Below are 72,089 nucleotides of genomic sequence, written 5' to 3' on the forward strand. Positions count from 1 at the left end.
CCCCCACCCCCCTTACTTTAGTGTTCCATTTTAGTGTAACAAACATTTTCCACTACCAAATTCAGTTCAGTGGGTGGTTCAATGGGTCGTTCAGTGGTCATTCAGTGGGCCATTCGGGGGACGGGACTCCCATTCATTTACTATGGCGGTCACTTTTTACTGGGAACACCACAGATGTAACACAGTTGATTAAAACACTCAAAATTCAATGAAAGAGGTACTCATCACTTTTATATTTTCAAATGCATAGTGTTGAGGATGTCATGAGGCCTTGAGGTAATCAGATTTAAAACACAATATTTATAAGTGTTTTAAGTTGTAAATCAGTCAGAAGGTAACACATAATGACCATGTATTATTGAAATCAATCCCCCAAAATCTACAGTGTTGTATATTTGAATACTTCAACATGAATGCACAACAGTCTTTTAAAAAGAACATTTTAAGATGAATAAATTGTAATTTAGCTTCCAATACTTGAGAAATATTATGTGAACATAATATTTTGTGCATGGCTTGTCTCCTGCTTACCCAGCTCTTGTCTTAATTGAACCATTAAATATAACTAGAAACAGAAACGCAATCACATTATTTGTAAAAACAAAACAAACTGTTCTTCATTCTATATACTAAGGACTTTCAAGCTATACATTTTAAAAATGTACAATTCTGGAGAAGGCAGGATGCCAGGAGCAATCCCATTCAGGAACGTTAAGAGCAACCCAGCTTCATGAAGGAAGGCCACAGGTTTGAACCACAGGTTTCCAGAGTCAACTGTGCAAAGTATCCAATCCTAGGGCGTAGATTTGGTTTTGGCATTGGTGGGGACGGTTGATTCAACCACTGAACCCTGCCCTGTTTCTTTTTTTTCCCCCCTTTTTGTCTTTGCTTCTTGATTTAAAAAAGGAGAAATATACTTGCCTACATATGCTATTCTACATGCTTTTAAACAATTTAAAATTACAATTCATAGTTTTATATGTGAATTATACAATGTTAAATTACTATTAAACAAATGACTGACTAAGTATTTTAGACTTTAGTTTACTTCAGCCATATTCCATATAAATCAGGTATCATACAAAAATAAAAATAGAGTCATGACAATAAAAGAATATGACCTCAAGGACTTAACAACATTCCTTCAGTTATAATACACCAGCATCTCTGACACATTAGCACTAAGGGAACACTGAATGACCTGGTGGTTTTTTGTCCATAAAACTACTCATCTAAGATTACCACAAAGTAAAAGATCTCTCAGTAAAATTATGAAACATTTTAGGCCCCGATCAAATCAGTGAGCTGGGATTTTTTATTCTAAACATGAACTATTGTTACAGCAACAGACATGGACTATTGGTTCCCCACACAAAACTCAATGTCCACTATGTGAAGCAGCCAAACACATGCCTTCTCCTCTCGTTAACTGAGATAAACTGCTGGCATATTTGTTTTACATCTATACTGTCCAGTCTCTCCTGGTGGACATGGCACACAGCAGCATTGTTTAATCTCATTTGAGTCATTGTTGACCTTAGCCATGTTTTTAGTCTTCTGAGAGCACTGAAGCTTCTTTCAGCCTCAGTACAAGCATTTTATCCTCAGATTAAAATTATTATTATGTGCTTGATGTGCCTCACCTTTGGCCCTGGCTCTTCCCCTCTGACTGCACTAGGACATATTGCCACCTGATAAAATAACACATTGATTTGTGCCATATAAAAAGTTAGACATGTCAATTCAGATTCTTTGTCAAATATACACTAATGAATCAATTTACATCAGCAGCCTAACAATTGTCATGATAATAAATACTAGTTAATCTATAGCACCAAATCATCAGTCAGTCACCTGTGACCTCGCCTCTTCACCTCTGTCCAAGCTACAACATGGTAGAGCTGCCTCTGTCACCTGATAAATAACAGTGAGACATTCCAAATACATGCAGTCACACATGTGCTTCAAATACAGTCATGAACCACCAAGTCATCATCCAATTTCACCTGTGATCTTGTATCACCATTACTCTCTGAGCTTCGTGTTGGTTCTTCTGTCACCTGACAAATAGGACATACATGACAATAAGAATAAAATGTGTAGCTGCTTCAGTGTTTCTGTCAGTTTGTGCAGATCTTGACTCATCAGTAATGTTTGTAGGGTGAGTGCATTTTTAAAACAATTTGTGCAAACTGCACTACAAGGTGGAATATTTGCAAAATCATGACTATCTCATGATATATTGTCTCAAAAGTTAACCCTATGAATATGTCAGTGCCATTAGGATGAAATTATTGTGTCACCAACATTTTAACGTTAGACATATAATTTTAACAGCCTCTGTAAACTAATATCCTGGCTTGCTCGAGGCTCCGTTTTCTCTGACAGTTTCAATCAAAATTAGAAATGCTGCTCTGAGACTGAGAGAACTAATAGTGCTGCATGTTGTGCAGTTAGTTTTCAAAACACGTTATTCGTGGTTACATACAATTTTAGACTGATGTGATTTTAGACAGCGGGGATGAGCAGAACGGGGTTTTCAGGGTTGGAACGTCCCATCCAGGCTGACAACAGGATCTCTAGTAATGGGGGAAAGGCTTTATGTCCAGCTTGGTTCCACTGTGCCAGATCTTTGACAGAAAGTTGGAGATCCAGTAGAGTTTGGCGATCATACACCAAGAGAGAGTTGACATTTATCATAACACTTAATAAAATCAGCACAAACAAACACAACACTGCCAGTGATAGACAGCAAGCCACAAACACCAGCGCCATCTTTCCTCAGCAGCATCAGGTCTTATAAGTGCACATCCATGCCTTTCCAAAACCCAGGTATCCTTTTAATGCAGTGTACATAAGTTCTTTAAACTGTTCCTCTCCCACAACACCTCTTGAGAGATAAAGGCATAAGCTGCATCCCTGACTCCTGCTCATAAAATTCAATTTTGCAGGACCGTGTGAAACCTAGAGGTGGAAGGAAGTCAGCCCCAGTTACAAAGACCAGCAGATCTTCAAATGTGTGGTCCACCTCTTGCTCTGTTAAAATACATACAAGTAGTAAATAAACCTCAAAATGGATATGTTTATGAACCAAAGATTTATAATGGGTTACACTAAGTGAATGTCTAGGTAAGAAAACTAGGTTAAGTTGTAGAGTAGATAGGTTGCCTCAATGACCTCATGTTTACTGAGGCTCAATTCTGTTACAAATATAGGTCAGAAGAATATAACTGATAGCTTTGCTTGTTCACATAAACCCCGCACCTGTCTCCTCCTTGTGGGTGTGTTTTAAGGTGTTAGCTATATATTAGAGCAAGAGGGGAAAGTTTTCATTTCATTTTCAGGGATACCATCAGCAGTTGCAGCAATGATTTCTATCTCCAACCATGACAGCCGGACGAGACTTCAAAATAATTCCTGATGTCCTAGGTGTGTACCCAGATACCCGACCATCAGGAGGCCATTAAGAGGCTACAGAGACCGATATTAATTTTGCGCGGTGGTATGTGTATTCAATTAAATATAGTGATGGAAGATGATCCTGTGTGTAGATTCTGGTGAGTGGGATCTTTGGGGAGTTGGCGGTACACACTCCATGTCTATCAAAAATTGGAAACAGTTTCGCACAGCCATCTACCTGAACCTGGACCAACCAGGGTTCCCGGAGATGCTTTATGTTTCACAATAAAGCATACATTGGACTGACCTGAACATGACGGTGTAGAAGCTGACTGTTTTAATGGTCCTGGTTATGACTTCATTTTTCTTAGTGTCTGTAAGGCAGGGACAGTGTAATTGGTGACAGGGGCCTTGAAAACTGGAGGCTAAACCCTTACCCCCCTCACCATTGAAGAACGTTTGTTGTGGTTTAAGGACTTGTTTTTTTTATTCAGTGGGCAGACTAGAGAGCACTGCAGCGCTTGTTTAACGAGCTTGTTAAGACTATCAAGAGAGACAGGGTCAACTCTTCTAATGAGAATATTAAGAAGCGCCTTGTGTATGACCAGCTCGCAGTTGGTCCGAAGACTGGTTTACCTTCTGCCACGTTCAGGCCAAAGATAATCAGACACTGATGACTGAAAAAGGAAAAAAAGAAAAATATATAGTAGGTTGTCTACGTGCACCACTCTGACAGCCAAACCCAGCTGTTCTCTGATTGGATTGTTAAATTTGTGATTAACATGACATTGACCAGTCAGCTGAAAGGAAGAACAATTGGGTCGAAATTCGTACTTGCAAGTTGAAACTAAAAACGAAAAATCTCCGTTTTCAAAAATACCCGTGTACGTAGCCTCACACACAGGCAGGGAACTTGAGCCCCGAGTTATACATGTAGTTTTGTTTGCTTTGTATCTGTAAACAGACCTTAACAAAAACAATTTGTAACTTGTGTAAATATGTTTTACAAACACAATATTATTATTATTATTATTATTATTATTATTATTATTTTCTCTCATCTATAGATGCAAACATACAATTTTCAGATATTTAGGTTCACAAGGTTACAAAACTCAGCTCACAACTACGCAGTCTGATTTAGAAGTACCAAATATTTATGACTACAACTTAAGCCCTTACAGATCTATCAAAATGACTCCTGCCGAGGTGAACAAAGATAATGAGTAAAAGTCTAACACATTATACAAAGGTGAAACCTGCAGAAATTTAATGTAGGTTATACAGTGAGAATATATAAAATGCATGTTGTGTTCCGAAAGAGTTATCAGCAGACCTACAGAGATGAGTTCTTTACTATAAAAAGAAAGTTTAGGAAGAGACCCTCCCATATACAAACTAGTGGATCTCACAGGCGAAGTAGTGAAAGGCACATTTTATGAGCCAGAGACAACATGTGATAAATACAAAACCTTTAAAATTGAAAAAAAATATTAATAATACAGAAAAAAGTGGATTGGAAAAAGTTAGCACTAGTGAAGCGGCTCCGATGGCCTCATTTAGGTCAGAAGAAAGTAAGTGATAGCTTTTTTGATAGCCTTCAAAGAACGGACAGAGCAGTTTCGGAGCCAAGGCAATAGAAAAATATAACAGTGTATTCAAAAATAATTTATTTAACAGAAGAAGACTTAAAAGCAATTAAAACACCTCTGGCCAGGGAAAACAAAGTTAAAGACATAAAAACAATACTATAAAGTCCAATGGCCTCAGCCGCAACATTAAAATCCACTAGACCCCAAACGGGGCGAAAACCAGCAGCATCCTCGGTCGTCCTGTCCACCTCTTCTTTTATATCACCAGGGTTTCTTCAAACATGGAACTGCTCGGGACTTACCCCAGATGGGCAGAGCTCTTAACTCTGCCCGCCGCTTTGCTGTGTTTCGCATGCGTAGCTATGGTCTCGCCGTGGGAGGGGATAGGGCACTGCTTCTTAATCCCCTGCTGTGGTCTCTTCTCAGCGTTGAGCTACTTCCCCTCTAGCATTAACACAGTCCTCTCTTCCTCCCCGAGCACTTTGCCGTGGTCTCCTCTCTCCACTGCACTGCTTCCCCTCCGACACCAACACAGTCCTCCGTCTCGTTCACCTTCGACGCGTGCCTCGCCAGGCTGCCTATATCCATGCTTCCATGACGCTCTCCGCGACAGCCACAGACCACCAGCTACCACGCCATATCTCTGCCTCTCACGCTCTCACCATCTTCCATCCCGTCAGGCTCTCCTATTGGCCTATGGTGGCTGAAAGAAAAACCCTGATTGGTCATTCTCGCAGTCCTGACCTCTCAGGTGTGTCAGGTTAGTAATCAAGAAGGGGCAGAGTCTCTCCAGGACAAGTTAACAAATATATACAATAAAAACATACAATAAAACCATAAGAATAAAACACTGCACATTATTATTAAAAGATTAAAAATAATAAAACACAGCAACACAAGAAAAATGATAACAAAACACCCAGGTTAAAACATGCCAGTTCCATCCTGTGACACAGTACTGTAACGGTTTAGGAGGAATATTTCACAGTCTGTTTAGAATTGTGGCATTTTGTGTCAGCAAGCTTGTTTACAAAAAAGGTGAGCGTATCACCTACTGTCAGGTTGGCACACAGCAAAGCTCTACAACATGCTAACGCTAGATACCCAATAGTGTGTTTAAAAACATTTCTTTGCAAGACCATGTATTTATAGGAACCTTACCAAAGTTTGTTGTAGTTGGTTTTGTCAATAATGAGGAAATTACAGGGAGTTATACACCCAATCTGTTCATGCAGACTGTTGGGTCTGCGCTAACAGGCCTGCTGGTTCAGAGAATTATCACCAGTGAAGAAAGCAAGACAAACAGCTTAACCGGTTTTTACTGGCTAGCAAGGGGAGTCTGGTCGGCAGAACCTCTGCCCTCGACCTCAGACGACTCCAAAGAACCAGCCTCCCCTGCAGCCTTTTATTCTGTGAAACAGTTTCACAAACAAACCCCCTGTGGTGCGTCAATAAACTAAGGCACTGAGTGTGTGTGTATATGCATGTGCGAGCACGTGTGTGTGTGTGTGTGTGTGTGTGTGTGTGTGTGTGTGTGTGTGTGTGTGTGTCTTCCTGCCGATCACAAAGGATCATGTCCCCTCATCCTGTATATGGCTTAACCCCTGTAACGGTCTAACCCAGGGGTCTGCAACCTTTTACACCCAAAGAGCCATTTGGACCCGGTTTCCACGCAAAAGAAAACACTGGGAGCCGCAAATATTTTTTGACATCTAAAATGAAGATAACACTGTATATATTGTTTTTTATCTTCATGCTTTGTGTGAACAACTAAGGTGTGCTGCTTATGAAATCCATGAAGTGCTACAGAGAAAATTAAATTATATTTATGTAATCAACACATTTTGAACTCTTAAAGAAATATAACAAAAGGAAAGACACCAACCTGAACTAAAATGATCCATGTAGCAAACAAAAACTGTTGTCACCCACCCTTATATGCCTTTGGGCTGTTGGAGCATTGACCTGACTCTTAAAAAATAATTGGAAAAAAGCACTATGCTGCTGAAAAATGAAAAATAGATATTTGCAAAATTCTGCCTAAATATGTATTTTACCTGGTTAATGCGCGTGCGGCGGGCGTGGTTTGCAGCGCCGCTGGGAGGCGCGGCGCACCTGAGCGACACCCGCAATCACGCCTCGCTGCCTTAACGTCTGTGCTATCTGTGCTGTTGTGTTGTTGGTGGTGTATGTCGGGCTGTGAGCTGAAAAGCTACAGCTGGCTGTATGCGTACAGCAACCGTGTGTGAAAAGTGCTCAATAAAGAGATGCTCAAAAGCATGCTCATGGAAACATCGTCGGGTCTGCCGTGATTTGTTTACAATGGGACTTCTGCTCCTGAACCTCTGCTGCGCACAGAGTCCGCAAATCGGGGCTATACGAAGTCAGTTTACGCAGGACTGTAAGCTGTCATCTGTCAGGCGTGAACGGTGTTCGTCTTTAACATAGTTCACGGTGGAGAACAGCTGCTGACATAATGTGGATCCGAAGATCCATAATTGGCCTACCTGGGGTTGAAAGTCTCGATAAATGCACGGCGTTTCGGGCGGGTATACCGGCTTCATGAGTGTGACTCTTATTTTGAGCGATGAAAAATAATAGAATATAATTTTATTTTTATATTTCAATATCACAATAATCTTCCAATTTAGAACTATGAGTTAAAAAGAACTTGTAGCGGTAGACATTACTACAGCAGTCTTGCGTGTAAACCTTCTCCAAAGTGGCTAGCTTGCACTCTTTAGTGGCTTAATATTCACGGAGAGAAAATAACGATAGCCATCTTCCATTTTGGCCTGGGAACCACACTGGCCGTTTATTGCGCATGCTCACAAGAAAAAAAACGATAACAATCTCGTGCACGCAGGCACGCACCTCTCTGACGTCATCTCGTCACTTGGACATGACTTTGCTTATAGTGAAATACTTAACACTCCCACTCAAAGACATGTTCGTTGTTCTCTGTAATAGAAAATAGAACAAACAAAAAAAAAATATACAGATATATTTTTCAATACTGGCCATACTCAAAAAAAAAACTTTGCATCGCTCCTTTGTTCATTTTTTTTTAGGATTCTCTGTGCTGATCCATTTTATTTTCCAAATAGATACTCCTTGAAACTCTCGAACTTGACCTTTGTCACTGACTTAGTAAGAACATCAGCTATCATATTTTCAGTAGGGCAGTACTCAATAGATATCTTTCCCTCAGTGTGCGCAGATCGAACAAAGTGAAACTTTATATCTATGTGTTTGCTCCTCTGTGTGCATACCGGGTTCTTTGATAAAGCTATCGCCCCCTGGTTGTCTTCATATATCTTAACAGGTACATGCTCTCTACTATCTACTCCTCTAAGTAGTTGTACAAGATACATACTTTCTTGGGTAGCAGCAGCCAGCGCCATATACTCTGCCTCACACGTAGATAGAGCTACTGTTGACTGTTTTCTGCTTTTCCAGGATATAACTGGACCATTTTCAGTTAGACTAAAACAGTACCCAGTTGTGCTCCTCCTGTCATCTTTATCTGACGCCCAGTCAGCATCACTGTACCCTTCAAGCTTTAGACCCTTCTCACTTTTGTGATAGTGAAGCTCTTGGTCTCTAGTACCCTTCAAATATCTCAATAGATGTTTTGCTGCAGACCAGTGCTGTTGTTTTGGTTCCGCAAGATGTTGTGATAATTTACTAACGATCCAGCTTAGATCGGGTCTGGTGCATGTCATAATGTAAATCAAGCTTCCCACCATCTCTCTATACCCTGTAGGATCAATGATCTCTCCTTCACTGTCAAAACTTAACTTTTTTGCTCGCCTGGCGTGAATCTCGGTTTACAATCGGACATCCCCAATTCTGTCAGCACCTTTTCAATATGTCTTTTTGAGTCATTTTAATCTCTCCCTCATCCTGTGAAAAATCGATGCCTAGAAAATGTTTAAGTGGACCCATGTCTTTCATCTTGAACCTTTTCTTTAACATCTCTTTCACATCCCTGAGTAAGGTGTTGTCACTTGCTGCTATGATCAAGTCATCTACCCACACTAATAGAATGACCTTCCCACTCTCAGAACCTCTGTTGTAGACACAATGATCAGCATCATTCTGGACAAAACCATTCTCTTCAAGGTAATCGTGCAGTAACAAGTTCCAGTTACGTCCCGACTGTTTTAAACCATACAGTGACTTGTTCAGTTTACACACTAAGTGTTCTCCTGTCTTGGATTTTACCTCAAAACCTTCTGGTTGCTCCACATAAACTTCACAGTCCATCGGAGCGTGGAGATAAGCAGTCTTTACGTCCATTTGGTGCAGTGTGAGGTCTTCCTGCACCGCCACCTGCATCAAAGCTCGAACAGACGTCATACTCGCTGTTGGTGAAAAAGTCTCTTTATAGTCAATCCCTTCTTTTGTCCATATCCTTTTGCAACATACCTTGCTTTGTAAGTCTCAGATCCATCTGGGCTTTCCTTTACTGCATACACCCAACGGCCTCCCACTGCTTGTTTACCTTCTGGCAGTGGCATCAAAATAAAAGTCTCATTTTCCTTTAAAGAGTTCATTTCCTCTCTCATGGCATTTTTCCACATTTTTGATTTTTTAGAGTCCATGGCTTCTTTGAATGTTATTGGCACCCCATAAGCCACTTTATAGAAATAGTCTACACCTTCATCATCATCCTTGTCACACTCAGTTTTGCATTGATAATCCTTTAAATACTCTGGAGCTTTTCTCTGTCTTGTAGGATACCTCACTTCTTCTCCTTCCTGAGTACTTTCTGTTGAATCTGCCCCTGTAAACTCATCTAGGTTTGGTTCTACACTCGCCTTTGGTTCTACTTCATTTTGGTCAACCATGTTTGGTGGTGTATTTTTGTGGATCTCAAAAACATTTCTGACGTCAAAATCTGTTTGTGTCTGACTGTCTGCACTACTTTTAGTAAGACATTTTATCAGCCTGTGTTTTTGGATCTTTCCTACTTCAGGATAGTAGACATTGTAGGCTGGGCTATATTTGTCATAGCCTAGGAAAATTCCCTTTTCACATCTAGAGTCCAGTTTCTTTTTATCCTGTTTGTACACGTAGCACTCAGAACCGAATACCTTCATGTTTGATAGGTCAGGTGTTTTCCAGTGAATACACAGTAAGGAGTCTGTTCCAGTCGCCTACTGTAACATCTGTTGCGGATTTGGGCAGCTGTTTGCACAGCATACGTCCATAAATGCTTTGGGAGTTTGCTCTCCAACAGCATGCATCGTGACATCTCAAATAAGGTTCTCCAACCTCTTTCTGCAGTTCCGTTCTGGTGTGGTGAGTAGGGTGCACTAGTCTCGTGCCTTATCCCATTACTCCTGAGTAAAGTTTGGAACAGTTGCCCGGTAAACTCTGTACCATTGTCGGATCTTATACATTTTATCTTTCCATATGGAGCTACATCTGCAATGAACTTTTCTGTAGCTTTTGTTGTGCCACTCTTTGCTTTTATAAAGTACGGAAAAATCATTCCACTGTAATCATCAGTAAATGTTATCGCATACTTGTACCCATCTTTGCCTACTGGCTCTATAGGGCCACATAAATCTGTGTGTACTAGCTCCAGTATAGTTTTAGCTTTAGCATCTGCCTGTCTGTTTCTGTTTTGTGTGAATTTTCCCTGTATGCAAACTTCACAGTTTTGGTTGGACCCTTCCTGTTTTCCTTTTATGGTCATGCCTTTAACCACCTTTTCAAGTTTTGCAACATCATCTAGGTTACAATGACCAAGTATTCTGTGCCAGGTCTGAATATCATGACAACCATATATCTCATCAACATTTTCATTTTCTACAGTGTTCAGGTAATACAGCCTACCGTACACCTTCACCTCAAATTTGGTTCCATTTTTTGTGGAATAACCAGTTATCCCCATTCTTGAAATGGAGTTCGCTCCGTTGGCTGTTGCTGCTTTAACTGAGAAAATGTTCTGAGGAAACGATGGGACGAAGAGTGCTTGCTTCAGCCTTGTTTTCACCTGCCGTCCCTCGCTGTCCAGGATGTAGATCTCTGCGTCGCCCCTCATCTTCGCCATTCCTTTCACCTTGGTTCCATCTGCAAGTTCGATCACGTGGTTCTCTGGTTTGAAGTTCTTGTCCACTGTCTTGAACTTTGTGGCGTCGTTAATCATGTGTGTGGTGGCACCGCAGTCTACTAAAAGACTTTTCTTTTCTTGTTGCATAGGACAGTCACTCATTTTAAAGAAACAAAAGGATGTAGCCTCTTCCTCTGCTTTATTCATGTAGTCACGTCCTCGTCCACGACCGCGTCCTCTTCCTCGTTGTGGTGTGCCCCAGTTTTGCTCCTCTCTCTTTAACTGGGGATCTGCAAGACAAGTCCTGGCCATGTGTCCCTTTTTACCACAGGTGTAGCACTCGATAGTAGCCATGTCCACTTTCTTTCCTCTCTGTCTTCCCCGCGACCTTGTCCCGCCGATGGTCTTCATCACGTTGTCCTCCTCTACACTCACGTCACTCCTCCCGTATCTTTCGGTACTCTCGTAACTCCGCAGTTTTGTTTTAAACTCGCTGAACGTTACCGTGTCATTTGTCTGAGTGATGTGCACGACAAAGGGTTTATATGAATCAGGTAGCCCTTTTACTACCATGGCTATCTGGAGTCCATCACTTATATTTTCATCAGCTCTTCTTAATGACGTGAATATAGTCTCTGCTCTGATAATATAGTCAGTTACTGTTTCTTTACTAGTCATCTGGAGGGAGGACAGTTCACAGTATAAACTTACGACACGTGGTTTGTCTTTTCCTGCATAGTGCTCGCGGAGAATCTCCAGCGCTTTTCTTCCGTTATTTCTTGCATCTCTCATGACCAGTGACAAACTCTTGTCATCCAAGCACTGTACCAGCTCTGCGTATGCTTCCCCGTTCTTCGCTTCGTCTTCGGCGCGGGCATCCTCGTCGTCCTCTGCTTCCTGCTGCAGGACAGCACCGAGGCCGCGCAACTCCATGTGCGCGAGGAACCGCGTTTCCCAGAGCTCGTAGTTTTTCTCATCGCCGTCGAATAAAAGCTTAAACCACCTTTGGCTGGTATGACTGGGCCCATAACCTGTAGCGGTAGACATTACTACAGCAGTCTTGCGTGTAAACCTTCTCCAAAGTGGCTAGCTTGCACTCTTTAGTGGCTTAATATTCACGGAGAGAAAATAACGATAGCCATCTTCCATTTTGGCCTGGGAACCACACTGGCCGTTTATTGCGCATGCTCACAAGAAAAAAAACGATAACAATCTCGTGCACGCAGGCACGCACCTCTCTGACGTCATCTCGTCACTTGGACATGACTTTGCTTATAGTGAAATACTTAACAGAACTTGTTGCCGACCCCTGGTCTAACCATACACACGCATAGGCATGGTCATAAATGGAAGAAGTAAACATCCTCACTAAATAAGGACAGAACTTTCACATAGGATGTGCCTGCAGTTAAACACTATAACTAATTGCCTCCCCCACATCCTAGATGTGTAGGGGAGGAACAGAAGAATATCTAAACATGCAGTTTAAGGCAAGGTTTACAGATTTAAGTACAACAATGGCAACTATTATCAAAATCAACCTAACACAGACACATGTGAGTTCATGTGTCTGCATGTCAATGGCCACTCTTACCCTGCTACACCGTTCTAGCCACATTTTCAAAGGGGGCAAAACGTCAGAGTATTACCAGACCACAGGGCGCCACCTAAAGGACAGACCGCTGGCCAGTGGCGGTCCTAGGCTGTTTGGCGCCCTGGGCAAACACTTCCTCTGGCGCCCCCCCCTAACAAACAGCAAACGACTAATACAATCAGAATAGGACAAATCAACAATTGACACTGACTAATTATTATTGTGCTGAACACGGTCCAAAAGATTCAGTAAGCTACATCAGTGTCTACTGTTTGCTATCAAAGCCAAGTGGCTAACAAACGTAAACAGAAGTTTTCACTATCCCTACTAATTAATGTTATCTTGTTGTATCCCTGTTGTGGCCCGTGCTATCCTCTATGCTGTTGCATGCTGGGGCAGCAGGTTGAGGGTCACAGATGCCAACAGACTAAATAAACTGATCCACAAGGCCCGTAATGTTGTGGGGGTGGAGCTGGACTCCATTAGGGTGGTGTCTGAGAAACGAATGTTGTCCAAGATAAGGACAATCATGGATAATACCTCCCACCCATTCCATGACATGCTGGCTACCAGTGTTGGTCAAGTTACTTGAAAAAAGTAATCATTAACTAATTACTGATTACTTCCCCCCAAAAGTAATCCCGTTACTTTACTGGTTACTTATTTTCAAAAGTAATTAATTACTAAGTTACTTAGTTACTTTTTAAAAACACGATTTACAACCTGAATAGGTAATAAAGCAATAGATCTTTCAGCCCAATTCTACTTTTTCTGCATAATCTATCATACAAAATTTAATCAAATGGAAAAGTCTCTTTTTAAAACTTGTTTTATTAGTTTTAATCTTTTAACTTTATACATCAAGCAAAAATTAAATTATATGCAACATTCTCTGGCTGGAAGAAATTTGTTTAACATTTAAACCTATTTTCTGCACATTCCAGCACATAAAATAAAATATTTTTTTGTGTTTACACTCAGTCTTTCAAATAAATGCAAGTGAAACACAACAGAAAATAAATAAAATCAAAGACTCAGCGGTCCTGTTGCTCTATTTTCACCTGTATAGCAGGCGGATGTTTGCCCTGGTGCAGGTGTGCCGCAGCCGTCAGTGGAAGAATCCGCGAGTTTGTTTGTGAATTTCTCCCACACTCCATATATTATCCATTGTTGATCTGCACACAGCTGTTGCCACGAACGTCGCACTCACACTTACATCATTGTCATGAGACACTCTCTTAAAAAATCACGGTTTTAGTAACGCAGCGTTCTTAGAGGAAAGTAATAGTAATCTAATTACCTTTTTTGCAATAGTAATCCCTTACCCTACTCGTTACTTGAAAAAAGTAATCGGATTACAGCAACGCATTACCCATTTTTGCTGGCTACTCACAGGAGCACGTTCAGTGAGAGACTGAGATTACCAAAAAGCACCACTGAACGACACAGGAAATCATTCCTGCCTGTGGCCATCTCCCTGTACAACTCCTCCATCTAATACACTTGCACCCTTTTTATACACGCTCTTTTCTATTCTGTAATATTCTTGTCAATTTTCTTGATATTTATTTATAATTACCTCTGTTAATCCTTGATATTTATAATTGAGTGATCTGTATATATTAGTGCTATTTCTTAAATGTGTAAAATCTGTAATATAATGTATTGTTTGGAGTTTAGTCTGTTACTGTTACTATTTTTACAATTTCTTCTTGGAGCAACTGTAACCCACATAATTTCCTTAGGGATTAATAAAGTATTCTGATTGTGATTCTGATTGTTTCAGGATACATGACCTGCCATTATCCAATGACACATCTGGTTACCTGTATCTTTTGCTCGTTTCTCCTCTTCTTTTCTCTCTCTTTTTTTTAAACTAAGCACCTGATGGTTTTGAACTTTTCTTGTCCATCTTCCATTGGTTTTAATTTTGCACTCCAGTATGAACACCCATCCCCCAACCCGAGGATCACCACAACATAACTTAATAAATCTACACCTTAGTTCACAGATTCACTTTGTCTAGGGTTTATTTCTGGTATTTCGCACAACCCAGGATTAAAATCATGAATGGGCTTGGATTTACAACATTATGAATGAAATGTGCTCTATTTGGAAGCAGCCGGCCCCCCTCCCCTGTCGACAGGTTGTGTGTGAGACTTAAGTCTGTCTGTATCATAATGTCTGGTGTTTTCGTGTTTGTTGGTTTGTTTTTATTTTGTTTTATTTTGCGAGTTGGTTATTAGATGCCGCTCCAGCCAGCCAGACAATCCCCCGTCGCCCCGCCCCTCTCCTCCCTGTGCCGCAAGCAGCAGGCGCACCTCGCAAACGGAGGGGGCCCTTACTCCCAGCAAATGGGCGATAGAAAACCGGTCGGTGCCTATGACATCCCCAAAATGCGCTGGCATGATGTCGGGCAGCATGAATACGAGCAACTTTTTTTTCTTTTGCCGATGCCCGTGATGTCGCCCTGGGCAACCGCCCATGTCGCCCTTATCAAAAACCGCTACTGGGTGCAAACACAACAGAGTAACCATGGAGATGGAGCACTGTCATAATTCCCAGTAGTGTGCTCTTTATATCACACAGGTTCATAAAACGCATCAACTTATCTTTCTGTGGGTAAAGTAAGCAGATCTTTGTGTTTAATGTACTTTTTATAACAGAGGCCCAAACTGAACCTGGTACTCATGTTGTGATTTAAATCCTGAATGCATTTTAATTTGTTAGTATAACCTTAAGCCTCAGTTACTTGTTAAGAGAGAGAGAGAGAGAGAGAGAGAAAATAAGGCTACATATAATTTACCAACTAAAGCAGTGCATACAATATAAAATCTAGCTAAACCAATAACTCAAATAAAATGTATTATATTTCTATAGTGAATGTAGCATGTAGAAACGTGATTATGCAATATGAAGAAAATATAAGCGATTGTCTATTTTTTTTTTTTTTTTTTTTACATGCACACACATCTACAAATATTTATTTGGGCTTTGGAACATGATCATATTCTACAAAATGAACCATAGATGTATTTACAGATATTATTATTCATTGTATCTGTAGCTGTATAATTACATGTACGATAAGCATGTACATCCTGTGGAATTTATCTTGTCCATTGAACTCACAATCAGCACATGATAGATATAACGGGGCATAAAAGCCATTCATGCACTTACATGCAAAAAGAGACTTTTAGAATTAAATAAAATGTTCATTTTTGTATTAAAAGAACCATTAAAATAAAGCTCACAAACGTGTGTCACTGGGCAAACTTAATCAGCGTGTTATTAAAATTTTGCAGTCCTTTGTTGAGAAACCAATATTAAGTACCGAACAAAAACAGAAAATTGTTTGGTTTTATGTGGTAAAAAAACTGGAATTTATCTGGTAAATATGATTAAAACTAGGGTAGTGCAGTTGCTTTTATCCCAAATATATGTTCCAGTCTGTTTTATGAAATGCTGTTTATAACTAAAGAAGTAATGTTTTCTTTACACATTGGGTTAATCTAATAAATTAACCCTCCACGGTGTAGTTTCTCAAAGATTTTCTGTCTTATTTTCTCATCATAAAACATATTCATTCAACTTAGCTTCCGTATTTTTTTAGCATCTAAAGGCAAATAATCCTAATTATATTCACACCGGTGTATACAAACTTTTTTCCCAGGCCTGACAGAACCTGTTCTGATTCGTTTGGATGTGGATTCAAAGGTCAGTGATCAGATGAAGGTAAAAAGGCAGAACTTGCTTTTGTTTCATTTACCTTTTGTTTAATCTGAGAAATTAGATGGAAGGCTTTGCTTTATTTATTACAACCTCGGTACAGGATTATTGCATCTACTCTACATGCTAACTTATGTTAATTCAGCTTCTGTGTCAATGTCTTGGTCTTTCTACTTGGTGCTCTGTCTTCAGACACTTGCTATTCAAACCTTTTGTATTCTTCTCCCAGAAATGTTGAATGATTTAAATGTAAAGCCCAAAGCAAAAGTCCTTACAGTCACCTGGATGTTTCCATGGCTTTGAGCATGTTTTCATTTCTTCTAACTTCCATCAGCTGTCATTCTTCCACCTGCGTGTGGTGGACAAGCCGGCTCTGCTGCTCCACCTCCTGAGGAACGTAGTGAAGCCTCAGGAACAGACAGTGGTCTTTGCTGCCACCAAACACCATGTGGAGTACCTAAAGGAGGTAAGATAACAGTGTAGCATAGATTTGTGAGAATGTTAAATATTGTTTAAAAAACTAGAGCTTTAGTTGACTTATCTTTTTCTGATGTCCAGCTGCTGTCGTCAGAAGGTTTAGAGTGTGCCTACATCTACAGTGCCCTTGATCAGACTGCCAGGAAGATCAACATTGGGAAATTTGTGCACCGGAAAGCCATGGTGCTTCTGGTGACTGATGTTGCTGCTCGTGGTATAGACATCGCCCTGCTGGATAATGTCATCAATTACAACTTCCCCTCCAAGGCCAAACTCTTGCACAGAGTTGGTGAGCAGCATTACGAGTATTTTTTCCCCTGTCTTTTCCATCAGGGCGTGTGGGACGAGCGGGCCGAAGTGGCACAGCCTATAGTCTGATTTGTCCTGATGAAATGCCTTATGTCTATGACCTCCACCTCTTCCTAGGGCGACCAGTTCAGTTTGCTTCACCTGAACACACACAAGGTAGACTCTACTGCATGCCTGTCAGATGAACAGTTTAACTGATGTGCTACACATTTGAGGTTGCTAATAAACTTTATTTAGTGCTCTTTTTATCTGTCACTGTATTGAAATGTCTGCATTTCTTTTCGTACTCCAGATTCAGAAGGTGTGTTTGGTCGAGTCCCTCAGAGGATCTTGGATGATGAAAGTGCTCATGTGATCACGTCTCATGAAAACTCGCTGGACCTGCAAAATCTGCTCCGTGTCTCAGAGAACGCCTACAAGCAGTACCTCAAGTCGTGGCCAAACCCCTCGCCGGAGTCCATCAGACGGGTTAAAAACGTAGTAAAACACCAGCCAGTGAGGTGATGCGTGCCAAACGCTCTAAAGACACTCGGCTAGTGGACAAATTCAGCAAGCAGAGAGAGGACCGAGCTGCAGAAAGCAGGCTGCAGCAGCCAATCAACCCCACCACTACTGCTGACTGTGACATCACAGAAAAGGAGGAGAGTGATCTAAATGTAAGCCTGGGTGAAGTATTGTTTCTTTCTTTCCTCCCTGGATCGTTGTAGTTGCAGGTTCAGATCAGTTTCATAAAGGATTAAGCACACACATTGAACTCCAGGAAATCATAAATCAAAATATGGATATTACCTGTCCACAGATTCATGGTGACATAACTGCTCTTTTAACTGTTTGGTGACTTTGATTTGTTTTGTGATTGTAGAAATGGTTTACATGAGCTTTTAGCTGAGATTCAGAGGTTTCTGCAGCACTTATATTTCTGACCTCTTGTTATAACCGATTAAATGCGATCTCCTCCCTTTTGCCCCCATTTTTGATGGTGTGGGTGCAAATGATCAGGCATGACGTTCTCATAATAAATGAGATAAGATACTGCAAATAATTATTTCTGCATTTGTGCAATTGAAATGAATTGAAAATGTGTATGCAATGATACAGTTTTAAAGATTTGGCCTAAATAATTTTTCGAGTGAATGAGCCTAAACATGATGACCTAATCAGTGACACCGTGTCACATGTGACACACACACACACACACACACACACACACACACACACACACACACACACACACACACACACACACACACGTATGACTTTGGCGGCTTGAGCTGAAACAATTTCAGTGTTTCAAACCATGTTCCAGGGTTTTCCTTCACCATTTATGAGGTTTCAAGAAGAAAATAAGCGACAGATATGAATGTTTTGAAAAGTTCTGTAAAGATTAGACGAAAAATACTCAAAAGATAAATTCAATTGGTTTATTATAAACAAGCAAGTCAAAAAAAGTTAAACAAGTAAATAATGAAACAAGGTAAAACGAAGTAAGAACAAAAATGTTAAACAAGTAACTAATGAAACAAGGTAAAATGAAGTAAGAACAAAAATGTTAAACAAGTAACTAATGAAACAAGGTAAAATGAAGTAAGAACAAAAATGTTAAACAAGTAAATAATGAAACAAGGTAAAATGAAGTAAGAACAAAAATGTTAAACAAGTAACTAATGAAACAAGGTAAAATGAAGTAAGAACAAAAATGTTAAACAAGTAACTAATGAAACAAGGTAAAGAGAGAAACCCCAACAATCCCCTCTGAGCAAGCACTAGGCGACAGTGGGGGAAAAAAACTGCCTTTAAACGGGCAGAAACCTCCGGCAGAACCAGGCTCAGGAGGGACAGTCAACTGCCGGGACTGGTTGGGGGAAGGACAGAGGTGGAGCAAGACGAGGCTACATCAGGTGAAGCAGCAGAGTCCCTCCTCCAGGGCAAGCGGAAGCATTTTTTCTTCTTTTTCATGGACTTTTCCACAAGCGCCTTTTTTCTCCAGGATGAGGGTTCTCAACTGATCGATTGTTTCGCGTTTTGCTTGTCAAGTTTCTTGCATGTTTGCTCCACCTCTTCTAATGTTGCTTGTTTTTCTTCAAGCTTTTCTTTGAGTTCTTTGGATGTTGCCTCCTGCATTAGCTTGTCCTTGTGCATGTCTGCATTTCTCTCTTGTACTTCTTTGTACATGTCTTCTAACTCCTCATTTCTTCTGTGGATGTCTTGGAGAGTACGCTGCAGGTCGTCATGTATTTTGTCTTGGTGTTGCTTTTGCGCCTGCATTTCAGTGTGTTTGCGCTTCAAGTTGTTGTATTCAACAATATCCCCTTAGTGAGCTCTGAGTTGTTTCTTGCCATGTGATCAATCCTTTTCTGCATCTGTGAGCATCTTTTGTCCAGTTTTTCCTTTTCCCCTTCTAGTTCACCTGTTTTGTCTTTCAGTTCATTACAAAACTGTTGCAGTTTTAGATTTTTACCCTCAAAGTCTTTGACAGTACGTTTCTCTTCTTTCAATGTTTCTTGCTGTTGCACTTTCTCTTGAAGAAGGACTTTATTTTGGCGCACTGTTTCATCCAACTTTTCTTTCAGCATTCTGTATTTTTCCTCCGTGACTTTGAGTTTGTGCTGCAAGTCTATTTGCTTTGTCTCCTGTTCTTCCTTCTGTTGGAGGATTTTTTTTTTTTTTCACAGCTTCATCGAACTTTGTTTGGAGCAGCTGATTCATTTGGTCCATATATTGGAGATCCCATTCTGTCTTCTCAACAGTAGCTTTGCTGTCTTGAAGCTGGTTGGACATCTCCTTTAGTTCCGCCGTCTTTTGCTTGTTTTCTTTAATCAGGAAGACGATCTGCTCTCGGGCTTGTCCAAACCTGATTCCCCAGCCCTCATTAATAATTTCTATGTCGGGCTGGCGTTGTTGTCTTTCCTCCAGGTTTTTATTTTGCGCTTCCATCTGTCTACACTTCTCCTCCAGTTGAAGTTTCTCTTCTTCAATTTTTTGAATTTTATTCTGGAGGTGGTAGTTTTCCTTCCTACTGTCATGTAATGCCCTTTGGATGGATAAGAGGTCACTTGGGGAAATTGGCTGGCCACGCCAGGAAGGAGAAGCGGCGTGTTCATTTTGTTTTGGTTGGTGTCTTGTTGGGTACATGTTGAAGGTTGTACACGACGACTCTGAAAAGCTTTCCAAAACTTTCTGTGGTGAACGTTTGAAGGCTGCAAACACAAATGCTGCGAAGAAACGAACTAAGAATAGCTGTGTCTCACCCCTATTTATGGAAAAAACTTCAAAGGATTAAAGGTTCTTAAGGCGACCTTGTGACATCATCACTCCGTGAGCCAATGAGATTGTCGTGTGAAATTTTGGAATGGGGATATTTTTTTAAACTGTTTTCAAATTTAACTTAATATTTGACTGTTTCTTAAATGACCTGTTTAGCTGATTAAGAAATTAATTGCCACGAACATACCTAATGTTATATAACAGACAACAGAAAAACAGACATTTTTCTGTTTTATTTAAAAAAAAATTTTAATTATCCTACTTTTTATAAGAGGAACATTATTTAAAGAATATGTATTTAATTAAAAACTCTCTATTCATCTAAAGGGTATAACAAAAAGGTGAGCTTCCTGCTCGAAAATGAAATGAACAAAATAAATGGAGTATTTCTCTGCAATTACAAACTTTGTGTAAACAATCTTGGTTTCAAAATAAAGCTAACCCTTGTGAGATGTCATCAGAGGTGTAAATATTACTGCAGATGTTACTATGTCAAAGTCTCACAATTGTCTTATGTTTATTTATATAGGCAAGACCTACTTTTCACTTTTTTGCTTTGCTTTATGTTCTTAAGTGTATTAGTTCGCCAGCAGCAAGAACATGTACTAGTGTCAATAATAATAGTACGGTGGATTAGAAAACCTGCTCACAAGTTGAATAAACACCCAGGATTGTTTCATCATTTTCATTCAAAACCAATATTTGAGTCAAAAAGAGAAAGTTGTTTGTGCTGTCTGATGGAGATGAAGCAAAATAAAATGCAGTTTTGATGTAGCTGATGTTGTATACAAACTAGAAGAGGAAGATAGTAGGATCTCTGTATCATGTTTTGTCACTTTGTACCATGTAATTCTTTCCATTTCCACCAGGGGTGTTTTCAGAGGTGGTAGGTGGTAAAAGAAGAGGTCAGCAGGAAGATGGTGAAGAACGACCAAAGACCAAGAAAAAAAAAAAGGCAGTCGGGCAAAGATGAAGAGTATTATATCCCTTACAGACCTAAAGACTTTGACTCTGAGAGAGGGTGAGGCATTAAACTGTTGCATCTATTTCTTTAAAAAAATGTGAATGGCTTTGTGTTTTATGCTGTTTTGTCCTGTGTTACGCGTCGACAGGTTGAGTCTCGGTGGAGAGGGCAGTGCTTTTGAACAGCAGGCCTCTTCAGCTGTCCTTGATCTCATGGGAGATGAAGGCGATCGCCTTAACCAGCAGAAAAAAATGATGAAATGGTACAAATTTCCTATGTTTGACTCAATATCCATAAAATGGTCATTTAAAACTATAATTTAAAGTCTTTTTCCCCCCTTTGTTTTATTAGGGACCGTAAGAAGAAGCGTTTTGTGAGAGAAACGGGAAAAGAAGACCAGAAGAAGAAGATCAAAACAGACAGCGGTCAGGTTATCAGTAACAAGAAGAACAGGAAGAACTTGTATCCTTCCAACAAAAGCTTCTCTGTGTGCTGCTCTTAATGACCTCTTCTCTACTCCTATGACAATGTTAAGCTGTATTGTGAAGATGTTGTATCACTTGACAACATGTCAGTTATGAGGAGTGGAAGAAAAATACAAGATTGATGATACAGGATCTGGATCAGACGGAGAAACAGGCGGAGGAGGCAGGAAGCCAGCAAGAGGTAGGACGGCATCAAAATGAATAGCACAAACACGTCTGCCTGTTAAATATAGACCATCAGCCACCATGTTTTAACTCAAGTCTAAAAGTAAATACTTAGAGCCCTCTTCCAGCCATGCAAGCTATAACCTCCAACCTCTTTGTTGTGTCGTGCCTCTCCCAGGTCGTGGCCGTGGCCGACGAGGTCCAACGTACAGAGCTCCGGTGACCACAAAGGACGCCGGAGCTGAAAACAAAGGATCAGATCATGAAGCAGCGCAAGAAAAAGCAGAAGCACCAGTTCCTGCAGGGCGGGGGATGAGCAAGCTCCGCTCCAAGAACAAAAAGTGGCTCGGAGAAGTGAAAAGTCAGGTTTTGGAAGGGGTGGCCATAAGAAAGGCAAGCTGAGGAAGAAGCTGTGAGGAGGACAGAGGGTTGATGGTGTGGAGGACATCAAGAGGAAGTAAGCGTCAGAATCACCTGAGAACATCACCAAAGATTTTTCTGGCGCTTTGTGTGACTGTAGATTAAGGAGACAATGATTTGTGCATCTTTACGCTGCAGAAATGCACGTCACTTCTTCCTTGATGGCCTGTTGAACTCTGCGTTTGCCACAGAGTTATGTTTAATTATGATCCACTAACCTGGATTTACTACTTGTAAGCATGTTGGCAGTCTAATAAAAGTGTTTTGGAGTACTGAAATATGTCTTATCAAATTGGGAAAATACAGATATTAGGTGCTTAATTTCAAGATTCAAAATTCAAAGTGTTTATTGTCATATGTCCAAAGAACAAAAAGGCATTTCTCTGTGCAATGAAATTCTTTCTTTGCTGTCCACACACAGATGCTGATTAATATATACAATAGAAATAGAACATATAAAATACAAATAGTAAAAATAAATAAATGAAGACAAAAAAAGAAGACAAAATATTGAAGTGTGAAACAGAGATGTGTGTAAAAGAGTAATGAGCTTAATATGCAGGATGACCTGATGTGCAAAAGTTATTATTACTGTTCAAAAATAGGTCAGCTGTCCATGAGCCTGATAGCAGTGGGGAAGAAGGAGTTGTTGAGTCTGGATGTTCTGGATTTCACACTTCTGAACCTTCGTCTCGAGGGCAGAAGTGTGAACAGTCCGTGTTGGGTGTGTGTGGGGTCTTTGAGGATGGAGGCAGCTCTCCTCTGGACTCTGGACTTGACCAGCTGTGTGGTGTTCAGTGTCCAGGTGAGGTCCTCAGAGATGTAGACGCCCAGGTATCTAAAGCTGCTCACCCTCTCCACTTCAAGCCCCGGATAAACAGCGGTTGGTGAGGCCTCCTCTTCATCCTCGTGTCCACTATTATCTCCTTTGTCTTATCAGTGTTGAGGGTGAGGTTGTTGTCCTCACAGCATGACACCAGACCGCCACCTCTCTCCTGTAAGCTGCTTCGTCCCCTCCAGTGATGCGACCAATCACTGCAGCGTCGTCCATGAACTTCAAAATAATGTTATCTTTGTTGGAGGTGACACAGTCGTGGGTGTACAGGGTGTAGAGGATGGGACTGAGGACGCAACCTTGTGGAACACCAGTGTTTGTAATATTGCTGGCTGAAGTCATGTTGCCGATCCTGACGGACTGGGGCCTGCCAGTCAAAAAGTCCAGTAGCCAGCCACAGAGTGTTGCCAGCTTGTGAGTGAGTTTGTAAGGGATGACTGTATTGAAGGCGGAGCTGTAATCAACAAAAAGCACTTCGAAGTATAAGCCTTCGTTTTCCAGATGGGAGAGGGAATAGTGAAGGGCAGCAGCAATGGCGTCTGATGTGTTATTTGCAGTTAGTTAGGTGCTGTATAAAAACCACATTAAATTCTGTAAACCAATCAATCAGTCAATCAATCAATCAATCAATCAATCAATCAATCACACACACACACTTAAAAAGTAAAATTGGGCTGGGCACACATGAGCCAGGTGAGGAAACACTATCACAGGGAGCCGTCTGCACGGGAGCCGGTCACAGACCGCAGCCTCCAGGCTGGGCACACAGCAGGAGGGAGGCAAAGAAGCCCCCAGCCAGGCTGAGAAGACCCACAGAGCCCCAGCCGCCACGGTCGATCACAGCCCCAGTGCAGAGAGCCCCTCCGAGGAAACACTGGAGATATGACCTAATAAGAATATATACAGGATAAAAAGATCAAATAAATAAGAATGGGACAGAGTATAAATATAGAGTAAGAAGATAAAAATGAATAAGAATAAAATCAATAAATATTAGGTAAAACCTAAATTAATAATATAAATAGAATAACAGGATAGAATAAATAAGCATAAAATAAATAAACGTTAGGTAAAAGCTAAATTAAAAGGTGGGTCTTGAGCCTGTTCTTAAAAACATGTACGTTCTCTGCGGCCCTGAGCTCCTCCGGCAGGCTGTTCCACAGCGAGGACCATACCACTGAAAAGCTGCCTCTCCGTGAGTATGTGTCCTGACTTTAGGGACAATCAAAAGGCCAGTACCAGAGGACCTCAGGGTCCATGAGGTTTCATATGGTAAAAGCAGATCTGAGAGATAAGAAGCCCAAGACCATTAAGACATTTAAAACCAATAAAGAACTTTAAAATCGATCCTGAAACACACGGGAGCCAGTGCAGCGATTCTGAAACCGGTGTAATGTGGGCCCGCCCTCTGGTCTTTGTCAGCACACGAGCTGCAGAGTTTTGTAAAAGTTGTAAAGGTGAAATATTCTTTTTGGGGAGACCAGAGAGCAGGGCATTACAGTAATCAATGCGACTGGTAATAAAAGCATGCATCAGCATCTCCGTGTTGGCCGAGAGAGAATAGGGCGGACTCTGGCTATATTTTTAGATGATAAAATCCAATTTTGGTTACATGTTTAATATGTGGGATAAAACCAAGCTCAGAGTCAAAAAATAACACCCAGGATTTTCACTTGTAGCGAAGGACATAGTGAAAATGCTTGTAATTTAGACAAGAGTTTCTCTCTCTGAGCCTCAGGACCGATGATTAAAACTTCAGTTTTGTCCTGGTTAAGCTGTAAAAAGTTTTCTGCCATCCAAGATTTAATATCTAGAATACAGTTAAAAAGGGCATCCATTGGTCTGGTGTCATCAGGGGACACGGAGATGTACAGCTGAGTATCATCAGCGTAACTGTGGAAGTTCACTCCATGCTTCCTGATGACACCGCCAAGAGGTAGCATATACAAATTAAAAAGTACAGGGCCTAAAACCGACCCTTGAGGCACACCACATGTCAGTTTATGGATCATAGAGGAGCATGTATCCATACTCACCATAAAAGTTCTGTCTGAGAGACAGGAAGTGAACCAGTTGTGTACAGCACCAGAGAGGCCCACCATGTGTTTCAGTCTGTTTAAAAGAATAGCGTGGTCTACTGTATCAAAGGCTGCGCTTAGATCCAGTAGCACCAGGACAGAGCTTTTGGGCGTCCCAGTTACATCTAAGATCATTTAAAACCTTTAGGAGAGCAGTCTCTGTGGTGCTGTGGTTCACCCTAAATCCAGACTGAAATATCTCCGTGATCTGTCTATCATTCAAAAAGTCATTAATCTGAGTAAAAACAAGTTTTTCTAAAATTTTACTTAAAAATGGTAAGTTGGATACAGGTCTGTAGTTATTAAAATCATTACAATCCAAATTACAATCCAAATCCAAATCACACCGGTGTATACAAACTTTTTTCCCAGGCCTGACAGAACCTGTTCTGATTCGTTTGGATGTGGATTCAAAGGTCAGTGATCAGATGAAGGTAAAAAGGCAGAACTTGCTTTTGTTTCATTTACCTTTTGTTTAATCTGAGAAATTAGATGGAAGGCTTTGCTTTATTTATTACAACCTCGGTACAGGATTATTGCATCTACTCTACATGCTAACTTATGTTAATTCAGCTTCTGTGTCAATGTCTTGGTCTTTCTACTTGGTGCTCTGTCTTCAGACACTTGCTATTCAAACCTTTTGTATTCTTCTCCCAGAAATGTTGAATGATTTAAATGTAAAGCCCAAAGCAAAAGTCCTTACAGTCACCTGGATGTTTCCATGGCTTTGAGCATGTTTTCATTTCTTCTAACTTCCATCAGCTGTCATTCTTCCACCTGCGTGTGGATGACAAGCCGGCTCTGCTGCTCCACCTCCTGAGGAACGTAGTGAAGCCTCAGGAACAGACAGTGGTCTTTGCTGCCACCAAACACCATGTGGAGTACCTAAAGGAGGTAAGATAACAGTGTAGCATAGATTTGTGAGAATGTTAAATATTGTTTAAAAAACTAGAGCTTTAGTTGACTTATCTTTTCTGATGTCCAGCTGCTGTCGTCAGAAGGTTTAGAGTGTGCCTACATCTACAGTGCCCTTGATCAGACTGCCAGGAAGATCAACATTGGGAAATTTGTGCACCGGAAAGCCATGGTGCTTCTGGTGACTGATGTTGCTGCTCGTGGTATAGACATCGCCCTGCTGGATAATGTCATCAATTACAACTTCCTCCAAGGCCAAACTCTTGCACAGAGTTGGTGAGCAGCATTACGAGTATTTTTTCCCTGTCTTTTCCATCAGGGCGTGTGGGACGAAGCGGTCAAGTGGCACAGCCTATAGTCTGATTTGTCCTGATGAAATGCCTTATGTCTATGACCTCCACCTCTTCCTAGGGCGACCAGTTCAGTTTGCTTCACCTGAACACACACAAGGTAGACTCTACTGCATGCCTGTCAGATGAACAGTTTAACTGATGTGCTACACATTTGAGGTTGCTAATAAACTTTATTTAGTGCTCTTTTTATCTGTCACTGTATTGAAATGTCTGCATTTCTTTTCGTACTCAGATTCAGAAGGTGTGTTTGGTCGAGTCCCTCAGAGGATCTTGGATGATGAAAGTGCTCATGTGATCACGTCTCATGAAAACTCGCTGGACCTGCAAAATCTGCTCCGTGTCTCAGAGAACGCCTACAAGCAGTACCTCAAGTCGTGGCCAAACCCCTCGCCGGAGTCCATCAGACGGTTAAAAACGTAGTAAAACACCAGCCAGTGAGGTGATGCGTGCCAAACGCTCTAAAGACACTCGGCTAGTGGACAAATTCAGCAAGCAGAGAGAGGACCGAGCTGCAGAAAGCAGGCTGCAGCAGCCAATCAACCCCACCACTACTGCTGACTGTGACATCACAGAAAAGGAGGAGAGTGATCTAAATGTAAGCCTGGGTGAAGTATTGTTTCTTTCTTTCCTCCCTGGATCGTTGTAGTTGCAGGTTCAGATCAGTTTCATAAAGGATTAAGCACACACATTGAACTCCAGGAAATCATAAATCAAAATATGGATATTACCTGTCCACAGATTCATGGTGACATAACTGCTCTTTTAACTGTTTGGTGACTTTGATTTGTTTTGTGATTGTAGAAATGGTTTACATGAGCTTTTAGCTGAGATTCAGAGGTTTCTGCAGCACTTATATTTCTGACCTCTTGTTATAACCGATTAAATGCGATCTCCTCCCTTTTGCCCCATTTTTGATGGTGTGGGTGCAAATGATCAGGCATGACGTTCTCATAATAAATGAGATAAGATACTGCAAATAATTATTTCTGCATTTGTGCAATTGAAATGAATTGAAAATGTGTATGCAATGATACAGTTTTAAAGATTTGGCCTAAATAATTTTTCGAGTGAATGAGCCTAAACATGATGACCTAATCAGTGACACCGTGTCACATGTGACACACACACACACACACACACACACACACACACACACACACACACACACGTATGACTTTGGCGGCTTGAGCTGAAACAATTTCAGTGTTTCAAACCATGTTCCAGGGTTTTTCCTTCACCATTTATGAGGTTTCAAGAAGAAAATAAGCGACAGATATGAATGTTTTTGAAAAGTTCTGTAAAGATTAGACGAAAAATACTCAAAAGATAAATTCAATTGGTTTATTATAAACAAGCAAGTCAAAAAAAGTTAAACAAGTAAATAATGAAACAAGGTAAAACGAAGTAAGAACAAAAATGTTAAACAAGTAACTAATGAAACAAGGTAAAATGAAGTAAGAACAAAAATGTTAAACAAGTAACTAATGAAACAAGGTAAAATGAAGTAAGAACAAAAATGTTAAACAAGTAAATAATGAAACAAGGTAAAATGAAGTAAGAACAAAAATGTTAAACAAGTAACTAATGAAACAAGGTAAAATGAAGTAAGAACAAAAATGTTAAAAAGTAACTAATGAAACAAGGTAAAAGAGAGAAAACCCCAACAATCCCCTCTGAGCAAGCACTAGGCGACAGTGGGGAGGAAAAACTGCCTTTAAACGGGCAGAAACCTCCGGCAGAACCAGGCTCAGGAGGGGACAGTCAACTGCCGGGACTGGTTGGGGGGAAGGACAGAGGTGGAGCAAGACGAGGCTACATCAGGTGAAGCAGCAGAGTCCCTCCTCCAGGGCAAGCGGAAGCATTTTTTCTTCTTTTTCATGGACTTTTCCACAAGCGCCTTTTTCTCCAGGATGAGGGTTCTCAACTGATCGATTGTTTCCGCGTTTTGCTTGTCAAGTTTCTTGCATGTTTGCTCCACCTCTTCTAATGTTGCTTGTTTTTCTTCAAGCTTTTCTTTGAGTTCTTTGGATGTTGCCTCCTGCATTAGCTTGTCCTTGTGCATGTCTGCATTTCTCTCTTGTACTTCTTTGTACATGTCTTCTAACTCCTCATTTCTTCTGTGGATGTCTTGGAGAGTACGCTGCAGGTCGTCATGTATTTTGTCTTGGTGTTGCTTTTGCGCCTGCATTTCAGTGTGTTTGCGCTTCAAGTTGTTGTATTCCAACAATATCCCCTTAGTGAGCTCTGAGTTGTTTCTTGCCATGTGATCAATCCTTTTCTGCATCTGTGAGCATCTTTTGTCCAGTTTTTCCTTTTCCCCTTCTAGTTCACCTGTTTTGTCTTTCAGTTCATTACAAAACTGTTGCAGTTTTAGATTTTTACCCTCAAAGTCTTTGACAGTACGTTTCTCTTCTTTCAATGTTTCTTGCTGTTGCACTTTCTCTTGAAGAAGGACTTTATTTTGGCGCACTGTTTCATCCAACTTTTCTTTCAGCATTCTGTATTTTTCCTCCGTGACTTTGAGTTTGTGCTGCAAGTCTATTTGCTTTGTCTCCTGTTCTTCCTTCTGTTGGAGGATTTCTTTATTTTTTTTCACAGCTTCATCGAACTTTGTTTGGAGCAGCTGATTCATTTGGTCCATATATTGGAGATCCCATTCTGTCTTCTCAACAGTAGCTTTGCTGTCTTGAAGCTGGTTGGACATCTCCTTTAGTTCCATGCGTCTTTTGCTTGTTTTCTTTAATCAGGAAGACGATCTGCTCTCGGGCTTGTCCAAACCTGATTCCCCAGCCCTCATTAATAATTTCTATGTCGGGCTGGCGTTGTTGTCTTTCCTCCAGGTTTTTTTATTTTGCGCTTCCATCTGTCTACACTTCTCCTCCAGTTGAAGTTTCTCTTCTTCAATTTTTGAATTTTATTCTGAGGTGGTAGTTTTCCTTCCTACTGTCATGTAATGCCCTTTGGATGGATAAGAGGTCACTTGGGGAAATTGGCTGGCCACGCCAGGAAGGAGAAGCGGCGTGTTCATTTTGTTTTGGTTGGTGTCTTGTTGGGTACATGTTGAAGGCTGTACACGACGACTCTGAAAAGCTTTCCAAAACTTTCTGTGGTGAACGTTTGAAGGCTGCAAACACAAATGCTGCGAAGAAACGAACTAAGAATAGCTGTGTCTCACCCCTATTTATGGAAAAAACTTCAAAGGATTAAAGGTTCTTAAGGCGACCTTGTGACATCATCACTCCGTGAGCCAATGAGATTGTCGTGTGAAATTTTGGAATGGGGATATTTTTTTTAAACTGTTTTCAAATTTAACTTAATATTTGACTGTTTCTTAAATGACCTGTTTAGCTGATTAAGAAATTAATTGCCACGAACATACCTAATGTTATATAACAGACAACAGAAAAACAGACATTTTTCTGTTTTATTTAAAAAATTTAATTATCCTACTTTTTATAAGAGGAACATTATTTAAAGAATATGTATTTAATTAAAAACTCTCTATTCATCTAAAGGGTATAACAAAAATGTGAGCTTCCTGCTCGAAAATGAAATGAACAAAATAAATGGAGTATTTCTCTGCAATTACAAACTTTGTGTAAACAATCTTGATTTCAAAATAAAGCTAACCCTTGTGAGATGTCATCAGAGGTGTAAATATTACTGCAGATGTTACTATGTCAAAGTCTCACAATTGTCTTATGTTATTTATATAGGCAAGACCTACTTTTCACTTTTTTGCTTTGCTTTATGTTCTTAAGTGTATTAGTTCGCCAGCAGCAAGAACATGTACTAGTGTCAATAATAATAGTACGGTGGATTAGAAAACCTGCTCACAAGTTGAATAAACACCCAGGATTGTTTCATCATTTTCATTCAAAACCAATATTTGAGTCAAAAAGAGAAAGTTGTTTGTGCTGTCTGATGGAGATGAAGCAAAATAAAATGCAGTTTTGATGTAGCTGATGTTGTATACAAACTAGAAGAGGAAGATAGTAGGATCTCTGTATCATGTTTTGTCACTTTGTACCATGTAATTCTTTCCATTTCCACCAGGGGTGTTTTCAGAGGTGGTAGGTGGTAAAAGAAGAGGTCAGCAGGAAGATGGTGAAGAACGACCAAAGACCAAGAAAAAAAGGCAGTCGGGCAAAGATGAAGAGTATTATATCCCTTACAGACCTAAAGACTTTGACTCTGAGAGAGGGTGAGGCATTAAACTGTTGCATCTATTTCTTTAAAAAAAATGTGAATGGCTTTGTGTTTTATGCTGTTTTGTCCTGTGTTACGCGTCGACAGGTTGAGTCTCGGTGGAGAGGGCAGTGCTTTTGAACAGCAGGCCTCTTCAGCTGTCCTTGATCTCATGGGAGATGAAGGCGATCGCCTTAACCAGCAGAAAAAAATGATGAAATGGTACAAATTTCCCTATGTTTGACTCAATATCCATAAAATGGTCATTTAAAACTATAATTTAAAGTCTTTTCCCCCCCTTTGTTTTATTAGGGACCGTAAGAAGAAGCGTTTTGTGAGAGAAACGGGAAAAGAAGACCAGAAGAAGAAGATCAAAACAGACAGCGGTCAGGTTATCAGTAACAAGAAGAACAGGAAGAACTTGTATCCTTCCAACAAAAAGCTTCTCTGTGTGCTGCTCTTAATGACCCTCTTCTCTACTCCTATGACAATGTTAAGCTGTATTGTGAAGATGTTGTATCACTTGACAACATGTCAGTTATGAGGAGTGGAAGAAAAAATACAAGATTGATGATACAGGATCTGGATCAGACGGAGAAACAGGCGGAGGAGGCAGGAAGCCAGCAAGAGGTAGGACGGCATCAAAATGAATAGCACAAACACGTCTGCCTGTTAAATATAGACCATCAGCCACCATGTTTTAACTCAAGTCTAAAAGTAAATACTTAGAGCCCCTCTTCCAGCCATGCAAGCTATAACCTCCAACCTCTTTGTTGTGTCGTGCCTCTCCCAGGTCGTGGCCGTGGCCGACGAGGTCCAAACGTACAGAGCTCCGGTGACCACAAAGGACGCTCGGAGCTGAAAACAAAGGATCAGATCATGAAGCAGCGCAAGAAAAAGCAGAAGCACCAGTTCCTGCAGGGCGGGGGGATGAGCAAGCTCCGCTCCAAGAACAAAAAGTGGCTCGGAGAAGTGAAAAGTCAGGTTTTGGAAGGGGGTGGCCATAAGAAAGGCAAGCTGAGGAAGAAGCTGTGAGGAGGACAGAGGGTTGATGGTGTGGAGGACATCAAGAGGAAGTAAGCGTCAGAATCACCTGAGAACATCACCAAAGATTTTTCTGGCGCTTTGTGTGACTGTAGATTAAGGAGACAATGATTTGTGCATCTTTACGCTGCAGAAATGCACGTCACTTCTTCCTTGATGGCCTGTTGAACTCTGCGTTTGCCACAGAGTTATGTTTAATTATGATCCACTAACCTGGATTTACTACTTGTAAGCATGTTGGCAGTCTAATAAAAGTGTTTTGGAGTACTGAAATATGTCTTATCAAATTGGGAAAATACAGATATTAGGTGCTTAATTTCAAGATTCAAAATTCAAAGTGTTTATTGTCATATGTCCAAAGAACAAAAAGGCATTTCTCTGTGCAATGAAATTCTTTCTTTGCTGTCCACACACAGATGCTGATTAATATATACAATAGAAATAGAACATATAAAATACAAATAGTAAAAATAAATAAATGAAGACAAAAAAGAAGACAAAATATTGAAGTGTGAAACAGAGATGTGTGTAAAAGAGTAATGAGCTTAATATGCAGGATGACCTGATGTGCAAAAGTTATTATTACTGTTCAAAAATAGGTCAGCTGTCCATGAGCCTGATAGCAGTGGGGAAGAAGGAGTTGTTGAGTCTGGATGTTCTGGATTTCACACTTCTGAACCTTCGTCTCGAGGGCAGAAGTGTGAACAGTCCGTGTTGTTGGTGTGTGTGGGGTCTTTGAGGATGGAGGCAGCTCTCCTCTGGACTCTGGACTTGACCAGCTGTGTGGTGTTCAGTGTCCAGGTGAGGTCCTCAGAGATGTAGACGCCCAGGTATCTAAAGCTGCTCACCCTCTCCACTTCAAGCCCCGGATAAACAGCGGTTGGTGAGGCCTCCTCTTCATCCTCGTGTCCACTATTATCTCCTTTGTCTTATCAGTGTTGAGGGTGAGGTTGTTGTCCTCACAGCATGACACCAGACCGGCCACCTCTCTCCTGTAAGCTGCTTCGTCCCCTCCAGTGATGCGACCAATCACTGCAGCGTCGTCCGCGAACTTCAAAATAATGTTATCTTTGTTGGAGGTGACACAGTCGTGGGTGTACAGGATGGGACTGAGGACGCAACCTTGTGGAACACCAGCGTTTGTAATAATGCTGGCTGAAGTCATGTTGCCGATCCTGACGGACTGGGGCCTCCCAGTCAAAAAGTCCAGTAGCCAGCCACAGAGTGTTGCCAGCTTGTGAGTGAGTTTGTAAGGGATGACTGTATTGAAGGCGGAGCTGTAATCAACAAAAAGCACTTCAAGTATAAGCCTTCGTTTTCCAGATGGAGAGGGAATAGTGAAGGGCAGCAGCAATGGCGTCTGATGTGTTATTTGCAGTTAGTTAGGTGCTGTATAAAAACCACATTAAATTCTGTAAACCAATCAATCAGTCAATCAATCAATCAATCAATCACACACACACACTTAAAAAGTAAAATTGGGCTGGGCACACATGAGCCAGGTGAGGAAACACTATCACAGGGAGCCGTCTGCACCGGGAGCCGGTCACAGACCGCAGCCTCCAGGCTGGGCACACAGCAGGAGGGAGGCAAAGAAGCCCCCCAGCCAGGCTGAGAAGACCCACAGAGCCCCAGCCGCCACGGTCGATCACAGCCCCAGTGCAGAGAGCCCCTCCGAGGAAACACTGGAGATATGACCTAATAAGAATATATACAGGATAAAAGATCAAATAAATAAGAATGGGACAGAGTATAAATATAGAGTAAGAAGATAAAAATCAATAAGAATAAAATCAATAAATATTAGGTAAAACCTAAATTAATAATATAAATAGAATAACAGGATAGAATAAATAAGCATAAAATAAATAAACGTTAGGTAAAAGCTAAATTAAAAAGGTGGGTCTTGAGCCTGTTCTTAAAAACATGTACGTTCTCTGCGGCCCTGAGCTCCTCCGGCAGGCTGTTCCACAGACGAGGACCATAACACTGAAAAGCTGCCTCTCCGTGAGTATGTGTCCTGACTTTAGGGACAATCAAAAGGCCAGTACCAGAGGACCTCAGGGTCCGCGAGGTTTCATATGGTAAAAGCAGATCTGAGAGATAAGAAGCCCAAGACCATTAAGACATTTAAAAACCAATAAAAGAACTTTAAAATCGATCCTGAAACACACGGGGAGCCAGTGCAGCGATTCTAAAACCGGTGTAATGTGGGCCCGCCCTCTGGTCTTTGTCAGCACACGAGCTGCAGAGTTTTGTAAAAGTTGTAAAGGTGAAATATTCTTTTGGGAGACCAGAGAGCAGGGCATTACAGTAATCAATGCGACTGGTAATAAAAGCATGCATCAGTATCTCCGTGTTGGCCCGAGAGAGAATAGGGCGGACTCTGGCTATATTTTTAGATGATAAAATCCAATTTTGGTTACATGTTTAATATGTGGGATAAAACCAAGCTCAGAGTCAAAAATAACACCCAGGTTTTTCACTTGTAGCGAAGGACATAGTGAAAATGCTTGTAATTTAGACAAGAGTTTTCTCTCTGAGCCTCAGGACCGATGATTAAAACTTCAGTTTTGTCCTGGTTAAGCTGTAAAAGTTTTCTGCCATCCAAGATTTAATATCTAGAATACAGTTAAAAGGGCATCCATTGGTCTGGTGTCATCAGGAGACACGGAGATGTACAGCTGAGTATCATCAGCGTAACTGTGGAAGTTCACTCCATGCTTCCTGATGACACCGCCAAGAGGTAGCATATACAAATTAAAAAGTACAGGGCCTAAAACCGACCCTTCAGGCACACCACATGTCATTTTATGGATCATAGAGGAGCATGTATCCATACTCACCATAAAAGTTCTGTCTGAGAGATAGGAAATGAACCAGTTGTGTACAGCACCAGAGAGGCCCGCCATGTGTTTCAGTCTGTTTAAAGAATAGCGTGGTCTACTGTATCAAAGGCTGCGCTTAGATCCAGTAGCACCAGGAGTGAGAGCTTTTGGGCGTCCCAGTTACATCTAAGATCATTTAAAACCTTTAGGAGAGCAGTCTCTGTGGTGCTGTGGTTCACCCTAAATCCAGACTGAAATATCTCCGTGATCTGTCTATCATTCAAAAGTCATTAATCTGAGTAAAAACAAGTTTTTCTAAAATTTTACTTAAAAATGGTAAGTTGGATACAGGTTTGTAGTTATTAAAATCATTACAATCCAAATTGCTCTTCTTCAGAAGGGCCTCACCACCGCCGTTTTAAAGGCAGCAGGAAGACACGCAACTGAGAGAGCAATTCATCATGTATAAAAGCTCAGCTTCAAGAAATCCATAAAGTGTTTTAAAAAGTGAAGAGGGATTGGATCTAAAAGACATGTGGTGGGTCTCACTGTGGAGCTGCTCACCCTCTCCACATGTCCTATTCGCAATTATTTATCATTACCGCTGTCCAAGTGGTCTCATTTCAAAGTTCAAAGCGAGCATCGAACGGGCAAGAAAAGCGACTTTTAATTGACTTTGAATGTGTTGCGGTTTTGATATCAGATGGGCTGGGTTGAGAAACTGGCTTAGAATTCCTCTTGCCTTCAGCATGGCCATGCCCTCTGACTTCTGGCATCAACACGGCATTTTACCCAGGGAAATGTTTATTTCGCTTTTCTTTTTGGACTATTCTCTGTAAATTCCTGAGAAAATCTGAGAAGATCAGGAGTGTCTGAAAATGTAAAATAGCCCATCTGTCACCAACAGCAATGCTGCCTTCAAAGTCACTTAAATCACCTTTTTTTTCTTTTTTTTTTTTTTCTGGCGTGTGATTGACTGATTAGATATTTGCATTCACAAGCAGCTGAATAGGTTAGTGGATAGTGAGTCTGTACTGTGTTATTGTATATTGTTTTTCAGTTATTGCCTTTCACTGTTCTTGTAACAGTGACAATAAAAAGCTATTCTATTCTATTCTATTCTATTCGATAGAAGTTTTTTTTCTTTAAGTAATTTAGTAATTTTCACATCTCCGCTCCGTAAAGTGCAGACATAATAGTAAACATCATTTACATGTCCAGTTTTAAAATGTTTTTAATCTTGTCTGGTAAATTTTTCTTTTTTGTCAGTCACTTACATTTAGGAAAGGAAAGTTTGAAAAAGGAAATTTGACGTGTATGTTCTAAGACGGGTAGGCAACCTTTTGATGGTGAGTGCCATTTAAAATTTCCTCAGAAGTCAGTGTGCCATATGATTGCATTAGCAATAAATTTAATAACGCTCTATATTAAGTTACACATTATATAGAACCACTTTATAGAATTATATTTGTTTGCAAATGTTGGCAGCTATCAGCGAATAGTTATCAGCTATTTTGAAACAAAAAAAGACACTTTTATTCATAACAAGAACTCCATAACAGCAAATGAACTGTACAACAGAAAATACAAATGCTACTTATGGTCTCCTCACAACAATGATAAGAAAAATAAACTGGGCCAATATGGTATGTTTGTTAATACAGAGACACACATGTTAATGTGATCTCTGGTCTCCCACTCAGAGACACAGGTCTCCGAGTGTCCAGCATTCAGACGGCTACCTGAGGACACTCATGTGAGAGAAAATCTGCTCACACAGATATGTAGAGCCAAATACTGTCAATAAGGCCTCTGCAATGTTCTGAAGACAGTTAAACTTGTCAGGTAGTGATGTCCAGCAGGTGAAAATGCAGCTCCATGAACACGCACAGCTGTGGATTCCAGCTGCTTCGATGTCGCATTAACTGGCATTAACTCAGCCAGTTAATGCGAGACAAATCTAGCTGCTCATTAAAGATTTCTGGTTTAATCAGAAAATAAAACATTCGTCCATACACCTGAAAGTCCCAAAAATGCATTGTGTCTCGAGTCTATGGATGCATTTTGACTAAAGACCGGCCCCCCAGATATTAAAGCCATAAAGCCTTTGAATGAAAACAAACGCTGTTGTGACAGTGATGTACACTGTCTTGTTGGTAAATGTATGATTTCTATTCATTTTACGTCAGATAAAAACATTGGTTGTAAGCTTTAGATAATTATTTAATAACAGCCAGACATTTTAAATGAGAATAAGAAAGTATTTCCTTGTGTCCCCTTTCCTGTTAATGCCCTATGGGCCCCTGGCAAAACTTTGCTAGACCCGCCCCTGCACAGTTACCAGCTGTCAGCTACCTAGAAAAGGATCCTGGTGTTATTTGTCTCTCAGAGACAGTTCATAACTTCCCTTCAACTCATTCATGTCACCTAAAAGGTAAACCTGTTTCTCCATCACCTGTTCAGCTCTGATGAGTCAGTAAGGACATCTCCTGGTTTCATCTTCATGTTTCCCTCTCACCAGATAACCAAACCGATATCATGAACAGCAGCTTTTACAGCTGTGGCTCCAGCAAACATCAGCTGATACTAGAAATTAATATTAAATAAATTCTAACAACAGCTGACCAAGCTTAAACGTGCTGCTGTTGTTTAGTGCGACATCCGGCAGTTTCCTCTTTCTGGCGCAAAGTGAGCGATAAACAAACAAGAGAGAAAAGCCGATCAGCTGATCATTGATCAGTTTCACGATTGAAGTAGCAACAGAGAGAGAGGGAGAGAATGAGAGGAGAAGAAGATGCAGCTGTGCAGCAAAGACACAGAATAACTCCAGCTTTGTGTCTTTTTAGATATAACGGGGGCATAAAAGCCATTCAGGCACTTACATGCAAAAAGAGACTTTTAGAATTAAATAAAATGTTCATTTTTGTATTAAAAGGATCATTAAAATAAAGCTCACAAACGTGTGTCACTGGGCAAACTTAATCAGCATGTTATTAAAATTTTGCAGTCCTTTGTTGAGAAACCAATATTAAGTACCGAACAAAACAGAAAATTGTTTGGTTTTATGTGGTAAAAAACTGGAATTTATCTGGTAAATATGATTAAAACTAGGGTAGTGTAGTTGCTTTTATCCCAAATATATGTTCCAGTCTGTTTTATGAAATGTTGTTTATAACTAAAGAAGTAATGTTTTTTTACACATTGGGTTAATCTAATAAATTAACCCTCCACGGTGTAGTTTCTCAAAGATTTTCTGGCTTATTTTCTCATCATAAAACATATTCATTCAACTTAGCTTCCGTATTTTTTAGCATCTAAAGGCAAATGATCCTAATTATATTCACACGGTGTATACAAAACTTTTTTCCCAGGCCTGACAGAACCTGTTCTGATTCGTTTGGATGTGGATTCAAAGGTCAGTGATCAGATGAAGGTAAAAAGGCAGAACTTGCTTTTGTTTCATTTACCTTTTGTTTAATCTGAGAAATTAGATGGAAGGCTTTGCTTTATTTTTTACCTCGGTACAGGATTATTGCATCTACTCTACATGCTAACTTATGTTAATTCAGCTTCTGTGTCAATGTCTTGGTCTTTCTACTTGGTGCTCTGTCTTCAGACACTTGCTATTCAAACCTTTTGTATTCTTCTCCCAGAAATGTTGAATGATTTAAATGTAAAGCCCAAAGCAAAAGTCCTTACAGTCACCTGGATGTTTCCATGGCTTTGAGCATGTTTTCATTTCTTCTAACTTCCATCAGCTGTCATTCTTCCACCTGCATGTGGATGACAAGGCGGCTCTGCTGCTCCACCTCCCGAGGAACGTAGTGAAGCCTCAGGAACAGACAGTGGTCTTTGCTGCCACCAAACACCATGTGGAGTACCTAAAGGAGGTAAGATAACAGTGTAGCATAGATTTGTGAGAATGTTAAATATTGTTTAAAAAACTAGAGCTTTAGTTGACTTATCTTTTTCTGATGTCCAGCTGCTGTCGTCAGAAGGTTTAGAATGTGCCTACATCTACAGTGCCCTTGATCAGACTGCCAGAAGATCAACATTGGGAAATTTGTGCACCGGAAAGCCATGGTGCTTCTGGTGACTGATGTTGCTGCTCGTGGTATAGACATCGCCCTGCTGGATAATGTCATCAATTACAACTTCCCTCAAGGCCAAACTCTTGCACAGAGTTGGTGAGCAGCATCTGAGTATTTTTTCCCTGTCTTTTCCATCAGGGCGTGTGGGACGAGCGGGCCGAAGTGGCACAGCCTATAGTCTGATTTGTCCTGATGAAATGCCTTATGTCTATGACCTCCACCTCTTCCTAGGGCGACCAGTTCAGTTTGCTTCACCTGAACACACACAAGGTAGACTCTACTGCATGCCTGTCAGATGAACAGTTTAACTGATGTGCTACACATTTGAGGTTGCTAATAAACTTTATTTAGTGCTCTTTTATCTGTCACTGTATTGAAATGTCTGCATTTCTTTTCGTACTCAGATTCAGAAGGTGTGTTTGGTCGAGTCCCTCAGAGGATCTTGGATGATGAAAGTGCTCATGTGATCACGTCTCATGAAAACTCGCTGGACCTGCAAAATCTGCTCCGTGTCTCAGAGAACGCCTACAAGCAGTACCTCAAGTCGCGGTCAAACCCCTCGCCGGAGTCCATCAGACGGGTTAAAAACGTAGTAAAACACCAGCCAGTGAGGTGATGCATGCCAAACGCTCTAAAGACACTCGGCTAGTGGACAAATTCAGCAAGCAGAGAGAGGACCGAGCTGCAGAAAGCAGGCTGCAGCAGCCAATCAACCCCACCACTACTGCTGACTGTGACATCACAGAAAAGGAGGAGAGTGATCTAAATGTAAGCCTGGGTGAAGTATTGTTTCTTTCTTTCCTCCCTGGATCGTTGTAGTTGCAGGTTCAGATCAGTTTCATAAAGGATTAAGCACACACATTGAACTCCAGGAAATCATAAATCAAAATATGGATATTACCTGTCCACAGATTCATGGTGACATAACTGCTCTTTTAACTGTTTGGTGACTTTGATTTGTTTTGTGATTGTAGAAATGGTTTACATGAGCTTTTAGCTGAGATTCAGAGGTTTCTGCAGCACTTATATTTCTGACCTCTTGTTATAACCGATTAAATGCGATCTCCTCCCTTTTGCCCCCATTTTTGATGGTGTGGGTGCAAATGATCAGGCATGACGTTCTCATAATAAATGAGATAAGATACTGCAAATAATTATTTCTGCATTTGTGCAATTGAAATGAATTGAAAATATGTATGCAATGATACAGTTTTAAAGATTTGGCCTAAATAATTTCTCGAGTGAAAGAGCCTAAACATGATGACCTAATCAGTGACACCGTGTCACCTGTGACACACACACACACACACACACACACACACACACACACACACACACACACACACACATACGTATGACTTTGGCGGTTTGAGCTGAAACAATTTCAGTGTTTCAAACCATGTTCCAGGGTTTTTCCTTCACCATTTATGAGGTTTCAAGAAGAAAATAAAGCGACAGATATGAATGTTTTGAAAAGTTCTGTAAAGATTAGACGAAAAATACTCAAAAGATAAATTCAATTGGTTTATTATAAACAAGCAAGTCAAAAAAGTTAAACAAGTAAATAATGAAACAAGGTAAAACGAAGTAAGAACAAAAATGTTAAACAGGTAACTAATGAAACAAGGTAAAATGAAGTAAGAACAAAAATGTTAAACAAGTAACTAATGAAACAAGGTAAAATGAAGTAAGAACAAAAATGTTAAACAAGTAAATAATGAAACAAGGTAAAATGAAGTAAGAACAAAATGTTAAACAAGTAACTAATGAAACAAGGTAAAATGAAGTAAGAACAAAAATGTTAAACAAGTAAATAATGAAACAAGGTAAAAGAGAGAAAACCCCAACAATCCCCTCTGAGCAAGCACTAGGCGACAGTGGGGAGGAAAAACTGCCTTTAAGCGGGCAGAAACCTCCGGCAGAACCAGGCTCAGGAGGGGACAGTCAACTGCCGGGACTGGTTGGGGGAAGGACAGAGGTGGAGCAAGACGAGGCTACATCAGGTGAAGCAGCAGAGTCCCTCCTCCAGGGCAAGCGGAAGCATTTTTCTTCTTTTTCATGGACTTTTCCACAAGCGCCTTTTTTCTCCAGGATGAGGGTTCTCAACTGATCGATTGTTTCCGCGTTTTGCTTGTCAAGTTTCTTGCATGTTTGCTCCACCTCTTCTAATGTTGCTTGTTTTTCTTCAAGCTTTTCTTTGAGTTCTTTGGATGTTGCCTCCTGCATTAGCTTGTCCTTGTGCATGTCTGCATTTCTCTCTTGTACTTCTTTGTACATGTCTTCTAACTCCTCATTTCTTCTGTGGATGTCTTGGAGAGTACGCTGCAGGTCGTCATGTATTTTGTCTTGGTGTTGCTTTTGCGCCTGCATTTCAGTGTGTTTGCGCTTCAAGTTGTTGTATTCCAACAATATCCCCTTAGTGAGCTCTGAGTTGTTTCTTGCCATGTGATCAATCCTTTTCTGCATCTGTGAGCATCTTTTGTCCAGTTTTTCCTTTTCCCTTCTAGTTCACCTGTTTTGTCTTTCAGTTCATTACAAAACTGTTGCAGTTTTAGATTTTTACCCTCAAAGTCTTTGACAGTACGTTTCTCTTCTTTCAATGTTTCTTGCTGTTGCACTTTCTCTTGAAGAAGGACTTTATTTTGGCGCACTGTTTCATCCAACTTTTCTTTCAGCATTCTGTATTTTTCCTCCGTGACTTTGAGTTTGTGCTGCAAGTCTATTTGCTTTGTCTCCTGTTCTTCCTTCTGTTGGAGGATTTCTTTATTTTTTTTCACAGCTTCATCGAACTTTGTTTGGAGCAGCTGATTCATTTGGTCCATATATTGGAGATCCCATTCTGTCTTCTCAACAGTAGCTTTGCTGTCTTGAAGCTGGTTGGACATCTCCTTTAGTTCCGCCGTCTTCTGCTTGTTTTCTTTAATCAGGAAGACGATCTGCTCTCGGGCTTGTCCAAACCTGATTCCCCAGCCCTCATTAATAATTTCTATGTCGGGCTGGCGTTGTTGTCTTTCCTCCAGGTTTTTATTTTGCGCTTCCATCTGTCTACACTTCTCCTCCAGTTGAAGTTTCTCTTCTTCAATTTTTTGAATTTTATTCTGGAGGTGGTAGTTTTCCTTCCTACTGTCATGTAATGCCCTTTGGATGGATAAGAGGTCACTTGGGGAAATTGGCTGGCCACGCCAGGAAGGAGAAGCGGCGTGTTCATTTTGTTTTGGTTGGTGTCTTGTTGGGTACATGTTGAAGGTTGTACACGACGACTCTGAAAAGCTTTCCAAAACTTTCTGTGGTGAACGTTTGAAGGCTGCAAACACAAATGCTGCGAAGAAACGAACTAAGAATAGCTGTGTCTCACCCCTATTTATGGAAAAAACTTCAAAGGATTAAAGGTTCTTAAGGCAACCTTGTGACATCATCACTCCGTGAGCCAATGAGATTGTCGTGTGAAATTTTGGAATGGGGATATTTTTTTTTAAACTGTTTTCAAATTTAACTTAATATTTGACTGTTTCTTAAATGACCTGTTTAGCTGATTAAGAAATTAATTGCCACGAACATACCTAATGTTATATAACAGACAACAGAAAAACAGACATTTTTCTGTTTTATTTAAAAAAAAATTTAATTATCCTACTTTTTATAAGAGGGAACATTATTTAAAGAATATGTATTTAATTAAAAAACTCTCTATTCATCTAAAGGGTATAACAAAAAATGTGAGCTTCCTGCTCGAAAATGAAATGAACAAAATAAATGGAGTATTTCTCTGCAATTACAAACTTTGTGTAAACAATCTTGATTTCAAAATAAAGCTAACCCTTGTGAGATGTCATCAGAGGTGTAAATATTACTGCAGATGTTACTATGTCAAAGTCTCACAATTGTCTTATGTTTATTTATATAGGCAAGACCTACTTTTCACTTTTTTGCTTTGCTTTATGTTCTTAAGTGTATTAGTTCGCCAGCAGCAAGAACATGTACTAGTGTCAATAATAATAGTACGGTGGATTAGAAAACCTGCTCACAAGTTGAATAAACACCCAGGATTGTTTCATCATTTTCATTCAAAACCAATATTTGAGTCAAAAAGAGAAAGTTGTTTGTGCTGTCTGATGGAGATGAAGCAAAATAAAATGCAGTTTTGATGTAGCTGATGTTGTATACAAACTAGAAGAGGAAGATAGTAGGATCTCTGTATCATGTTTTGTCACTTTGTACCATGTAATTCTTTCCATTTCCACCAGGGGGTGTTTTCAGAGGTGGTAGGTGGTAAAAGAAGAGGTCAGCAGGAAGATGGTGAAGAACGACCAAAGACCAAGAAAAAAAGGCAGTCGGGCAAAGATGAAGAGTATTATATCCCTTACAGACCTAAAGACTTTGACTCTGAGAGAGGGTGAGGCATTGAACTGTTGCATCTATTTCTTTAAAAAAATGTGAATGGCTTTGTGTTTTATGCTGTTTTGTCCTGTGTTACGCGTCGACAGGTTGAGTCTCGGTGGAGAGGGCAGTGCTTTTGAACAGCAGGCCTCTTCAGCTGTCCTTGATCTCATGGGAGATGAAGGCGATCGCCTTAACCAGCAGAAAAAAATGATGAAATGGTACAAATTTCCCTATGTTTGACTCAATATCCATAAAATGGTCATTTAAAACTATAATTTAAAGTCTTTTTCCCCCCCCTTTGTTTTATTAGGGACCGTAAGAAGAAGCGTTTTGTGAGAGAAACGGGAAAAGAAGACCAGAAGAAGAAGATCAAAACAGACAGCGGTCAGGTTATCAGTAACAAGAAGAACAGGAAGAACTTGTATCCTTCCAACAAAAGCTTCTCTGTGTGCTGCTCTTAATGACCTCTTCTCTACTCCTATGACAATGTTAAGCTGTATTGTGAAGATGTTGTATCACTTGACAACATGTCAGTTATGAGAGTGGAAGAAAAATACAAGATTGATGATACAGGATCTGGATCAGACGGAGAAACAGGCGGAGGAGGCAGGAAGCCAGCAAGAGGTAGGACGGCATCAAAATGAATAGCACAAACACGTCTGCCTGTTAAATATAGACCATCAGCCACCATGTTTTAACTCAAGTCTAAAAGTAAATACTTAGAGCCCCTCTTCCAGCCATGCAAGCTATAACCTCCAACCTCTTTGTTGTGTCGTGCCTCTCCCAGGTCGTGGCCGTGGCCGACGAGGTCCAAACGTACAGAGCTCCGGTGACCACAAAGGACGCTTGGAGCTGAAAACAAAGGATCAGATCATGAAGCAGCGCAAGAAAAAGCAGAAGCACCAGTTCCTGCAGGGCGGGGGGATGAGCAAGCTCTGCTCCAAGAACAAAAAGTGGCTCGGAGAAGTGAAAAGTCAGGTTTTGGAAGGTGGCCATAAGAAAGGCAAGCTGAGGAAGAAGCTGTGAGGAGGACAGAGGGTTGATGGTGTGGAGGACATCACGAGGAAGTAAGCGTCAGAATCACCTGAGAACATCACCAAAGATTTTTCTGGCGCTTTGTGTGACTGTAGATTAAGGAGACAATGATTTGTGCATCTTTACGCTGCAGAAATGCACGTCACTTCTTCCTTGATGGCCTGTTGAACTCTGCGTTTGCCACAGAGTTATGTTTAATTATGATCCACTAACCTGGATTTACTACTTGTAAGCATGTTGGCAGTCTAATAAAAGTGTTTTGGAGTACTGAAATATGTCTTATCAAATTGGGAAAATACAGATATTAGGTGCTTAATTTCAAGATTCAAAATTCAAAGTGTTTATTGTCATATGTCCAAAGAACAAAAGGCATTTCTCTGTGCAATGAAATTCTTTCTTTGCTGTCCACACACAGATGCTGATTAATATATACAATAGAAATAGAACATATAAAATACAAATAGTAAAAATAAATAAATGAAGACAAAAAAGAAGACAAAATATTGAAGTGTGAAACAGAGATGTGTGTAAAAGAGTAATGAGCTTAATATGCAGGATGACCTGATGTGCAAAAGTTATTATTACTGTTCAAAAATAGGTCAGCTGTCCATGAGCCTGATAGCAGTGGGGAAGAAGGAGTTGTTGAGTCTGGATGTTCTGGATTTCACACTTCTGAACCTTCGTCTCGAGGGCAGAAGTGTGAACAGTCCGTGTTGGGTGTGTGTGGGGTCTTTGAGGATGGAGGCAGCTCTCCTCTGGACTCTGGACTTGACCAGCTGTGTGGTGTTCGGTGTCCAGGTGAGGTCCTCAGAGATGTAGACGCCCAGGTATCTAAAGCTGCTCACCCTCTCCACTTCAAGCCCCGGATAAACAGCGGTTGGTGAGGCCTCCTCTTCATCCTCGTGTCCACTATTATCTCCTTTGTCTTATCAGTGTTGAGGGTGAGGTTGTTGTCCTCACAGCATGACACCAGACCGCCACCTCTCTCCTGTAAGCTGCTTCGTCCCCTCCAGTGATGCGACCAATCACTGCAGCGTCGTCCATGAACTTCAAAATAATGTTATCTTTGTTGGAGGTGACACAGTCGTGGGTGTAGAGGATGGGACTGAGGACGCAACCTTGTGGAACACCAGCGTTTGTAATAATGCTGGCTGAAGTCATGTTGCCGATCCTGACGGACTGGGGCCTGCCAGTCAAAAGTCCAGTAGCCAGCCACAGAGTGTTGCCAGCTTGTGAGTGAGTTTGTAAGGGATGACTGTATTGAAGGCGGAGCTGTAATCAACAAAAAGCACTTCGAAGTATAAGCCTTCGTTTTCCAGATGGGAGAGGGAATAGTGAAGGGCAGCAGCAATGGCGTCTGATGTGTAATTTGCAGTTAGTTAGGTGCTGTATAAAAACCACATTAAATTCTGTAAACCAATCAATCAGTCAATCAATCAATCAATCAATCAATCAATCAATCACACACACACACTTAAAAAGTAAAATTGGGCTGGGCACACATGAGCCAGGTGAGGAAACACTATCACAGGGAGCCGTCTGCACCGGGAGCCGGTCACAGACCGCAGCCTCCAGGCTGGGCACACAGCAGGAGGGAGGCAAAGAAGCCCCCCAGCCAGGCTGAGAAGACCCACAGAGCCCCAGCCGCCACGGTCGATCACAGCCCCAGTGCAGAGAGCCCCCTCCGAGGAAACACTGGAGATATGACCTAATAAGAATATATACAGGATAAAAAGATCAAATAAATAAGAATGGGATAGAGTATAAATATAGAGTAAGAAGATAAAAAATCAATAAGAATAAAATCAATAAATATTAGGTAAAACCTAAATTAATAATATAAATAGAATAACAGGATAGAATAAATAAGCATAAAATAAATAAACGTTAGGTAAAAGCTAAATTAAAAAGGTGGGTCTTGAGCCTGTTCTTAAAAACATGTACGTTCTCTGCGGCCCTGAGCTCCTCCGGCAGGCTGTTCCACAGACGAGGACCATACCACTGAAAAGCTGCCTCTCCGTGAGTATGTGTCCTGACTTTAGGGACAATCAAAAGGCCAGTACCAGAGGACCTCAGGGTCCGCGAGGTTTCATATGGTAAAAGCAGATCTGAGAGATAAGAAGCCCAAGACCATTAAGACATTTAAAAACCAATAAAAGAACTTTAAAATCGATCCTGAAACACACGGGGAGCCAGTGCAGCGATTCTAAAACCGGTGTAATGTGGGCCCGCCCTCTGGTCTTTGTCAGCACACGAGCTGCAGAGTTTTGTAAAAGTTGTAAAGGTGAAATATTCTTTTTGGGGAGACCAGAGAGCAGGGCATTACAGTAATCAATGCGACTGGTAATAAAAGCATGCATCAGTATCTCCGTGTTGGCCCGAGAGAGAATAGGGCGGACTCTGGCTATATTTTTTAGATGATAAAATCCAATTTTGGTTACATGTTTAATATGTGGGATAAAACCAAGCTCAGAGTCAAAAATAACACCCAGGTTTTTCACTTGTAGCGAAGGACATAGTGAAAATGCTTGTAATTTAGACAAGAGTTTCTCTCTCTGAGCCTCAGGACCGATGATTAAAACTTCAGTTTTGTCCTGGTTAAGCTGTAAAAAGTTTTCTGCCATCCAAGATTTAATATCTAGAATACAGTTAAAAAGGGCATCCATTGGTCTGGTGTCATCAGGAGACACGGAGATGTACAGCTGAGTATCATCAGCGTAACTGTGGAAGTTCACTCCATGCTTCCTGATGACACCACCAAGAGGTAGCATATACAAATTAAAAAGTACAGGGCCTAAAACCGACCCTTCAGGCACACCACATGTCATTTTATGGATCATAGAGGAGCATGTATCCATACTCACCATAAAAGTTCTGTCTGAGAGATAGGAAATGAACCAGTTGTGTACAGCACCAGAGAGGCCCGCCATGTGTTTCAGTCTGTTTAAAAGAATAGCGTGGTCTACTGTATCAAAGGCTGCGCTTAGATCCAGTAGCACCAGGACTGAGAGCTTTTGGGCGTCCCAGTTACATCTAAGATCATTTAAAACCTTTAGGAGAGCAGTCTCTGTGGTGCTGTGGTTCACCCTAAATCCAGACTGAAATATCTCCGTGATCTGTCTATCATTCAAAAAGTCATTAATCTGAGTAAAAACAAGTTTTTCTAAAATTTTACTTAAAAATGGTAAGTTGGATACAGGTTTGTAGTTATTAAAATCATTACAATCCAAATTGCTCTTCTTCAGAAGGGGCCTCACCACCGCCGTTTTAAAGGCAGCAGGGAAGACACGCAACTGAAGAGAGCAATTCATCATGTATAAAAGCTCAGCTTCAAGAAATCCATAAAGTGTTTTAAAAAGTGAAGAGGGGATTGGATCTAAAAGACATGTGGTGGGTCTCACTGTGGAGCTGCTCACCCTCTCCACATGTCCTATTCGCAATTATTTATCATTACCGCTGTCCAAGTGGTCTCATTTCAAAGTTCAAAGCGAGCATCGGAACGGGCAAGAAAGGCGACTTTTAATTGACTTTGAATGTGTTGTGGTTTTTGATATCAGATGGGCTGGGTTGAGAAACTGGCTTAGAATTCCTCTTGCCTTCAGCATGGCCATGCCCCTCTGACTTCTGCCATCAACACGGCATTTTTACCCAGGGAAATGTTTATTTCGCTTTTCTTTTTGGACTATTCTCTGTAAATTCCTGAGAAAATCTGAGAAGATCAGGAGTGTCTGAAAAATGTAAAATAGCCCATCTGTCACCAACAGCAATGCTGCCTTCAAAGTCACTTAAATCACCTTTTTTTCTTTTTTCTTTTTTTTTCTGGCGTGTGATTGACTGATTAGATATTTGCATTCACAAGCAGCTGAATAGGTTAGTGGATAGTGAGTCTGTACTGTGTTATTGTATATTGTTTTTTCAGTTATTGCCTTTCACTGTTCTTGTAACAGTGGCAATAAAAAGCTATTCTATTCTATTCTATTCTATTCGATAGAAGTTTTTTTTTCTTTAAGTAATTTAGTAATTTTCACATCTCCGCTCCGTAAAGTGCAGACATAATAGTAAACATCATTTACATGTCCAGTTTTAAAATGTTTTTAATCTTGTCTGGTAAATTTTTCTTTTTTTGTCAGTCACTTACATTTAGGGAAGGAAAGTTTGAAAAAAGGAAATTTGACGTGTATGTTCTAAGACGGGGTAGGCAACCTTTTTGATGGTGAGTGCCATTTAAAATTTCCTCAGAAGTCAGTGTGCCATATGATTGCATTAGCAATAAATTTAATAACGCTCTATATTAAGTTACACATTATATAGAACCACTTTATAGAATTATATTTGTTTGCAAATGTTGGCAGCTATCAGCGAATAGTTATCAGCTATTTTGAAACAAAAAAAGACACTTTTTATTCATAACAAGAACTCCATAACAGCAAATGAACTGTACAACAGAAAATACAAATGCTACTTATGGTCTCCTCACAACAATGATAAGAAAAATAAACTGGGCCAATATGGTATGTTTGTTAATACAGAGACACACATGTTAATGTGATCTCTGGTCTCCCACTCAGAGACACAGGTCTCCGAGTGTCCAGCATTCAGACGGCTACCTGAGGACACTCATGTGAGAGAAAATCTGCTCACACAGATATGTAGAGCCAAATACTGTCAATAAGGCCTCTGCAATGTTCTGAAGACAGTTAAACTTGTCAGGTAGTGATGTCCAGCAGGTGAAAATGCAGCTCCATGAACACGCACAGCTGTGGATTCCAGCTGCTTCGATGTCGCATTAACTGGCATTAACTCAGCCAGTTAATGCGAGACAAATCTAGCTGCTCATTAAAGATTTCTGGTTTAATCAGAAAATAAAACATTCGTCCATACACCTGAAAGTCCCAAAATGCATTGTGTCTCGAGTCTATGGATGCATTTTGACTAAAGACCGCCCCCAGATATTAAAGCCATAAAGCCTTTGAATGAAAACAAACGCTGTTGTGACAGTGATGTACACTGTCTTGTTGGTAAATGTATGATTTCTATTCATTTTACGTCAGATAAAAACATTGGTTGTAAGCTTTAGATAATTATTTAATAACAGCCAGACATTTTAAATGAGAATAAGAAAGTATTTCCTTGTGTCCCCCTTTCCCTGTTAATGCCCTATGGGCCCCCTGGCAAAACTTTGCTAGACCCGCCCCTGCACAGTTACCAGCTGTCAGCTACCTAGAAAAGGATCCTGGTGTTATTTGTCTCTCAGAGACAGTTCATAACTTCCCTTCAACTCATTCATGTCACCTAAAAGGTAAACCTGTTTCTCCATCACCTGTTCAGCTCTGATGAGTCAGTAAGGACATCTCCTGGTTTCATCTTCATGTTTCCCTCTCACCAGATAACCAAACCGATATCATGAACAGCAGCTTTTACAGCTGTGGCTCCAGCAAACATCAGCTGATACTAGAAATTAATATTAAATAAATTCTAACAACAGCTGACCAAGCTTAAACGTGCTGCTGTTGTTTAGTGCGACATCCGGCAGTTTCCTCTTTCTGGCGCAAAGTGAGCGATAAACAAACAAGAGAGAAAAGCCGATCAGCTGATCATTGATCAGTTTCACGATTGAAGTAGCAACAGGAGAGAGAGGGGAGAGAATGAGAGGAGAAGAAGATGCAGCTGTGCAGCAAAGACACAGAATAACTCCAGCTTTGTGTCTTTTTAGATATAACGGGGGCATAAAAGCCATTCAGGCACTTACATGCAAAAAGAGACTTTTAGAATTAAATAAAATGTTCATTTTTGTATTAAAAGGATCATTAAAATAAAGCTCACAAACGTGTGTCACTGGGCAAACTTAATCAGCATGTTATTAAAATTTTGCAGTCCTTTGTTGAGAAACCAATATTAAGTACCGAACAAAAACAGAAAATTGTTTGGTTTTATGTGGTAAAAAAACTGGAATTTATCTGGTAAATATGATTAAAACTAGGGTAGTGTAGTTGCTTTTATCCCAAATATATGTTCCAGTCTGTTTTATGAAATGTTGTTTATAACTAAAGAAGTAATGTTTTCTTTACACATTGGGTTAATCTAATAAATTAACCCTCCACGGTGTAGTTTCTCAAAGATTTTCTGGCTTATTTTCTCATCATAAAACATATTCATTCAACTTAGCTTCCGTATTTTTTTAGCATCTAAAGGCAAATGATCCTAATTATATTCACACCGGTGTATACAAACTTTTTTCCCAGGCCTGACAGAACCTGTTCTGATTCGTTTGGATGTGGATTCAAAGGTCAGTGATCAGATGAAGGTAAAAAGGCAGAACTTGCTTTTGTTTCATTTACCTTTTGTTTAATCTGAGAAATTAGATGGAAGGCTTTGCTTTATTTTTTACCTCGGTACAGGATTATTGCATCTACTCTACATGCTAACTTATGTTAATTCAGCTTCTGTGTCAATGTCTTGGTCTTTCTACTTGGTGCTCTGTCTTCAGACACTTGCTATTCAAACCTTTTGTATTCTTCTCCCAGAAATGTTGAATGATTTAAATGTAAAGCCCAAAGCAAAAGTCCTTACAGTCACCTGGATGTTTCCATGGCTTTGAGCATGTTTTCATTTCTTCTAACTTCCATCAGCTGTCATTCTTCCACCTGCATGTGGATGACAAGCCGGCTCTGCTGCTCCACCTCCCGAGGAACGTAGTGAAGCCTCAGGAACAGACAGTGGTCTTTGCTGCCACCAAACACCATGTGGAGTACCTAAAGGAGGTAAGATAACAGTGTAGCATAGATTTGTGAGAATGTTAAATATTGTTTAAAAACTAGAGCTTTAGTTGACTTATCTTTTCTGATGTCCAGCTGCTGTCGTCAGAAGGTTTAGAGTGTGCCTACATCTACAGTGCCCTTGATCAGACTGCCAGGAAGATCAACATTGGGAAATTTGTGCACCGGAAAGCCATGGTGCTTCTGGTGACTGATGTTGCTGCTCGTGGTATAGACATCGCCCTGCTGGATAATGTCATCAATTACAACTTCCCCTCCAAGGCCAAACTCTTGCACAGAGTTGGTGAGCAGCATTACGAGTATTTTTTCCCTGTCTTTTCCATCAGGCGTGTGGGACGGCGGGCAGTGGCACAGCCTATAGTCTGATTTGTCCTGATGAAATGCCTTATGTCTATGACCTCCACCTCTTCCTAGGGCGACCAGTTCAGTTTGCTTCACCTGAACACACACAAGGTAGACTCTACTGCATGCCTGTCAGATGAACAGTTTAACTGATGTGCTACACATTTGAGGTTGCTAATAAACTTTATTTAGTGCTCTTTTATCTGTCACTGTATTGAAATGTCTGCATTTCTTTTCGTACTCAGATTCAGAAGGTGTGTTTGGTCGAGTCCCTCAGAGGATCTTGGATGATGAAAGTGCTCATGTGATCACGTCTCATGAAAACTCGCTGGACCTGCAAAATCTGCTCCGTGTCTCAGAGAACGCCTATAAGCAGTACCTCAAGTCGCGGTCAAACCCCTCGCCGGAGTCCATCAGACGGGTTAAAAACGTAGTAAAACACCAGCCAGTGGTGATGCATGCCAAACGCTCTAAAGACACTCGGCTAGTGGACAAATTCAGCAAGCAGAGAGAGGACCGAGCTGCAGAAAGCAGGCTGCAGCAGCCAATCAACCCCACCACTACTGCTGACTGTGACATCACAGAAAAGGAGGAGAGTGATCTAAATGTAAGCCTGGGTGAAGTATTGTTTCTTTCTTTCCTCCCTGGATCGTTGTAGTTGCAGGTTCAGATCAATTTCATAAAGGATTAAGCACACACATTGAACTCCAGGAAATCATAAATCAAAATATGGATATTACCTGTCCACAGATTCATGGTGACATAACTGCTCTTTTAACTGTTTGGTGACTTTGATTTGTTTTGTGATTGTAGAAATGGTTTACATGAGCTTTTAGCTGAGATTCAGAGGTTTCTGCAGCACTTATATTTCTGACCTCTTGTTATAACCGATTAAATGCGATCTCCTCCCTTTTGCCCCCATTTTTGATGGTGTGGGTGCAAATGATCAGGCATGACGTTCTCATAATAAATGAGATAAGATACTGCAAATAATTATTTCTGCATTTGTGCAATTGAAATGAATTGAAAATGTGTATGCAATGATACAGTTTTAAAGATTTGGCCTAAATAATTTCTCGAGTGAAAGAGCCTAAACATGATGACCTAATCAGTGACACCGTGTCACCTGTGACACACACACACACACACACACACACACACACACACACACACACACACACACACACATACGTATGACTTTGGCGGTTTGAGCTGAAACAATTTCAGTGTTTCAAACCATGTTCCAGGGTTTTTCCTTCACCATTTATGAGGTTTCAAGAAGAAAATAAGCGACAGATATGAATGTTTTTGAAAAGTTCTGTAAAGATTAGACGAAAAATACTCAAAAGATAAATTCAATTGGTTTATTATAAACAAGCAAGTCAAAAAAAGTTAAACAAGTAAATAATGAAACAAGGTAAAACGAAGTAAGAACAAAAATGTTAAACAGGTAACTAATGAAACAAGGTAAAATGAAGTAAGAACAAAAATGTTAAACAAGTAACTAATGAAACAAGGTAAAATGAAGTAAGAACAAAAATGTTAAACAAGTAAATAATGAAACAAGGTAAAATGAAGTAAGAACAAAAATGTTAAACAAGTAACTAATGAAACAAGGTAAAATGAAGTAAGAACAAAAATGTTAAACAAGTAAATAATGAAACAAGGTAAAAGAGAGAAAACCCCAACAATCCCCTCTGAGCAAGCACTAGGCGACAGTGGGAGGAAAAACTGCCTTTAAACGGGCAGAAACCTCCGGCAGAACCAGGCTCAGGAGGGGACAGTCAACTGCCGGGACTGGTTGGGGGGAAGGACAGAGGTGGAGCAAGACGAGGCTACATCAGGTGAAGCAGCAGAGTCCCTCCTCCAGGGCAAGCGGAAGCATTTTTTCTTCTTTTTCATGGACTTTTCCACAAGCGCCTTTTTCTCCAGGATGAGGGTTCTCAACTGATCGATTGTTTCCGCGTTTTGCTTGTCAAGTTTCTTGCATGTTTGCTCCACCTCTTCTAATGTTGCTTGTTTTTCTTCAAGCTTTTCTTTGAGTTCTTTGGATGTTGCCTCCTGCATTAGCTTGTCCTTGTGCATGTCTGCATTTCTCTCTTGTACTTCTTTGTACATGTCTTCTAACTCCTCATTTCTTCTGTGGATGTCTTGGAGAGTACGCTGCAGGTCGTCATGTATTTTGTCTTGGTGTTGCTTTTGCGCCTGCATTTCAGTGTGTTTGCGCTTCAAGTTGTTGTATTCCAACAATATCCCCTTAGTGAGCTCTGAGTTGTTTCTTGCCATGTGATCAATCCTTTTCTGCATCTGTGAGCATCTTTTGTCCAGTTTTTCCTTTTCCCCTTCTAGTTCACCTGTTTTGTCTTTCAGTTCATTACAAAACTGTTGCAGTTTTAGATTTTACCCTCAAAGTCTTTGACAGTACGTTTCTCTTCTTTCAATGTTTCTTGCTGTTGCACTTTCTCTTGAAGAAGGACTTTATTTTGGCGCACTGTTTCATCCAACTTTTCTTTCAGCATTCTGTATTTTTCCTCCGTGACTTTGAGTTTGTGCTGCAAGTCTATTTGCTTTGTCTCCTGTTCTTCCTTCTGTTGGAGGATTTCTTTATTTTTTTCACAGCTTCATCGAACTTTGTTTGGAGCAGCTGATTCATTTGGTCCATATATTGGAGATCCCATTCTGTCTTCTCAACAGTAGCTTTGCTGTCTTGAAGCTGGTTGGACATCTCCTTTAGTTCCGCCGTCTTCTGCTTGTTTTCTTTAATCAGGAAGACGATCTGCTCTCGGCTTGTCCAAACCTGATTCCCCAGCCCTCATTAATAATTTCTATGTCGGGCTGGCGTTGTTGTCTTTCCTCCAGGTTTTTATTTTGCGCTTCCATCTGTCTACACTTCTCCTCCAGTTGAAGTTTCTCTTCTTCAATTTTTGAATTTTATTCTGAGGTGGTAGTTTTCCTTCCTACTGTCATGTAATGCCCTTTGGATGGATAAGAGGTCACTTGGGGAAATTGGCCGGCCACGGCAGGAAGGAGAAGCGGCGTGTTCATTTTGTTTTGGTTGGTGTCTTGTTGGGTACATGTTGAAGGTTGTACACGACGACTCTGAAAAGCTTTCAAAACTTTCTGTGGTGAACGTTTGAAGGCTGCAAACACAAATGCTGCGAAGAAACGAACTAAGAATAGCTGTGTCTCACCCTATTTATGGAAAAAACTTCAAAGGATTAAAGGTTCTTAAGGCGACCTTGTGACATCATCACTCCGTGAGCCAATGAGATTGTCGTGTGAAATTTTGGAATGGGGATATTTTTTTTTAAACTGTTTTCAAATTTAACTTAATATTTGACTGTTTCTTAAATGACCTGTTTAGCTGATTAAGAAATTAATTGCCACGAACATACCTAATGTTATATAACAGACAACAGAAAACAGACATTTTTCTGTTTTATTTAAAAAAAATTTAATTATCCTACTTTTTATAAGAGGAACATTATTTAAAGAATATGTATTTAATTAAAAAACTCTCTATTCATCTAAAGGGTATAACAAAAAATGTGAGCTTCCTGCTCGAAAATGAAATGAACAAAATAAATGGAGTATTTCTCTGCAATTACAAACTTTGTGTAAACAATCTTGATTTCAAAATAAAGCTAACCCTTGTGAGATGTCATCAGAGGTGTAAATATTACTGCAGATGTTACTATGTCAAAGTCTCACAATTGTCTTATGTTTATTTATATAGGCAAGACCTACTTTTCACTTTTTTGCTTTGCTTTATGTTCTTAAGTGTATTAGTTCGCCAGCAGCAAGAACATGTACTAGTGTCAATAATAATAGTACGGTGGATTAGAAAACCTGCTCACAAGTTGAATAAACACCCAGGATTGTTTCATCATTTTCATTCAAAACCAATATTTGAGTCAAAAAGAAAGTTGTTTGTGCTGTCTGATGGAGATGAAGCAAAATAAAATGCAGTTTTGATGTAGCTGATGTTGTATACAAACTAGAAGAGGAAGATAGTAGGATCTCTGTATCATGTTTTGTCACTTTGTACCATGTAATTCTTTCCATTTCCACCAGGGGGTGTTTTCAGAGGTGGTAGGTGGTAAAAGAAGAGGTCAGCAGGAAGATGGTGAAGAACGACCAAAGACCAAGAAAAAAAGGCAGTCGGGCAAAGATGAAGAGTATTATATCCCTTACAGACCTAAAGACTTTGACTCTGAGAGAGGGTGAGGCATTAAACTGTTGCATCTATTTCTTTAAAAAAATGTGAATGGCTTTGTGTTTTATGCTGTTTTGTCCTGTGTTACGCGTCGACAGGTTGAGTCTCGTGGAGAGGGCAGTGCTTTTGAACAGCAGGCCTCTTCAGCTGTCCTTGATCTCATGGGAGATGAAGGCGATCGCCTTTAACCAGCAGAAAAAAAATGATGAAATGGTACAAATTTCCCTATGTTTGACTCAATATCCATAAAATGGTCATTTAAAACTATAATTTAAAGTCTTTTCCCCCTTTGTTTTATTAGGGACCGTAAGAAGAAGCGTTTTGTGAGAGAAAGCGGAAAAGAAGACCAGAAGAAGAAGATCAAAACAGACAGCGGTCAGGTTATCAGTAACAAGAAGAACAGGAAGAACTTGTATCCTTCCAACAAAAAGCTTCTCTGTGTGCTGCTCTTAATGACCCTCTTCTCTACTCCTATGACAATGTTAAGCTGTATTGTGAAGATGTTGTATCACTTGACAACATGTCAGTTATGAGGAGTGGAAGAAAAAATACAAGATTGATGATACAGGATCTGGATCAGACGGAGAAACAGGCGGAGGAGGCAGGAAGCCAGCAAGAGGTAGGACGGCATCAAAATGAATAGCACAAACACGTCTGCCTGTTAAATATAGACCATCAGCCACCATGTTTTAACTCAAGTCTAAAAGTAAATACTTAGAGCCCCTCTTCCAGCCATGCAAGCTATAACCTCCAACCTCTTTGTTGTGTCGTGCCTCTCCCAGGTCGTGGCCGTGGCCGACGAGGTCCAACGCACAGAGCTCCGGTGACCACAAAGGACGCCGGAGCTGAAAACAAAGGATCAGATCATGAAGCAGCGCAAGAAAAAGCAGAAGCACCAGTTCCTGCAGGGCGGGGGGATGAGCAAGCTCCGCTCCAAGAACAAAAAGTGGCTCGGAGAAGTGAAAAAGTCAGGTTTTGGAAGGGGTGGCCATAAGAAAGGCAAGCTGAGGAAGAAGCTGTGAGGAGGACAGAGGGTTGATGGTGTGGAGGACATCAAGAGGAAGTAAGCGTCAGAATCACCTGAGAACATCACCAAAGATTTTTCTGGCGCTTTGTGTGACTGTAGATTAAGGAGACAATGATTTGTGCATCTTTACGCTGCAGAAATGCACGTCACTTCTTCCTTGATGGCCTGTTGAACTCTGCGTTTGCCACAGAGTTATGTTTAATTATGATCCACTAACCTGGATTTACTACTTGTAAGCATGTTGGCAGTCTAATAAAAGTGTTTTGGAGTACTGAAATATGTCTTATCAAATTGGGAAAATACAGATATTAGGTGCTTAATTTCAAGATTCAAAATTCAAAGTGTTTATTGTCATATGTCCAAAGAACAAAAGGCATTTCTCTGTGCAATGAAATTCTTTCTTTGCTGTCCACACACAGATGCTGATTAATATATACAATAGAAATAGAACATATAAAATACAAATAGTAAAAATAAATAAATGAAGACAAAAAGAAGACAAAATATTGAAGTGTGAAACAGAGATGTGTGTAAAAGAGTAATGAGCTTAATATGCAGGATGACCTGATGTGCAAAAGTTATTATTACTGTTCAAAAATAGGTCAGCTGTCCATGAGCCTGATAGCAGTGGGGAAGAAGGAGTTGTTGAGTCTGGATGTTCTGGATTTCACACTTCTGAACCTTCGTCTCGAGGGCAGAAGTGTGAACAGTCCGTGTTGGGTGTGTGTGGGGTCTTTGAGGATGGAGGCAGCTCTCCTCTGGACTCTGGACTTGACCAGCTGTGTGGTGTTCGGTGTCCAGGTGAGGTCCTCAGAGATGTAGACGCCCAGGTATCTAAAGCTGCTCACCCTCTCCACTTCAAGCCCCGGATAAACAGCGGTTGGTGAGGCCTCCTCTTCATCCTCGTGTCCACTATTATCTCCTTTGTCTTATCAGTGTTGAGGGTGAGGTTGTTGTCCTCACAGCATGACACCAGACCGGCCACCTCTCTCCTGTAAGCTGCTTCGTCCCCTCCAGTGATGCGACCAATCACTGCAGCGTCGTCCGCGAACTTCAAAATAATGTTATCTTTGTTGGAGGTGACACAGTCGTGGGTGTACAGGGTGTAGAGGATGGGACTGAGGACGCAACCTTGTGGAACACCAGTGTTTGTAATATTGCTGGCTGAAGTCATGTTGCCGATCCTGACGGACTGGGGCCTGCCAGTCAAAAAGTCCAGTAGCCAGCCACAGAGTGTTGCCAGCTTGTGAGTGAGTTTGTAAGGGATGACTGTATTGAAGGCGGAGCTGTAATCAACAAAAAGCACTTTGATGTATAAGTCTTCATTTCCAGATGGGAGAGGGAATAGTGAAGGGCAGCAGCAATGGCGTCTGATGTGTAATTTGCAGTTAGTTAGGTGCTGTATAAAAACCACATTAAATTCTGTAAACCAATCAATCAGTCAATCAATCAGTCAATCAATCACACACACACACACTTAAAAAGTAAAATTGGGCTGGGCACACATGAGCCAGGTGAGGAAACACTATCACAGGGAGCCGTCTGCACCGGGAGCCGGTCACAGACCGCAGCCTCCAGGCTGGGCACACAGCAGGAGGGAGGCAAAGAAGCCCCCCAGCCAGGCTGAGAAGACCCACAGAGCCCCAGCAGCCACGGTCGATCACAGCCCCAGTGCAGAGAGCCCCCTCCGAGGAAACACTGGAGATATGACCTAATAAGAATATATACAGGATAAAAAGATCAAATAAATAAGAATGGGATAGAGTATAAATATAGAGTAAGAAGATAAAAAATGAATAAGAATAAAATCAATAAATATTAGGTAAAACCTAAATTAATAATATAAATAGAATAACAGGATAGAATAAATAAGCATAAAATAAATAAACGTTAGGTAAAAGCTAAATTAAAAAGGTGGGTCTTGAGCCTGTTCTAAAAACATATACGTTCTCTGCGGCCCTGAGCTCCTCCGGCAGGCTGTTCCACAGACGAGGACCATACCACTGAAAAGCTGCCTCTCCGTGAGTATGTGTCCTGACTTTAGGGACAATCAAAGGCCAGTACCAGAGGACCTCAGGGGGTCCATGAGGTTTCATATGGTAAAAGCAGATCTGAGAGATAAGAAGCCCAAGACCATTAAGACATTTAAAACCAATAAAAGAACTTTAAAATCGATCCTGAAACACACGGGAGCCAGTGCAGCGATTCTGAAACCGTGTAATGGGCCCGCCCTCTGGTCTTCGTCAGCACACGAGCTGCAGAGTTTTGTAAAAGTTGTAAAGGTGAAATATTCTTTTGGGAGACCAGAGAGCAGGGCATTACAGTAATCAATGCGACTGGTAATAAAAGCATGCATCAGCATCTCCGTGTTGGCCCGAGAGAGAATAGCGCGGACTCTGGCTATATTTTTTAGATGATAAAATCCAATTTTGGTTACATGTTTAATATGTGGGATAAAACCAAGCTCAGAGTCAAAAATAACACCCAGGATTTTCACTTGTAGCGAAGGACATAGTGAAAATGCCTGTAATTTAGACAAGAGTTTCTCTCTCTGAGCCTCAGGACCGATGATTAAAACTTCAGTTTTGTCCTGGTTAAGCTGTAAAAGTTTTCTGCCATCCAAGATTTAATATCTAGAATACAGTTAAAAAGGGCATCCATTGGTCTGGTGTCATCAGGGGACACGGAGATGTACAGCTGAGTATCATCAGCGTAACTGTGGAAGTTCACTCCATGCTTCCTGATGACACCGCCAAGAGGTAGCATATACAAATTAAAAAGTACAGGGCCTAAAACCGACCCTTGAGGCACACCACATGTCAGTTTATGGATCATAGAGGAGCATGTATCCATACTCACCATAAAAGTTCTGTCTGAGAGATAGGAAGTGAACCAGTTGTGTACAGCACCAGAGAGGCCCACCATGTGTTTCAGTCTGTTTAAAAGAATAGCGTGGTCTACTGTATCAAAGGCTGCGCTTAGATCCAGTAGCACCAGGACAGAGCTTTTGGGCGTCCCAGTTACATCTAAGATCATTTAAAACCTTTAGGAGAGCAGTCTCTGTGGTGCTGTGGTTCACCCTAAATCCAGACTGAAATATCTCCGTGATCTGTCTATCATTCAAAAAGTCATTAATCTGAGTAAAAACAAGTTTTTCTAAAATTTTACTTAAAAATGGTAAGTTGGATACAGGTCTGTAGTTATTAAAATCATTACAATCCAAATTGCTCTTCTTCAGAAGGGGCCTCACCACCGCCGTTTTAAAGGCAGCAGGGAAGACACGCAACTGAAGAGAGCAATTCATCATGTATAAAAGCTCAGCTTCAAGAAATCCATAAAGTGTTTTAAAAAGTGAAGAGGGGATTGGATCTAAAAGACATGTGGTGGGTCTCACTGTGGAGCTGCTCACCCTCTCCACATGTCCTATTCGCAATTATTTATCATTACCGCTGTCCAAGTGGTCTCATTTCAAAGTTCAAAGCGAGCATCGGAACGGGCAAGAAAGGCGACTTTTAATTGACTTTGAATGTGTTGCGGTTTTTGATATCAGATGGGCTGGGTTGAGAAACTGACTTAGAATTCCTCTTGCCTTCAGCATGGCCATGCCCCTCTGACTTCTGCCATCAACAAGGCATTTTTACCCAGGGAAATGTTTATTTCGCTTTTCTGTTTGGACTATTCTCTGTAAATTCCTGAGAAAATCTGAGAAGATCAGGAGTGTCTGAAAAATGTAAAATAGCCCATCTGTCACCAACAGCAATGCTGCCTTCAAAGTCACTTAAATCACCTTTTTTTTTTTTTTTTTTTTTTCTCTTTCTTTCTGGCGTGTGATTGACTGATTAGATATTTGCATTCACAAGCGGCTGAATAGGTTAGTGGATAGTGAGTCTGTACTGTGTTATTGTATATTGTTTTTTCAGTCATTGCCTTTCACTGTTCTTGTAACAGTGACAATAAAAAGCTATTCTATTCTATTCTATAGAAGTTTGTTTTCTTTAAGTAATTTAGTAATTTTCACATCTCCGCTCCGTAAAGCGCAGACATAATAGTAAACATCATTTACATGTCCAGTTTTAAAATGTTTTTAATCTTGTCTGGTAAATTTCTTTTTTTGTCAGTCACTTACATTTAGGAAAGGAAAGTTTGAAGAAAGGAAATTTGACGTGTATGTTCTAAGATAACTGTGACGTTGACGACCTTTATTATAACTGTATTGGGCATGTTCACTTAACCAACAAAAATAACAAACCAACAAAATAAGAAACATAATTCCTGTTTTATAAAAAGCCACAATGACCAAGCCATCAGTTGCTTTATATGCCTATAATATCCACATTTATTTTTATTCATAAAATTGGAAATGTAAGATATTAATAGATAAATTTACAAAAGAAATTAAATGTAGTTCAATTCAGTTTTATGCATATGGGGCCAAATCACATTAGAAGTATGAGATAAAATTTTAATTTCGTCCATCTGGATGTGATTATAATGCTCCTGTTGTTTCGGGATGATATGCATACATACCATAATAAGTTACCCATTTATTGATTGCTGCTGGCTCCTGGCTCATGAAGACTTGAGGCTTATAGTTATCTGTGTGAATGCAGCTGAAGATGAAAAACAATTGATTGGTGCAAACAGTGGCGGTCCTAGGCTGTTTGGCGCCCTGGGCGAACACTTCCTCTGGCGCCCCCTAACAAACAGCAAACGACTAATACAATCAGAATAGGACAAATCAACAATTGACACCGACTAATTATTATTGTGCTGAACACGGTCCAAAAGATTCAGTAAGCTACATCAGTGTCTACTGTTTGCTATCAAAGCCAAGTGGCTAACGTAAACAGAAGTTTTCACTATCCCCACTAATTAATGTTATCTTATTGTATCCCTGTTGTGGCCCGTGCTATGCTCTATCGCTACGTTCACACTGCAGGCGAAAGCGCATCAAATCCGATTTTTTCGCCCCTATGCGACCCGTATCCGATCTTGGTATGACAGTGTGAACGGCACAAATCCGATATTGTCAAATCCGATCTGGGTCACTTTCGTATGTGGTACTGAATCCGATACGTATCCGATGTTTTAGAAAGCTACTGCTGTGTGAACAGTCAAGTCGCATTAAATCCGTCTTTTACGTCACTGACACAAGACAGATGCCAATTATCAGCGCCGGAGAAGCGCCCGATAGGACATCGCGAACGATTTCCTACCATCCGGTGAAACTGTTAGGAAGACAATGTTGGAGAAATGTGAACATTTTATTTTTACTGTATTTTCTGCAGATTCTGACAGAAATCTGCAACTATCCTTTGAAGCACCGCTCCTCTAAAACAGCAAAAAGGATCATTATTAGGTCATCTAAATTATTATGTAAATAACAAAATAACTTAAAGCAAAAATTTGGAAACAAAGTCCGAAGTCTTTATATTAAGGGCAATCAGTCAAACAATATTGTTTGCTCTGGGTCTAAACAGAGCGTTGTGTGTGACATCTTCTTTTGCGCATGCGGGCCGCTTTGAGCGTTCACACTGGAGAGCGTTTGCTGTCGCATTTTATGTGTAGTGTGAACAAGCAGACAAAAAAATCGGATTTGATCAAAAAATCGGAATTGAGCATTAACACCTGCAGTGTGAACGTAGCCTATGCTGTTGCATGCTGGGGCAGCAGGTTGAGGGTCACAGATGCCAACAGACTAAATAAACTGATCCACAAGGTCCGTAATGTTGTGGGGATGGAGCTGGACTCCATTAGGGTGGTGTCTGAGAAGCGAATGTTGTCCAAGATAAGGACAATCATGGATAATACCTCCCACCCATTCCATGACATGCTGGCTACCAGTGTTGGTCAAGTTACTTGAAAAAAGTAATCATTAATTACTGATTACTTCCCCCCAAAAGTAATCCCGTTACTTTACTGGTTACTTATTTTCAAAAGTAATTAAGTTACTTAGTTACTTTTTAAAAACACGATTTACAACCTGAATAGGTAATAAAGCAATAGATCTTTCAGCCCAATTCTACTTTTTCTGCATAATCCATCATACAAAATTTAATCAAATGGAAAAGTCTCTTTTTAAAACTTGTTTTATTAGTTTTAATCTTTTAACTTTATACATCAAGCAAAAATTAAATTATATGCAACATTCTCTGGCTGGAAGAAATTTGTTTAACATTTAAACCTATTTTCTGCACATTCCAGCACATAAAATAAAAAATTTTTTGTGTTTACACTCAGTCTTTCAAATAAATGCAAGTGAAACACAACAGAAAATAAATAAAATCAAAGACTCAGCGGTCCTGTTGCTCTATTTTCACCTGTATAGCAGGCGGATGTTTGCCCTGGTGCAGGTGTGCCGCAGCCGTTAGTGGAAGAATCCACGAGTTTGTTTGTGAATTTCTCCCACACTCCATATATTATCCATTGTTGATCTGCACACAGCTGTTGCCACGAACGTCGCACTCACTTACATCATTGTCATGAGACACTCTCAAAAAAAAAAAAAAAAAAAAAAAAAAAAATAAAAAAATAAAAAATAAAAAAAAAATCACGGTTTTAGTAACGCAGCGTTCTTAGAGGAAAGTAACAGTAATCTAATTACCTTTTTTGCAATAGTAATCCCTTACCCTACTCGTTACTTGAAAAAAGTAATCGGATTACAGCAACGCATTACCAATTTCTGCTGGCTACTACTACTCACAGGAGCACGTTCAGTGAGAGACTGAGATTACCAAAAAGCACCACTGAACGACACAGGAAATCATTCCTGCCTGTGGCCATCTCCCTGTACAACTCCTCCATCTAATACACTTGCACCCTTCTTATACATGCTCTCAGTGGCGGTCCTAGCCTGTTTGGCGCCCTGGGCGAACACTCCCTCTGGCGCCCCCCCCTCCACCACACACAAAACATATTAAGGATTGTACATTAACATAAAACTGTTGTCCACACACACACACACATATATATGAAGACAGAGAGAGTATGCATAGTATGCAAACGGCTACCAAACAGACATCATAATTCTTCATACAATGAGAACAGGACAAATCAACAACTGACAATGACTAATTAATATTAAAATCTGTAACATAATGTATTGTTTGGAGTTTAATCTGTTAGTGTTACTATTTTTACCATTTCTTCTTGGAGCAGCTGTAACACACGTAATTTCCTTAGGAATTAATAAAGTGTTCTGATTCTGATTGTTTCAGGATGACCTGCCATTATCCAATGACACATCTGCTTACCTGTATCTTTTGCTCGTTTCTCCTCCTCTTTTCTATTTTTTCTAAACTGAGCACCTGATGGCTTTGAACTTTTCTTGTCCATCTTCCATTGGTTTTAATTTTGCACTCCAGTATGAACACCCATACCCCAACCCGAGGATCACCACAACATATCCTAACAGACCTACACCTTAGTTCACAGATTCCCTTTGTCTAGGGTGCATTTCTGAGATTTCACACAACCCAGGATTCAAATCATGAATACATAACAGACTTGGATTTACAACATTAGGAATGAAATGTGCTCGATTTGGAAGGAGCCGGGGCTCCTCCCCTTTCGACTGGTTGTGTGTGAGACTTTAAATCATCAAACTGTAAATTTTGAATTGTCATTGATCCCTTTACCCCGAGTCCTAAAGTGTATATTTATTTTCTTACTCTTCTTATATTTATTGTTTGTTTACTTGCACTGCTGTAACTGGAGCCTCGTCGTCTCGTCTCTCTATATACTGGACTGTATGTAGCGGAGATGACAATAAAGTTTACTTTGACTTCAGCAGCGAGCAGGCGCACCGAGGGCTCTCGCGCTCACTTTTCGTGTATAGAATTTTGAAAAACATCGGTGCAAATTATAAGTCTGTATCATGATGTCTGGTGTTTTCGTGTTTGTTATTTTGTTTTATTTTGCTAGTTGGTTATTAGATGCCGCTCCAGTCAGCCAGAGAATCCCCGCCGCCCCGCCCCTCTCTCTGCGCCGCAAGCAGCAGGCGCACCACGCAAACCGAGGGCGCCCTTACTCCCAGCAAATGGGCGATAGAAAACCGATCGATGCCTGTGCCATTCCCAATATGCGCTGGCTGCCGTAGGGGCAGCATGAGTACGAGCGTTTTTTTTTGCCGATGCCCGTGATGCCGCCCCCCATCACGATGCCGCCCCGGGCAACCGCCCGTGTCGCCCGTATCTAAAACCGCTACTGACTGTGGGTATCACAAAAAAAAAAAAAAAAAAAAAAAGGGAACAGATTGCCGACAGATGTACTTTCCCGCCCGGTTGTCAACTGTCCATTATCCGTCTTCATTTATTCTTGTTGTTGCTGCAATAGGCCTTCTCCAAGAAATGTGTATGTTGTCAGACTCTTCTGGCAGGTGATTAAATTGTGTCTACAGGTTTAACAGTCAATTTTAAAAAAAAAAGCCATCCGTAATTTTAAATCCTATGCATTGTTAGTCTTCTTTGTTTACCTTGCATTCTCTTCCTCTATTCGCTGTGCATCAGATTTCCTTTGTCGTCTTGGGAAATCGACCGTACCTGAACCGAACTGAACATTAGTTTCAAGGCCTTAGTGTATCAAATCTCTCACTCGACTATTTCACTTACCATTTGGGAGAAGGTGCAGCTCTCGGAAAACCTTTGTTTTGCACAGGTCTTTCAATATTTTGCCTCAGTAATTGTGCTAAAACAATAGTTTAAAAATTAACACTGCAACAACTTTAAAACACACACGCACAGCGAGAGACAGATCCTTGTAAAATCCTAAAGCACTGAAATTGTTGCAGGAATGTTCTCCGAAGACCAAACGGCCTTAAAAAAAGGAAAAAGACACATCCACAACTCTGTTTACTAAAAGGAAAAAGCTTTTGAATAATATGGCAAACAGACAAAAACTAAGGAAGCAAGCAAACAAAATGAGAGCACTACTTACTGTAGGCCATGTTGAAGAAAAGGAGTCCTGATAGAGCAAAGTTGACACTGACACTGTTAGTTTTCTGTCTTCATTTATGACACTGACTAAGAACATGGTAGACTATGCTTCAAATATACTGAGGGTTAATCAACGGGATAAGACACAGCTGGGGGAAAACCAGGTACAGATGAAAAATCAATGACAATGCTAAGTAAAGCTAAGGACAGAGTACAACACGCAAACGACAAAAGAGAAAATAACATAACAGGGAAATATTTATCAGTACACAAAAAGATCCAAAATATAAGACTGATAGAATTTTAATTGCACCAAATCATTTATTTTTAATACCAGCATCAGTGTGTCTAAAACACTAGGATTTAGGGAAAGAATGGTATACAAAGAGCAGAATGTCATGGTTAAGCAGGAAGTAAATACAAAAATGCAGACTGAAAGGTAAACTTGATGAACAAAAAACTTACTTTTAATATAGGAGCAGCAAATCCACAGTATAGAAAACAGAGGTTCAAAAATCCAAAAATAATACACAGGGCCCCACAAGGGAGACAAACAAAATGCACCGCTTGAAAATGGACATCACAGAAAAGAACCGAGAAAAACTGAGGGCTTAAATACATACAAAAGGTGATTATGAAGAGAGGACACAGCTGGGAAAGACAAGACACAGGTGAACAGAATCGAACTAGCAATTGAAACATTGAAAACATTGAAAGCAATTATTTGTTCAGATTAAAGAGCAGCCTTGGTCAGTCTACAGAACGGTCATTCGAAAGGTAGATCAGATATTTTAATAGAGGTTCAGCAAACTCTTTTCAGGATACATATGATGGGTCTGTCAGTAATGTTTGTATGGGTCCCAGCTCACTATGGGGTAAGGGGGAATGAAGCAGCAGATAGGTTAGCAAAGGAAGCCACTAATCATAGGATAGTTGATCTGGCAGTGAATTTTGGTCAGGCGGAAGTTAAGAGTATTATTAAGCTAGAAATGAGGGGTAGATGGCAGAAACAGTGGGAAGAAGAAAGGAGGGGAAGGTGGTTATATAAAATTCAAAAGGGGGTGGGAGTAAGGAGAGCCACAGGAAGGAGTAGGCGAGAGGAGGTGGTGGTCTCAAGACTGAGATTTGGACATGCGGGATTGAATTCTACACTGTTCTTGATAGGGAAACATAATTCAGGGAAATGTGATTATTGTGGAGAGGAGGAAACTTTGGAGCATGTTATTTTACTATTTGTCAGAAGTATAAGGTAGAGAGGAGACAACTGGTCCAAAGTCTCAGTAACATTAATATGAAATTGGATCTTGCTGAGTCATTACAGAAGGAGTCGGGGAATAAAAGTTATCAGGCTTTGTTTCAGTTTTTGAGAAAAGGAAGATTGTTTGGAAGGATATGAAGTAGTTTGTTTGTTTGTTTTTTGTTGTTTTTTTTTGTTTGTTTTGTTTTTTGTTTTTTTGAGCGTGATTCCTGTCCACACTCCATACCAGTGGTGGAGGTAATGCACCATGCAGTTGTTTGCCAACCGCCAATAATACTTACAAGAAGAAGAAGAAGGAGACAAAGGGAAGCAAAACTAAAACCAATGCACACAAGATTAGACAAAATAAAACGTCAAGTAACTAAACTCAGAACACAGAAATGCAGACTTGGCACAGAAAACACAGAATGACAGGAAAACAGCCTCAAGGAATAAAGAAAGAAAGAAAGAAAGAAAGAACAGTATGTACAGAAAATAAAGAACAAAGTTAAAATAAAGTGTGGGGCCAAGATCATGACACAGAGCCTCACTTTTCTTCCAGTAAACCAAAGAATGTCAGTGTGGACCATGTTAGTTGTGTTAAGAAACTGGAGAAAACAAACACTAATAACATCATTTAAAGTTAAAACATATGAATCACACAGGCGGGACCAGTGGCGGTCCTAGCCTGTTTGGCGCCCTCGGCGAACACTCCCTCTGGAACCCTGACTCAGACTATAAGTCAGACTATAAGTACTCTCTTCCTGGAAAAGTAAAGCCAGACTTTACTTCAGGGTAAACAAAGTGCAGATTTTCAGTGAACATGCTTTCAGGTACAAGTCCCAGCTCTAACCTCCTGTCACGTCTCACCTTTTTTCATTCTTTTTTATGTGGTTTTTTTTTCCCAGATCAATTCCACTGTGCAATGTAGGCAGTAATATATGGCTGACACCTTGGATGTTATATGTCTAACACGGTGGCTGCTGATAGATAATGTTGGGCCACATGTGATCAGTGTTTAGTTACTTTGAACAAGTAATTAGTTAAAGTTACTAGTTACTTCTTCAAAAAAGTAACTGAGTTACAATATTATAAAAGTAACTAATTGCTAGGAAAAGGTATTATATTTTTTTTTACTGTAACATCCACAAACATGTTTGTTTGCTCAGTTCTGCAGCACTATATACATATCAAGAGTATTAACTTAAAAAAAATATATAAAATGTGTAAAAAAGTAAATAAATAGTGTTATGTATATACAATTTGGGTTATTGCACAAAGAATTTGGTATTGCACAGTGGTGGTTTATAGAGGGAAATGTAAAATGGGGAGGGTGGGACTGTGTTATCAGTGCGTGCATGAGTTAAGGGTGGTTATGGCCTTTGGGAAGAAACTGTTTTGCACCCTGTGCTCTGACTGAACCAAAAGTTAAACTACTCAGGTATGCAAAAGGTGCCCTGCATATCATTGGCTACCTAATGACTACAGTGAAAGTTGCAAATGATGACAGAAAAGTGCAAGGGTTATTTTGCACATGTAATGGGAAAGTCTTTAGGACCCAGGGGATCAAAGGGAGGGTATAAAAGAGGAAGTAGCAGCAGGTGCTCTTCCTCTCTCCTTTGCGCTGATGAGTGGCTGTGAACCATGGTGATTTGGGAAGGCGAAGAGCCTGAGAAGATTTAGTTGCCAGTTACAAAAACTGTGGCTATGTCCCTATGGTACAGGCTGTTTTTTCTGTTAGTTAGTTTCCCTTAAGTTTGTTGAAATGTATTTGATATTGATTGTATTTTATGTTTTTAGTAGTGATTTAAGAAGACACTAAGCAAGTTGTGCAGGAAACATAGTAGTCAGCTGGATGTATGGTAATTTAATATATTTGACATTTTAAAAAAAGGCTATTTAAGCTCTGAAATGTAATTTGTACTGTAATGTCTCCTGCAGGACAGACTGCACATGTGATTGTGTCACTGTTTTGCTTCTACTTTTTGTTGGTTTTTCTCCCTAGTTTGTTTTAGAGTAAGGCTCACATTTTAAATGATTTTTTATTTTTTTTATTTTTTTTTTAAATTTGGGTTTGCTTTTATGTTAATTGGGCTTGTGTAATTAGTCAGGCAATGTGCAATCCCTGAGCAGGGCTTGTACCCTATGGAAATTAGGCCTTGCATGGGTGCTCATGGTGAATAGATTTGTTGTGTTTAAGATAACTGATTGCAGTAATACCACTTATTTCCTTAGTGCATGTGATAAGTGTTCCTGTGGGGTAGTATTTATCTGGGGTGGACTTGGTTTTTTTACAACAGCAGGCATCTGTTTTTGTCTGGTGAGAGCAAGTTACCAGGTGAATACTACATTGCTGGCAAGTGACACTACTACACGTACATTGTTGGTCATTAGTGACCTTGTATTGTGATGTTTTATTTTTATTGCAAACCCTCTTTTTTTCTTCTTTTAAAATGATAAACTTTAATATATCCTGCCTGATATTGACCCCTTGTCCCATTCAATCTGGGCTCGTTCCTGTAAGAGCTTTTGGGCTGGAAGTTTGCTTGAGTAGTGTAAATGCCCTTGGACTTTATTGTGTGGTTTTGTTCACTACACATACTTAAAGATTGATTACCTTTGTTGGTCCTTGACCTGTCTAAAGCACTCAAGATTAACATTATAGATGAAAAAGTTACACACAAAAAAGAGGACCTGGCAACTTCAAACTCCATGTCTACTCCAAGTAGGCATCATTGAACCAGTGGACGCATCTGAATGAGTCCTCTAGTGGTAGCAAGAAAACGTAAAGGCAACTTGAGACTTTGCACAGATCTGCGTGAACCTAATAAAAGTGAAATAATGGACTGTCATCCACTTAATCACATGGAGGATTTGTTCACAAAACTGGCTGGTGCTACACACTATAGCCAGATTGATTTAAGCTCAAGACCTTTGCTGGATGAAGTGCCAACACGTTTATGAGCACACTGCATTGTGTATACAAAAAATCATAAATCAGCTTTATCTAATAATTTCCAACCCTAACACTTCTTAGTTTTAATCGGTATACTGAGTATCATTGTACTCAATTTCCACATCTTTAAAAAAATGCATGCACTTTCTGTCTTCATGTATGCTCAATTGCCCAAGTAAGTAAATCCCAAAAGGTTCATTCTGTTAATCTCAATGTAGCGTTTCAGTGGGAGAAACATTTCGTCTCTCATCCAAGTGACTTCTTCAGTCATATGCACATTATAGATGCATAAATAATATTTGTTGAAAATCTATTGAGAAGTTGGCAAAAAGGTTTGCACAACCTTGTGACAGTATAAAGCGTGTGAAACAAGATCTTGGCATTCACAACCAAAGACTGGTCTGCTTTATCGTTCTTTTTTCTATCTGAGCAAATGTCAAGCATACTGTTGGAGCTCACTGCGCCAGGATTACAGACAACTTGACATTAATCAAACAACTGCAAACAATTCGTTATATGTTACTTTGACCCTATTTCTTTTGTTTAACCCTTCCATGCATAGTGGTGACTACAGTGGACAGCTATTCACTATTTATTTTCTTGGTTAAGGATTTGATTATTTCTATGGGGGTAAGGGATAGGATGATTATAAGCCACAAGCCTTCAGCCTATTCCTTTTTCGGTTACTGTTTGAGTACTTTTATGTAAAATTATAATTCGTTGTTGTTGTTGTAGTTGTTGTTGTTGACTGAAATAAAATTTCAATTCAAATTCAAATTCAATTCAAATTCTATTCAAAGGCTGTTTTCTTGTATTGTCAGTGTTGATGGTGTACTTGCACATAAACCACTACATTGGATACTGTCACTTCATCAGTGTTGGAGTAACTGCCGAATACATGTACTGGCATTACGTGTTTAAAATAAAAAATCTGTAACTCTATTCCGTTACAGTTTTAAAAGGTGGTATTCAGAATAGTTACTTTGTTGAAATAAATGGATTACACAGCAGTCTTTTCTTGTTTCATAGGCTATGCCCTCTCTATTTTTGGTAATTCCACGCCGGTGGAAACCCAAACAAAACGTGCATTAAGAGGCTCTAATGCCTGTGTCTCAGTCTCGCAGTTCATGTCACTTGCTCGCATAATGTCGTGAAGAAATGTTTAAAAAATTATTATTCAAAATTATTTAATATGAGGGCAATAGGCAGAGTGTTATAGGCATACACACATGGGCAGTGTATTCCGTGCTGCAGGGAGAACGGACTACAAAGCATATTTAATGAAAAGGAGGAAAAAGAGTCAAAGTACGAGTTGTCACGGACCAGAACCGGGAGATGGAAGCATGTAAATATAATAACCACTGCAGCCAAAAGGAGTGCCTGACGAGCCCAGCTGTAAGTAAGCTATTAAGACTCGACTTTACACTGTGTTCGTGTTTTCCTCCGAAACAATACATTCCGTTGGAGCAGCCTTTCAACGACTCTCTCTGTCTCTCGCTAGCAAAGTTGACCCAGACAACAAAGTAAAGCTAGTTTTCGGCTATGAGCCCAACCTGGAACCCGACGTATTAGCCAGAGGTCCCTTTACTACGGTTCGGAGCCGCGGACCTGTTTTATATACGCGCGGAATAGGTTTCTATATGAGATCGCTGCTGAAAGTGCAGCCTTACCTAATGTCCACACTACTGTTATTCATTTTATATTGTGGCGAGCTCAGGAAAGGAGGAGACAGAGGTTTCGGTTGGTCTTGCTTCCGCCAGCTAGCCGGGAGCACAGCCGTTTATTTAACTTTGCAGAGGAACACTGGCGCGAGCCCACTGCTCAGCGCGGCAACAACACAACAACAACAAAAGGCGCTCTCTCACCGGAAAAACCCCGTCGCAGAGAGAGCGTCACCTGTAACCATGGCAACATGACAACAGAACATAACTGCAAAACAGAACATAAGTGTCCATAACATCCCCGAACAGCCCTGGCCCGCTACATAGCCCCCACCTAAGGGGTCAGTCGTCCCCGACAACCCCATTACCCCACACAAAGTCCTGCAAACGTCCCGGTGCCTTCTTCTGGCGCACCGGCCGGTCTCGACAGGCGGGGGAAAAGTCACTCGGGTCAGAACATGGGGCGCTGCCAGCCTCCCCTGCCCCGGCATCCGCCGGAGCGAGCGGTCGATACGGCGAGAGTCTGTCCTGGTGCAACACCACCAGGCGCCCCGGGCCCGGCATGCGAACACGGTACACCACTTCTGTTAGCCGCTCCACGATCTCCGCCGGCCCTTGCCAGTGACTGCAGAGCTTGGGGGACACTCCTCTCTTGCGAAACGGGCAATTCAATTCAATTCAATTCAATTTTATTTATATAGCGCCAAATCACAACAAAAGTCGCCTCAA

General features: G+C 40.5%; 1 protein-coding gene, 2 long non-coding RNA genes and 4 pseudogenes across 3 annotated transcripts; 5 read left to right on the forward strand and 2 right to left on the reverse strand.

The window, feature by feature from the left end:
• Nucleotides 1-7,774: 7,774 nt before the first annotated feature.
• On the reverse strand, nucleotides 7,775-9,390 carry LOC120441268. The gene is made up of 2 exons (XR_005613944.1): nucleotides 9,219-9,390; nucleotides 7,775-7,952 (listed from the first exon to the last, which is right to left on the reverse strand). It is a non-coding gene; the product is annotated as an uncharacterized LOC120441268 (long non-coding RNA).
• Nucleotides 9,391-12,572: 3,182 nt separating this feature from the next.
• LOC120440839 lies at nucleotides 12,573-22,447 on the forward strand (annotated as a pseudogene).
• A 1,193-nt stretch (nucleotides 22,448-23,640) lies between these two features.
• LOC120440840 lies at nucleotides 23,641-31,869 on the forward strand (annotated as a pseudogene).
• A 6,264-nt stretch (nucleotides 31,870-38,133) lies between these two features.
• Nucleotides 38,134-43,638, forward strand: LOC120440841 (annotated as a pseudogene).
• A 66-nt stretch (nucleotides 43,639-43,704) lies between these two features.
• LOC120440842 (ATP-dependent RNA helicase DDX54-like) lies at nucleotides 43,705-44,203 on the forward strand. The gene is made up of 2 exons (XM_039614196.1): nucleotides 43,705-43,801; nucleotides 43,965-44,203. The coding sequence occupies exons 1-2, from the start codon at nucleotides 43,705-43,707 to the stop codon at nucleotides 44,201-44,203; spliced, it is 336 nt and encodes a 111-aa protein (XP_039470130.1).
• Nucleotides 44,204-45,371: 1,168 nt separating this feature from the next.
• On the forward strand, nucleotides 45,372-57,395 carry LOC120440843 (annotated as a pseudogene).
• Nucleotides 57,396-64,855: 7,460 nt separating this feature from the next.
• On the reverse strand, nucleotides 64,856-65,604 carry LOC120441267. The gene is made up of 3 exons (XR_005613943.1): nucleotides 65,508-65,604; nucleotides 65,183-65,258; nucleotides 64,856-65,113 (listed from the first exon to the last, which is right to left on the reverse strand). It is a non-coding gene; the product is annotated as an uncharacterized LOC120441267 (long non-coding RNA).
• Nucleotides 65,605-72,089: the final 6,485 nt, after the last annotated feature.

The sequence above is a fragment of the Oreochromis aureus genome, linkage group 7, assembly GCF_013358895.1.
Source record: "Oreochromis aureus strain Israel breed Guangdong linkage group 7, ZZ_aureus, whole genome shotgun sequence".
NCBI lineage: Eukaryota > Metazoa > Chordata > Actinopteri > Cichliformes > Cichlidae > Oreochromis > Oreochromis aureus.

Bases quoted from the DNA above. Each gene is read 5' to 3' on its own strand.
- LOC120440842 (XM_039614196.1), top strand. From the start codon at position 43,705: ATGTCAGTTATGAGAGTGGAAGAAAAATACAAGATTGATGATACAGGA. The intron at 43,802-43,964 runs GTAGGACGGCAT...TGCCTCTCCCAG, and splicing joins AGGCAGGAAGCCAGCAAGAG to GTCGTGGCCGTGGCCGACGA.